The following is a 72,089-nucleotide window of genomic DNA, read 5'->3' as shown; positions in this document are numbered from 1 at the left end:
AACTGCACTTGTTACCGAGTCCAAGCTTGCTCTGCTCGCCGCAGACAGGCCAATGAATCGGAGACGAGGTGTTGATGTTGCCGAAATATCGGCTTCCCTGTGCACCGATGCCGAACAGAAACACGGAGGCAGAGATTTTGGAGGAAGAGAGAGATGGCTTTATTTTTCTGACAGGCAGAAGGGAAGACACAGCAGGCTAGCGCCGCAACAACTGTGCCCTCCTGTCCTGGGGAATCACAGGGTGTCTTATAGGTGGAACTCACAGTCCAGGATAAGTGATAAGGATCAAAGTGGTGAGGGTCTTGCATTCTTCTTCTTCTTGCAGTATTTTAAAACAGTCACTGCTGGCATCAGGCAACCTGGTAATTGGGTCCGTTTATCTCTGGGTTATGGCCTGAGTAAACAGTTACAAGGGGTGATTTGCTAAGAGAATGCAGCGAGGGTAAATGCTAGAGGCAGGGAACAATTCATATGGAATCAGAGTAATCAGCTTTCTTTAGCTTTGTGAAGTACAAGTCTAGTTACAAGTGTTCATTAGTAGTAACAGCTAAAGAATAACCAAGATTGCTTAACTCTTTCAGGCCTGTTTATGCTGTTTTCCCAGCCTGTTCACTGTTGCTTGTTTTCCTTGTTTATCAGAAAAGTCTCATTTCTATTTTTGCTGCAACAAATTCCCCACTGCTAGTTCATTCCCTCCATATTAACGGAGGAAGGGAAATGGGCGCCCTTCTTGTCTGACTGAGGACAAAACTTCAGTTTTGCTCCATTTGACAAACACCAGCTGTCCAGCCCGGAGGCCAATCTATCTTCCATTTCAAATCCCCCCTGAGACATGAACCCCAAGAAATCTTTATTGGGAGGATGAGGGACTACGGTCTGTCTTCTGTAGCTTCATCAGGCTGGCAAGGGGCTCGTAGACCCCACCTAGTTGGGGTCATGGAGCTCTTGCCCTGTTTTATAAAGGGGCCCCACGGTGACTTCCACTGTTATTTTGGCAGGATCTGTTCTTAGAAATAGCTGGAATCTTTGCATCATCATTATCTTGATGTGAACCTGTTGTACTCTGGAGGACACAGAATTTAACAAGTAGTTCAAAAAAAAAAGAGGCCAAAGATTAGTAAAAGAATTATTGTAACCAGGGGCCCAAGCAAGCCTAAGAGCCACGTTTCGTTTGGTAGTAATTTTGATCCTAGTCCAGATAAAGTCAGCACTTGTGTTACCCTGTCCAAAGGAATGGAGTCATTTGGCATGGTCATGTACATTTTTTTTTTTTTTTTGCGGTACGCGGGCCTCTCACTGTTGTGGCCTCTCCCGTTGTGGAGCACAGGCTCCGGACACGCAGGCTCAGCAGCCATGGCTCACGGGCCCAGCCGTTCCACGGCATGTGGGATCTTCCCAGACCGGGGCACGAACCCGTGTCCCCTGCATCGGCAGGCGGACTCTCAACCACTGCGCCACCAGGGAAGCCCTTGAGCGTTGTTTTAAGGTGATTTTGAGGTCAGCCATTCTCTCTGATAAGGGTCCTTTCATCCAGGTTGGAGATAGTCCTTTAAATTGTGTCTTTTCCAGTATGTATAATCCCCTGGTTGTAAGTCATAGGGCATCCGATCTTCATCTAAAGATAGACTACTGAGATAAGCTTTACAAACAAACTTAAGAGTTTCCTTTAATAATCTAATTAAACTTTTAGCAATATAACATAACAGCAAGGAACTATCTGGGAAGTGAGTCTTGGTAAACACAGACCTTAATTAACAAAACTAGAGTTTAATATTTAGTGAAACATAATTTTTTTTCCATTGTGAGGGCATTAATCTTGTAGCCAGGGAAGGCTTTATCCTATCAAATAAAATGAGATTTATCAGGGAGACAGAAAAAGCCAAGTGGCCATCTTGGATTTTCCATAGCCCTGACTGTTTAATTTACAGCTATTGTTTACCCATTTTAAACTTTCTGACTTAGGAATAGACCGTTGCCATGCTACAAAGACATCAGGATAGCAAAAGTCTGACAATGAGGGGTTAATTTGTGTAGAAGCCTAATGAACTTTATCTATGTGTGTCAAAATCTTCATAGATCATTGTGAAATAATACTTATTTACTTAACCAAAATACTGAGAGATTTTAAAAGCACATACAAATCACTTGAAGGCAAAGAAATTTACATAGTCTGTTATTAAAAGCAGCACTCCAAGAAAACTTTGTTCTCTTAACAGAGAGAGAACGAAATTTCAGTCTGGTCTCAACAAACTTGGCCTGATGATTTATATAACTGTAATTGATCATATAGGCTTTTTTGCTTGCTGAAATTTTTATAAGGGGTCTCAGAGTGAACTTTTAAAAGACTTCTCAGGAAAGTCACACGAAGGGCTTGTCACAGATTTTGCTTACCATATCTAGGTGAATTCCTCCCTTTTCAAGTTCTCCGAAATACCCTGAGGTTTCTGTACCTGTGAGATAGCTTTCCTAATTTATCTGATAAAGCTGCTGGGGACCTAAGAGTTTCCAATCTCTGGAGGGAGCAGATAGAGAGAAAAGATAAATGCTTTAATTTTACACACAGATGTAAATTACCAAATTATTGTAAATCATAAGTAGCTTGAGGAGAAGAGCTTCTTTATATCCAGTTTATCATTATGGTCTGAAAGTCAGAAACTTGTGTTTATGCAAAAGTCCTTTTTATAGATCTTCTTGAAGAGGAAGCATTTTTGCAAAGGCATCAGAGTAAAACCATGTAAGTGTCTATAATGACAAAAGACTTAAGGCACATTTAAAATCTGATTACAATGTAATTAACAAGGTAACTTGGTTACTGTTGTGACATATGACACTTACGATAATAACTAGAATTATAACTGATAACATTTTACCACGACATATCAGAATTTTTTGAAATTCCATATATAATTTCTAGAATATCTGTATTAGTAACAATTACCATACAATATAACCTAAGAAGATTTATTACACATTTGACAATACTTCCCATGTACTTTTAAATTACCAAATGAACCTAATTAGTGTAATATCTCTCTTTGGGATGTTTCAGGGGCCCTTTGAAGCATCCCAAAGTTAGCTAGAGGTCAAAGAAACTCCACTACTGTTTGGTTTGGGAAGTTTTATCAAAAAAACAAAAGGGTTTAGAACACTCAGTCAGATAAGATCATATGTCACTGTGAAACAACAGTTATTCACTTAGCCAAAGTAACAGTAAAAGATTTTAAAGGCAAATATAGACCTGATCACTTAAAAGGTAAAGAATTAAAATCTGTCATCCAAGGCAGTTCAACATCTTAAGAAAACTTGTACCATGCACAAAACTCTTTTCTTGGGGTCCACTTTCCACAAACTTTTTTTATCACTTTCTGTATCCATCACTTTATTTTCCCATTCAGAAACAGCCACCTGTAAGTTAGTCCTACTTCCTTTTTCCTTAATAAAATGCAATTCCATTCCTCATACCTTTTTTAAAAATAAATTTATTTTTGGCTACATTGGGTCTTCGCTGCTGCACTCGGGCTTTCTCTAGTTGTGGCGAACTGGAGGGTTGCAGTAAGCAGACTTCTCATCGCGGTGGCTTCTCTTGTTGCAGAGCACGGGCTCTAGGTGCGCGGGCTTCAGTAGTTGTAGCTCGCTGGCTTCAGTAGTTGTAGCTCACGGGCTTCAGTAGTTGTGGATCGTGGGCTCCAGAGCGCAGGCTCAGTACTTGTGGCGCACGGGCTTAGTTGCTCCGCGGCATGTGGGATCTTCCCGGACCAGGGCTCGAACCCGTGTCACCTTCATTGGTAGCGGATTCTTAACCACTGTGCCACCAGGGAAGCCCCCTCATACCTTTTTTACTAAAAACATACATCCTACTTTCCTTAAGCAACCATGAACTATCCTTTATATCACCACTCTGTAGGTTGGTAAATATACATCCAAATAATAATTTTTGAAGAATGTGCTTTCTTATAGAAAACATCTCAGTGTGGCACCAAACACATTTTTTAATAGTTCTAAACCTTTTGTTTCTCTGTAAAAGGAAGCCAATGTTCAGTAATTACAGTTTCAGTATCTTATTTTATTTGGAAATGGACTAGTTATTTAATAAACTTCCATCCTTTAACTTAATTTAGCACAACTCTAAATGTTTTAAGTTGTCGAATATCTAGAGAGATTATTCTTAAGTAGACGTTACTAAAGCATAATTATTCCTAAAAAGTTCACCCAAGGCTCTTATCTTATTTGCATTTTTTTGTCTTGGAAGTTTCTTCACATCGAGTTATTTTCATTGTTGACAAATTTGTAACAGATATAATAAGATCTTATTTAGTTTATATTAAACCTAGGCACAATAAAAGTATTATACTTAATGTTGCTGGCTCTAAAGACATGTCTATATTGATTAGATCAACAAACTTAAACATTAATACCAGGTATTAATTTAATATTGAATATTTCCCAGGTCACATGAACCTGAAATTTATTTAGCCTAATTTTTCTTGTATTTAGAATTGTTTACTTTTCTTTTAAGCCAATTAAATAGAGCTCATTTACAAATTAACCTCAGCAATATTATCCAAAGACAAAAACACATACTGAGACATACACATATATCCAGACAGAGAGAGCTCTCATAGTTTTCACTTGAGATTTAAAATGTCTCTTTGCCTCTTTTTTTTTTTTCTTCTTGGCTTGAAGTTCTACTAATTAACCCAAGGCTGAAGTCTCAGGTAAGTGGGCTGTGTTTGTAGCTCAAGGACATGATAAGAGTTAACTTCAAGCTTTGTCCTAGGTATATTTTTGTTCTCTCAGGGTCAGAATTTTGAAGAGAAGTAGTTTAACAAGGTAGCTTTTTCTAATTGCACACGCCAAAAGGACTGGTTTTTGCAATTTTATTTTAAGAAAAAATTTATTTTAACCAATTTTCTCTGGAGTCTAAACAATATTGTGGCCATACTGTCGAAAATCATCTTTCTCTTTCTGTGGTCATGGTTTCATAGCTAAAAGTTAAACCAGATAGTGCTCAAATTGGCTCTGATAACAGGGGCAGACTGGTTGATAAAATGTTGTCCCAGCAGGGATTGTCCCTCTGGGGAGGTGGGGTCTTAGTTTGATCAGAAGAATCTGAAGGAGTAAGGGAACTTGTAGGAGTGGGGGAAGCTTGGTTCCCCCGTCCTGAGAGTTGGGAGAAGTTAGAAGGGGATCATTTAGAATGTCAGGAGAGTTGGGGTTTTTTCCCTCAGGCTTTTGATTATGCAGCCACCCAGAGCAGGATTATAATAAAAGGGACATAAATTCCTGAACATAAGGGAACCTCAGTCCATTTTCCCATCCTGTGGCAATAGAGATTTAATTGTAGGAGACCCATTTTCAGGTCATTTTTCTTTGTCATTGGATCATAGCTATAGGTCGACCAGTCATTTAAAATTTTCCCCAAGCGTTCCCATGTTGGGGTGGAACCTTAGGGGAAGCGCTTCCTGTTTTGGCTCGAGCAGTTGGTAACAGACGTTAGATGTTAGCGCGCTCAAATCAAAACATAAACCTTCACCTCGTCAGCTGGAAGTCGCACATAAAACATAAACCGTAAAAGGAAACAGCAAAGGGATGCTCAAAAAGAAAAAGGAGAAACATATGGCGGAGACGCACCCAAACGTGACTTCCGAGTCCCACTCAACCTGGACCGTTGCCCCAAAGCGGCGCCTTACATCAGAATCTCCCTTTGCAGGGAGAATTCCACATCAGAATTTTCCCTTTGCAGGGAGAATTCCACATAAGGATTTCCCCTTGCAGGGAAATTCCCAAATTGGAACCGAAGTTCCCGTACGGGGACAGTCAAAGGTCATGGAGTGCACTCCGGGAGACTCACCGTAGGTGCTGACAGGTGCGTCTCGACTTCCAAACGCCCTCTTTCTGATCCTCCAATATTTAGTGTGTTCTTGGAGTGGAAGTCCAGGCCGACGCGGGCATGAGAAGAGAAGGTGTCCTCAAGGCAAAAGGAGCCTCGGCAGCTGCTAGGTTAGCCTCTCCCCCATTCTACGCCGCAGCCTCGGAGTTCCACAGCCAAGTCGGCGGGCGGGGTGTGACCCGGGCACAGCCCTGTGGCAGGGAGTCCCTGGCAATCTGGACTCAGAGATATTCTCCGACCCTCTGCTCTCCTGAAGGAGGCTGGCGTAGACAGAGATCCCCGAGCTTCCGATCAAGCCCAGCGGCCCTGTGGGGCAACCTGCCCGTGAGCAGATCCCCATGTTACCCTGTCCGAGCTCGCTCTGCTCGCTGCACGACAGGCCAATGAATCGGAGAGGAGGTGATGAGGCAAGGAATACGACTTTATGCGGAATGCCGGCAGACCGAGAAGATAGCAGATTACTGTCTCTGAAAAACCGTCTTCTCAGGGTTTGGATGCCAGTTTCTTTTATAGCACAGAGAAGGGGAGGAGATGAGGAAGTAAAGTTAAAAGGCCATAAATTTTGCAAATATCTCCTGGAGTGGCCAGCCTCGGTGAGGGGATGTGTAAATTTCTTCTTTCTTGCAGCCATCCACAGGTGGGCGGGGTCAGATTGTCTTCCGGTGAGCTGAACAGAGGCACTTTAGTTTAACATTCAGGCAGAGGGGCAGGGTTCCCTGAGGCCGGCCATTATGTATGATTATAATAACAAAAGCAACGAAAAGCAAAGGGTAAAGTGAAAGAAACAGATCACATAGAGTCCAATTTAGCTCTTCCCTGTTACAATTCCCCACTGTCAATGTCCAATCCACAATCTTGTGGAAAAAGGGGTGACAACGCTTTAACTGCTCAGTAAGATGGATCTTTCTGGGAGTGTCTGCCATCGGTGTCAGAGTTCCAAATGTTGAGATTTGTCTTTTGTTCCGCTTTGGAAGAGTCTACTTTACACCTGTAGACTTAAAAATATTTACAGCCTAAAAGTTGAGAGTTAACAGGAATTTTGAGGGCTTCTAGCTTAGGAGGCCACATCTCAAGTTAAGGAATTTAGCATTTTTCTATGTATGGGAAGATGCAAGAGTCTGGGCTCAATGAAATCATTCCTTTGATATATACCACAGCTATCTGGGGCCTGTATCCTGTATTTTCATATCCTGAGTTTCCTCAGGACTCACCATAGGGAGTGGTTGCAGTCTGATGGCTGCCAGGTGGCAGGTATTCTTCTCCTTCCTGAGTTTTCTCAGGCTTCACTGGCTCACGTTGGAGGGCTGCAATCCCTGATGATTGATCTTCTCCTCTTGGTCAGGAATTTGACCAATATTTGGGAGACATTTTATGACCAAATTTTGTCCCACAGTGCTGGGAGGCTTATCCGAGATCAGGTGAAAATTCTTGATATGCTACTCCAGGTGCTAATTTTCGGATTAGGCCCTATTGATAATTAAAGATTCTCTGGATCCTCTGTCTAATTATGATCCAGAAGACATTTTCCCTTGTTGCTTCTTCCCATACCTAGAATCACATTATTACAATTATTTTATGTTATAATGTGATCTATTTCCTTAAGATGTTTAGCCATAGAAGTTTTGTTGGAGGCCTGGTTACACACTAGGTACTACAAGAGGCAACAAACTTATAAAATAGACAGGATATAAGTAATGTAGCTAGTAATATTGACAAAGACATAGTGCAGCAGGGAGACACAAAGCACAAACAATTTGGAAACAAAGAACAAATTAAAACAATAATTAGCATAATATTAAGTCCACAGGAGAGCCAGCTAGAGACAACAAATTCTGGCAGGATCAAGTAGAGAGAAAAAAAAGGTTTCATCTTTGTTTACAAAGGCATACTTTATCAACTTGTTGTAGGTCATAGCATAAGAGAAAAGGTTTTTCCGAAAAACAAAGATTAAAGCCAGTATATTTCCCAAAGTCATAAAGTTATAAATCATATTTACCAGTTCATTCAGTGCCATGTAATTAATTCCCGTTGATCTGGATGAAATAATCAGGTTTCCCATTAGTCTTGTCATTTGTTACCCAGTCCAGTGATATTATCTAAAGGCTAACAGAAACTTATATTTGTTTAAAAGTTCATTTTTTATCAGCCTTCTTGAAAATCTTCATTTTGTAAAAACATCAGGACAAAACTTAAAATAGCATAGTTAAAGATTTGAGTACAATGCAATTAGCAGGAAACTTGGGTATACCACTTTAGAATAACTAGTATTATGATTGATAACATATCAGGACATATCAGATGTTAGGGATTCCATATAAATTTTGGAATATCTATATAAATGACATTTATCTATACACTATAGCCTAAGGTTCATCTCCAATCACTTGACAATGTTTTTGAAGTAGTTTAACATACCAAATAAACCTAGTTTGACATTTCTCTCTGAGATGTCTCAGAGATGTTCTTTCGAAGTATCCCATAGTCAGCTGGAGGCTAAAAAGCTTAGATTTGATATTTGGGAAGTTTGTTAAAAATATCAAAACAGTTTTAAAACACAACAGGTCACTGTGAAACAATACTTATTCATTTAACTAAAGTCACAAAACGATTAAAAGAAAACAAATATGCATCACCTAAGGGCATAGAAACTTATATAATCTGTTATCAAAAAGAGCACGTCTAACAGAGAGAAATCAAATTCCAGTCTTGTATTAGCTTACTTAAAAAAAAATTCACTTACTTAGTTAACTTCAATCTAAATTTAGTTATTCCTGACCAGGTACAAAACTTTCTCAGCAAAATGTAATTCCATTTCTCATACCATCTTAATGGAAAACACACATTCTACCATACTGAAATGTTTTATTATTTTCAGTAGCTTTAATTATGTATTTAAATTAGAATGCCCTACTCTTAAAAACCTTGATTTCTAGTGACAACCAAGAGGCAAGTAATAGTTACTAAAATCTACGTCCATTGATTTTAGTGTTTTTCTAGATATGAGAAGATGCAAGAAATTGGGCTCATAAGATCTTCTCCTGAAAATATCTTAACTATCTGAAGGCTTGTTCTGCCAGTTTTTTCCCAGAGCACAGAGTGACTCATTCCTGATCTCCACCCTGAACTCTTTTCAGAGTGTATTGAAGGTCAGTGACTGCAGTGGCTAATGACCTAATTCTTGTAGAGGCAGATGGCAAGTGACAATTTTTAGTTGGCACCACCATGCGTTCAAATTAGAATTTTCTGTTTATCAAAAGATAGTTAAGGTAATTCAAATGCAAGACACACAATGGGAAGAGATATTTGTAGCACACTTAACTGACAAAGGACACATCCAGAATATATGAAAAGCTCCTAAAAATAAATGAGAAAAAAAGCAGAAAATCCAATTTAAAAAGAACAAGTAATTTGAACAGAAAGATATCAAAATGGCCAATAAACTTTTTTAATTATCAGGGAAATGCAAATTTAAATCACAACACAATATTACTACATCCCCAGCAGAATGGGAAACATTAAAAGACTGACAATATCTAGCGTTCATGAGGATGTGCAGTAGCAGGCTGGATACAAAATGTATATTGTACAACTTCTTTGGAAAACTCTTTAGCTGTAACTACTCAAATTGAACATTTACATCCTTATGAGCCAGCAATTTCATTAAGATGTCCATAAGATTCTTTGATTTTTAATAGTTTGAGTCTGTCACCAAGGGTATGCTCATTTTTGTTTGCCCTCAGAAAGTCAGTTTGTTTATCTGAAAGAGAACTGGACTCAAATCTGGAAATGCAGTTAGAAGCTGCCTCTAAGAAGGGCCTTCAACAACTAGCATCCCTTCACCAGAAGTCCTCCAAAAGGTAACCTAATTAGTACTTGAGGAAGTGGGCAGACAACTAAGATAATGAGAGGCAGGCAGTTGAGTGGAGAAGATATTTGTAATACTTAAATATCTACAAAAACTTGAATTCATGAAATATAAAGGACTCCTAGAAATCAGTAAAAAACAGAGAACCCAATAGAAAGATGGGCATGAAACATGAATACACAAGAAGGATATCAAAATGGAAAAAAAAAAGTAGGATATCCAAATAACCAATAAACATAGGGAAAGATGCTCAACTTCATTAGACACTAGGAAATCATAAAATAAAATCACAATGAGGTACCAATACACACCCACCAGATCCATTACAATAATAGATAGGCAACACCTTGTTTGCAATGATAAGGGAAATATAAATTGGTACAATCACATTATAAAATTGTTTGGCAGTATTTATTAAATATTAAAGCTGACACATGTCTACCCTACTATTCAGCAATTTCACTCCTATTTCCAACAGATATGGATACCTATACTCTCCAAAACACATGCAGAAAAGTGTTTTGTAGATGTAGTCCTTTTATTTTCTAGGAGGACAGTAATTAATCCTCAGTTAACATCAATTGATATTGGGCTTTGATAAATACTAATGCATGTGGTGCATTTCTAGGCTAATCACTAGAATAAAAATGACAGAGTGAGTAACTTCTGCTTGGAAGAGAGAAAAAAGATAGAATGATTAAAAGTTATTAATCCAAAAGAATTCAAGGATGGGGCTGCCCTGGTGGCACAGTGGTTGAGAGTCTGCCTGCCAATGCACGGGACACGGGTTCGTGCCCCGGTCCGGGAGGATCCCACATGCCGCGGAGTGGCTGGGCCCGTGAGCCATGGCCGCTGAGCCTGCGCGTCTGGAGCCTGTGCTCCGCAATGGGAGAGAGGCCACAACAGTGAGGGGCCCGTGTACCGCAAAAAAAAAAAAAAAAAAAAAAAAAAGAATTCAAGGATGGAGAAAAGAGAGGGGACACAGAACAGATGGAACAAATGGAAAGCACAGAGTAATATGGCCTATTTAAATATAAACGTATCAGTACTTATGTTCAATGTAAGTGTGTAAGTGGACCAAATCTTCCAGTTAAATGACTTATTAGAGTGGAAAAAGTAAACAATATTTAATTATATGCATTTTATAAGCAAAACATCTAAAACAAGAAATAAAGGTTGAAGTTGAAAAGAGATTTGAGGGACTTCCCTGGTGGCACAGCAGTTAAGTATCCACCTGCCAATGCAGGGGATACGAGTTTGAGCCCTGGTCTGGGAAGACCTCACATCCCACGGAGCAACTAAGTCCGTGTGCCACAACTACTGAGCCTGTGCTCTAGAGCCCGCAAGCCACAACTACTGAGCCCATGTGCCACAACTACTGAAGCCCACATGCCTAGAGCTCATGCTCCACAACAAGAGAAGCCACCGCAGTGAGAAGCCCGCATGCTGCAACAAAGAATAGCCACCGCTCATCACAACTAGAGAAAGCCCACATGCAGCAACAAAAACCCAATGCAGTCAAAAATAAATAAATTAATTAATTTTTTAAAAAAGAAAAGAGATTTGACTGAAACATTAACAACACATAAAGCTTGTGTATCTAAATGAATAGACTCGGAATACCAATTCTGGAACCAGCTGCCTTTGCTGGGTTCCCCAAAGCCAGCAGGAAGATGGCAGGAACATTGGGTGTGTGCCCTGTGGCTGCAGGGGTTGCTGTGCCTAAGACCACTCTGGCCCTGACTCTGACACCAGTGTGGACTTTGAACTTTTAAGATTTCTGTCATATGCTCTTGCATTTGCCACCAGCTCTCCTAGCAACCACTCTTCTCTACACAGTGGGGACCTATGCCCGAGTTGGAGCACAGTCTCTATAGGTGATGGCTTTGATGCTCATCAGCTGCAATTATTTGTGATTATAAAAAATAAAACCTTTAAACAACAAACAGTGTCAATAACAAAAATTTCCACTAAGAGAACATTGCCTGTTCTCTGGGCAATAGAATAGGCCTTGAAGATGCAGAGAAAAGAAATACAGACTGCTCTCCAGAATTTGTGTTAAGTGCAGCTGAAATCTCAGCAATAAAGGAGGTACAATAGAGCTATCTACTTACTCTGCTTATGGCAGGTCACTGGCTTATGTGTCTTTCAGTTATTTCATATGTATTTATACAGCCCTGAAATATCTTCTATGTTTATAACAAATATTAAGTCACTTGTTTTCATAGAAACTTACAAGGAAGGTATTATTACAATCCCTATTTTCCAAAATAGAAAACTAAGGTCCAGCATGTTTTCCTCACTGGAGCAAGACTCCACAGTTGTAATTTTCAGAGCTGGGACTAGAACTTGTCACTTGGCCCTGGAGTGCATGACCTTAACCACTGTGCTATGCTACCATTCTAATTTTAATAAGAATGTGAAGGTGCTTTGATTTTTCAGCTCAGTTTATGTCTTTCACATCTCAGTTATTTATGTAATAGTTATTTTCAAGTCCTTGTCTACTAATTCTTTTATAAGTATCACTTATGGGTTTGTTTCTATTGACTGGTATCTCTCCTTGTCATGAATTGGACTTCTTGCATACCTTGTAATTTGGGCCTGGAGGCTAGACATCATTAATTTTATGTTGGTGGTTGGTAGACTGTATGTGTGTGTGTGTGTGTGTGTGTGTGTGTGTGTGTGTGTGTGTGTGTTTGTATTAGTCAGGGTTTTCCAGAGGACCTATTATATGTAATATACATATATCCCATTGTTTCTGTAACCAATATTATATTATATATAAAAGGAAATTTGTTATAGGAATTGGCTCACACAGTTCTGGAGGCCAAGAAGTCTCATGATCTACTGTCTGCAAGCTGGAGAAGCAGAAAAGCTGGTGGTATAATGCAGTCCAAGTCCAAAGGCCTGGGAAGCAGGAGCTTGGATGTTCAAGGGCAGGAGAAGATGAATGTCCCAGGTCAAGGAGGGAGAAAGAAAATTCACACTTCCTCCACATTTTTTTGTGCTATTTCGGCCCTCAACAGATTGAATGATGCTCGCCCACATTGGTGAGGGTGGATCTTCTTCGCTGAGTCTACCATACAAATGCTAATCTCTTCTGGAAGCATCCTCACAGAGACACCCAGAAATAATGTTTGACCAGCTATCTGGGCATCACTTCACCCAAACAAGTTGACACATAAAATTAACCATCACAGAATTATTTTAAATATTTTTAGACTTTTTAAAATGATGCAGTTGCTTTAAGGAGCTTGGTCTTTTGAGGATACTATAAAAGCTTTGTGAGGCAGGATCAGGATAGGCTAATGTGGCTTTGCTAGTGGGGCAATACATTTCTAAGGACTCTATAGCATGACCCACCAGGTAGGAGGTTTTACATTCTGACTTCTGCGGACACGGAATGACCCACTTGAGTGACCCCGGGGATTGTTCAGCTTGCTCCCCTATCCATGGTTCTTATCCAGCCTGGATAGTTTCCTCATGTGCCCTTAACTTAATTCGCTCTCTGCCTGGATCTCCTCATCACTGTATCCTGGAAGCTCTGCAGGCTCTGAGCTGGGGCAGCTTTGGGCCTCCCCTCACTTGCTACCTGCCTCTAGACCACTGTCCTGCGCTCTTCTCATCCAGTGTCTGAAATATTTCCTTTACAAGTTCATCTGGCTTTTTACTCATTTGATGTTGGAGGGAAGTCTGGATCTTATTATTTCATTACAGGCAGAAGGGGAGGCTCTGAAAGGATTTTGAAATAAATTCTTGATTATTAACTTGGGACTGAGAATCTTTGTTACTTTTTTAAAAAAAATAAATTTATTTATTTATTTTTGGCTGCACTGGGTCTTTGTTGCTGCATGCAGGATTTCTTTAGTTGTGGCAAGTGGGGGCTACTCTTTGTTGGGGTGCGTGGGCTTCTCATTGCTGTGGCTTCTCTTGTTGCAGAGCATGGGCTCTGAGCATGGGCTCAGTAGTTGTGGTTCGAGGGCTCTAGAGCACAGGCTCAGTAGTTGTGGTACATGGGCTCAGTTGCTCCGTGGCATGTGGGATCTTCCCGGACCAGGGCTCGAACCCATGTCCCCTGCACTGGCAGGTGGATTCTTAAACACTGCGCCACCAGGGAAGTCCTGTTACTTTTATATAATGTAATTCTAGCTTGCTTCTTAGTGTTAAGAATGTTAGATTTTTATTTTCAATAGTGTGATTTTCCATATTTTAACAGATTCACAAGCAAGGATTGTGAATTAATAGTGATTACCTCATGTTAAAATATCTTCGTTTTTAAAAATTAGGTGATGACTGAAATATTAAAAATTTTAAGTCATTAAGAAAGAAAAGGAAACTCAGGGACAAGAGAAGCTTTCTGGTTACAACATTCTATCAGTCACTTTTCTTTCTCTCTAAACTTTCTGTCTCAGCCTCAGGACCTGCACCAGCTCTAAATTCCCCTCCCAGGCCCACAGGGGCATCTCTGAGGCTGACAGGGCCTGTGGCTTCCTGTACCTACAGCTCTGTCTTTGTCTACAGAGTAAGCAGAGGGTAATCAAGGCCCCTTCTGAGGATAGATTACATTCCTGAAACAAAGGATGAGCCCTTTCAGGCAGTGAAATACTTAGTCAAAGTCCTTGTGTTCTGTGAGTTTTCAGATTTCGTTATTCATTAGTGAATTTTAACAATACCCAGGCACACAGATGCTTCCTGACAAGCCCTTGAGTACAGGGATTGGACATTACTTTTCCCAATGATGCTGGGTTCTGACCTTCTTGTTAATGTTTTATCCTCTCCCACTGACAGACACAAAGGCATGTGTGGGCCTTGTCAGTGTAGGGGGAGGGCCTCTGAAAACCACTTGAATATACAGAGTGAGTCATGCCAAGGTGCATCCACATTTCTCTGTCCCTTCCTGGCCAGTCCTTGCTGTAAGAATGGGGAATCCTTTGGAAGTTTCATCTTGAGTCAAGGAAGAAAAATCATGTACAGCAAAGACAACTGCCCAGAGTCTCAAGCCCAGGGCCACAAAGAAGAACGGGAAACAATGTCCCCAGATTAGTTTGTAAGACTTGAATATTCAAGAGGCCAAGTGAACACTGGCCCGTCATTATGGAGAAGCCCTACAGCAGAACCTGGCCAGATTGGGAGGAACATATCCCCTCAGGTGTATGTCTCTTCTATATTCCACTTCATGATCCTTAGGTGACCAACATGGGCTGGCCTAGCTCATCACACTGCCCGGAGCAGAGTAGAGAATTATGAGACCAGCCTCTGCCTATGGCCCTGTCTTCACAAGACTGGAAAGGACTTCACACACTGAGCTTGCCCTGCCTCTCTCTCCTAGCTGCTCCTCAACAACTGAGGCCCAAAGCAACAATGCTGAGGGAATCATCTGGGGATATTGTGTAGAATGTTCATGGCCCCTGAGAAAGGCAGGTTCAGAGGCAGAGAGCCAAGGAGTAGGTCTGGGCCATCTAACCCAGCCCTGATGGTGTTTGTTCCAGCCAGCTCTTTCCTGTGCACATGGCCACCTCCCACTTCCCAGGACCAGCTCCAGGCTTGGTCCATCCACATTTCTGAGGTTCAGAGCTCTGGATCTGCCGCCTCAAAAGTGAACTATATTGAGACACTCGAGTAACTGTTATGGGTTCTGTGAACCTTGGGTCCTTTATGGTAATCTCGACACCCATTTCCTGGTCTTCTGTTGACAGACCTCAGGCCCAGCAGCAGTGGTAGACTCCATCTGATTCTGAACCAGATCCTGGTCTTAAAGACAGGACTTAAAGTCACGTAAATCTGGATCCCAATTCTGTTTGAGAGACAAGTGTTGCATCCATTGAATTGTATAATATCAGAAGGTTAACACCGTGAGTGGGGGGTGTGTGTATGCGTGTCTCTGGGGGTGGGTAGAGTTTGCTAAAATAATCCAGCCAGCCATTAACAGTATAAATATGAACATAAAAGTAATGATCTACAGGTATTAGAAATACTCCAAAAATACAACAAAAGATATTCCAAAATACAACAAAAGATATGAGACACACAAAAAAATAGAAAAGCATGGCCCATACGCTGGAAAATAAGCAGGTACCAGAAATTGCCTGTGAATAGATGTCAGATGAAACAGAAAAATACTTCAAAATAGCTGAAAAAGTACAATTGAGATGAAAAACTTGCTAGAGTGTCTCAATAGATTTGAACTAGTAGAAGAAAGAATTAGCAAACTTGAATGTAGATAATAAAAATTATGTAATCTGAAAAAGAGAAGAGAGAATGAAGAAAAATGCAAGGAGACTCACATAAATATTGGCCATGGTTAAGTACACCAATGAATGCATAATGGGAGTATCAGAAGGATAGGAGAGAAGGGAGCAGAAAATTATTTTGAGGAAACAATAACTGAAAATAACACAAATTTATTTAAAAAACACAATAACCTACACATTCAGGAAACTCAACAAACTCCAAGTAAAATAAATGCAAAGAGAGCCACAATTATATACATCACACTAAAAATACCGAAAGCCAAAACAAAAACATAATCTTGAAGACGGCAAGAGAATAACCCCTTGTCACTTATAAGGGAAACCTGATAAGAATAACAGCTAACTTCTTATCAGAAACAATGGAGTCTAGAAAGCAGTGGGATATTCAAAAAGCTAAAGGAAAAAAAAACCAACCTGTCAACCAAGAATCATATATTCAGCAAAGCTATCTTTTAAAAAATGATGACAAAATAAAGACATCCCCAGATAAACAAAAACAAAAATTTGTTTCTACCAGACCCACCTAACAAGAAACTTAAAAGGAAATTCTTCAGATTGTAGTTCAAATCCAAATGAAAAAAACAAAGCAGTGGAAAAGGTAATTATGTAATTCTAATAGATAATATATATACATATTTCTTATTTGTCTCAACTGATTTTAAAAAGTAGTTGAATAAAACAGTAATCATGTAATGTATTGTCAAGCCTAACATTTAGAAAGGTATTATATTTGTCAATTATAGTACAAAAAAGGTGGGTGGAAACAAAGCTATATTGGGATAAGAAGATAATTCCAGATGGTAATCCACAGGAACAAATGATGAGAACCAGAAATGATAAATAATGAGGTTAATATAACAAAAGCTACAAACATTTACTTGTACTCCTTTCTTTTCTCAGCTTCTTAGAAGTCAAAACATTACATAAGATAATCATTATAACAATGTACTGTTGGGTTTGTTATATTTATAGATGTAATATGTATAACAATAATACTGCAAAAGGGGGGGAAAGAGAATATAATTATATAGAAGTAATGTTTCTATACATCACTGGAATTAAGTTAAAATAAATTTGAAGCTTATTTTGATAAGTTAAGATGTGTAAGGTAAGCCCTAGAGGAAGCATGAAGGAAACAACTTTAAAAATTATAATGAAAAAATCATAGAAATTAAAATGCTATTGTGGAAAATATCCACTTTAATGTAAAAGACAGCAGTGTAAGAGGAATAGAGGAACAAAAAATACCTGAGACATAGAAATCCAAAAGTAAAATGTAGTTTGTAAATAAAATATTTTACATATGAGTAGATTACACAAAACATAATAAAAAGGCAGAGATCATCAGTCTAGATAAAAAAAACAAGATCTATCTATATACTACCCATAGGAGACAAATGTTAGATTCAAAGATACAAAAAGATTAAAAGTAAAAGGATGAAAAATATATTTCATGCAAAGAAGAAAGATAATTGCTGGAGTGGCTATACTAAAACCAGACAAGGTAAACTTCAAAACAATAAAGTTAGTAGAGATGAAGAGGACATTTATAGTGATAAAAGAGCCAATCCACTGAGAAGATAAAATAATTCAAGGTGCGTGAACCATTTTTAACCCCTCAGCTGTGTGAGTGTTCTATTGTACTATATCCTTGCCTGCACTTGGTATTATCAGTTTTTAACATTTAAGGCATTCTGGTGTGTGCGTGGTGGTGTCTCATTGTGGTTTTAATTTGCATTTCTCCAAACTTGCCTCCTTAGCAAAGTAGGCACTGTATCAGTCTCATAATTTTCATTTCTCCAATAACTATTTTTGAATAGCTTTTCATGTACTTAATTGACATTTATGTATCTTCTTTGGTAAAGGGTTCAAATAGTTTTTTAGGGGTTATTTGCCTTCTTATTTAACTGTGAATGTTCTTTATATATTCTGTGTTAAAGCCCTTAATCAGAGAAAAAGAAAATATAATAATTCAAAACATATATGAACCTAATAACAGAGCACGAGGCTCAGAAACCTCAGGGACAACATTAAGCACACCAACATCCGAATTATAGGCATCCAGAGGGAGAAGAAAAAAGAAATGGTCTCAGAAAATATGTGAAGAGATTACAGTTGAAAATTTCCCCAACATGGGAAAGGAAAGTGTCAACCAAGTCCAAGAAGTGCAGAGTCCCATACAGGATAAACCCAAGGAGAAACATGCCAAGACATAAATTAATCAAACTAACAAAAATTAAAATCAAAGAAAAAGATATTAAAAGCAGCAAGGGAAAAGCAACAAATAACATAAAAAGGAATCCACATAAAATTAACAGCTGATCTTTCAGCAGAAACTCTACATGCCAGAAGGGAGTGGCAAGATATATTTAAATGATGAAGGGGAAAACCTACAACCAAGATTACTCTACCCAGCAGGATCTCATTCAGATTCAATGCAGAAATCAAAAGGTTTGCAGACAAGCAAAAGTTAAGAGAATTCAGTAACACCAAACCAGCTTTACAATGAAGGTTAAAGGAATTTCTCTAGGCAGGAAACATAAGAGAAGGAAAAGACTTACAAAAACAAACCCAAAACAATTAAGAAAATGGTAATAGGAGCATATATATCAATAACTACCTGAAATGTAAATGGATTGAATGCCCCAACCAAAAGACACAGACTGGCTGAATGGATACAAAAACAAGACCCATATATATGCTGTCTACAAGAGACTCACTTCAGACCTAGGGACACATACCAACTGAAAGTGAGGGGATGGAAAAAGATATTCCATGAAAATGGAGATCAAAAGAAAGCTAGAGTAGTTATATCTTCTTCTTCAATCCAAGAAGAAGATATAACAATTGTAAATATCTATGCACCCAACACAGGAGCACTTCAATACATAAGGCAAATGCTAACAGCCATGAAAGGGAAAATCAACAGTAACACAATAATAGTAGGTGATGTTAACATCCCACTTACACCAATGGAAAGATCATCCAAACAAAAAATAAATAAGGAAACACAAGCTTTAAATGACACATTAGGCCAGATGGACTTAATTGATATTTATAAGACAGTCCATCCAAAAACAACTGAATACACTTTCTTTTCAAGTGCACATGGAACTTTTTCCAGGACAGATCAAATCTTCTGTCACAAATCAAACCTTGGTAAATTTAAGACAATTAAAATCGTATCAAGCATCTTTCCTGACAACAACTCTATGAGACTAGATATTGATTACAGGAAAAAAACTATAAAAAATACAAACACACGGAGGCTAAACAATATGCTACTAAACAACCAAGAAACCATAGAAGAAATCAAAGAGGAAATCAAAACATACCTAGAAACAAATGACAACGAAAACACGATGACCCAAAACCTATGGGATGCAGCAAAAGCAGTTTTAAGAGGGAAGTTTATAGCAATACAATCCTACCTCAAGACACAAGAAAAATTTCAAATAAATAACCTAACCTTACACCTAAAGCAATTACAGAAAGAAGAACAAAAAAAACCCCCAAAGTTAGCAGAAGGAAAGAAATCATAAAGATCAGATCAGAAATAAATGAAAAAGAAATGAAGGAAACAATTGCAAAGATCAAAAAAACTAAAAGCTGATTCTTTGAGAAGATAAACAAAATTGATAAACTATTAGCCAGATTCATCAAGAAAAAAAGGGAGAAGACTCAAATCAATAGAATTAGAAATGAAAAAGAAGTAACAACTGACACTGCAGACATACAAAGGATCATGAGAGATTACTACAAGCAACTATATGCCAATAAAACATACAACCTCGAAGAAATGGGCAAATTCTTAGAAAAGCACAATCTTCTGAGACTGGACCAGGAAGAAATAGAAAATATAAACAGACTAATCACAAGCACTGAAATTGAAACTGTGATTAAAAATCTTCCAGCAAAAAAAAGCCTAGAACCAGATGGCTTCATGGGTGAAATTCTATCAAACATTTAGAGAAGAGCTAACACCTATCTTTCTCAAACTTTTCCAAAATATAGCAGAGGGAGGAACACTCCCAAACTCATTCTACAAGGCCACCATCACCCTGATATCAAAAGGAGAAAAAGATGTCACAGAAAAAGAAAACTACAGGCCAATATCACTGATGAACATAGATGCAAATATCCTCAACAAAACACTAGCAAACAGAATCCAACAGCACATTAAAAGGATCATACACCATGATCAAGTGGGGTTAATCCAAGAAATGCAAGGATTCTTCAATATGTGCAAATCAATCAATGTGATAAACCATATTAACAAATTGAAGGAGAAAAACCATATGATCATCTCAATAGATGCAAAAAAAGCTTTCGACAAAATTCAACACCCATTTATGATAAAAACCCTGCAGAAAGTAGGCACAGAGGGAACTTTCCTCAACATAATAAAGGCCATATATGACAAACCCACAGCCAACATCATTCTCAATGGTGAAAAACTGAAACCATTTCCTCTAAGATCATGAACAAGACAAGGTTGTCCACTCTCACCAGTATTATTCAACATAATTTTGTAAGTTTTAGCCACAGCAATCAGAGAAGGAAAAGAAATAAAGGGAATCCAAACTGGAAAAGAAGAAGTAAACCTTTCACTGTTTGCAGATGACATGATACTATACACTGAACAGCCTAAAGATGCCACCTGGAAACTGCTAGAGCTAATCAATGAATTTGGTAAAGTAGCAGGATACAAAATTAATGTACAGAAATCTCTTGCATTCCTATACACTAACAACAAAAATCAGAAAGAGAAATTAAGGAAACACTCTCATTTACCACTGCAATAAAAAGAATAAAATACCTAGGAATAAACCTACTTAAGGAGGCAAAAGAACTGTATGCAGAAAACTATAAGGCACTGATGAAAGAAATCAAAGACGATATAAACAGATGGAAAGATATACCATGTTCTTGCACTGGAATAATCAACATTGTGAAAATGACTATGCTACCCAAAGCAAGCTACAGATTCAGTGCAATCCCTATCAAATTACCAATGGCATTTTTCAAAGAACTAGAACAAAGAATTTTACAATTTGTATGGAAACACAAAAGACCCCGAATAGCCAAAGCAATCTTAAGAAAGTAAAACGGAGCTTGAGGAATCATGCTCCCTGACTTCAGACTATACTACAAAGCTACAGTAATCAAGACAGTATGGTACTTGCACAAAAACAGAAATATAGATCAATGGAACAGGATAGAAAACCCAGAGATAAACCCACGCACATATGGTCACCTTATCTTTGACAAAGGAAGCAAGAATACACAATGGAGAAAAGACAGCCTCTTCAATAAGTGGTGCTGGGAAAACTGGATAGCTACATGTAAAAGAATGAAATTAGAACAGTTCCTAACACCATACACAAAAATAAACTTAAAATGGATTAAAGACCTAAATGTAAGGCTAGACACTACAAAATTCTTGGAGGAAAACATAGGCACAACACTATATGACATAAATCACAGCAAGATCTTTTTTGACCCACCTCCTAGAGTAATGGAAGTAAAATCAAAAATAAACAAATGGAATCTTATGAAACTTAAAAGCTTTTGCACAGCAAAGGAAACCATAAAGGAGACAAAAAGGCAACCCTCAGAAATGGGAGCAAATATTGGCAAACCAAGAAACTGACAAAGGATTAATCTCCAAAATATACAAGGAGCTCATGCAGCTCAATATAAAAAACACAAACAACCCAGTCCAAAAATCGGCAGAAGACCTAAAGAGATATTTCTCCAAAGAAGACATACAGATTCCCAACAAACACAGGAAAAGATGCTCAACATCACTAATCATTAGAGAAATGCATATCAAAGCCACAATGAGTTATCACCTCACACCAGAGTGGCCATCATCAAAATATCTACAAACAATAAATGCTGGAGAAGGTGTGGAGAAATGGGAACCCTCCTGCACTGTTGGTGGGAATATAAATTGATATAGCCAATATGGAGAACAGTATGGAGGTTCCTTAAAAAACTAAAAATAGAACTACCATAATACTATGGTAGTTCTGATGGTGCATTCTCTATGGTATAAAAATAGAACTACCATGAGCGGCCATGGCTCACAGGCCCAGCTGCTCTGCGGCATGTGGGATTTTCCCGGACCGGGGCACGAACCCATGTCCCCTGCATCGGCAGCTGGACTCTCAACCACTGTGCCACCAGGGAAGCCATGTTTCAAACATTTTTGAAATTGCTCATCAAAGTATTTTTATGATGGCTGCTATAAAAATCTTTGTTAGATTATTTTAACATCTCTGTCACCTAATTCTTGATGTTTACTAATTGTCTTTTTCATTCAAGTGATCTTCCTGGTTCTTGGTATGATGAAAGTCTTTTGTTGAATCCTGGAAAACTTGGGTATTATGTTATGAAACTCCGGATCTTATTTGAATCTTTTGCTTCAGCTGACTTGCTTTGATACTGCTACAGCAAATATGGCATTATGAAGTTCCACCTCATAATGGCCATGTGGGGTAGAAGCTCAGCTTTCCTATTTGGCCTCCCTAGACACCCAAGGAGTTAAGGGTCTCCTTTTTATTCCTTGATGAGGGTGGGATTTCTAGTTCCTCACTAAGCCTTCAATGATACCACTCTGGCTGAGACAGATAAGAGTGCCTTGTTTCCTCCCTACTTGGCCTCCTATGGCACTATGGGGTGGGAGTGTGGCCTCATCACTGTTGGGCAGTGGTAAAAATTCTGTCCCTACACTAGGCCCCCTCTGATACCACCCCAGCAGGGAGAGGATGCGATGCTCTTAGTACTGAGTGGAAGGGAGGGTGGTGTCCCAGTTCCCCATGTAGTGTCCACTATTATTGCTGGGAAGAGAGGTTGTTTATTACCACCGGGCATGAATGAATGTCCTAGCTCTTGGCACTACACACACCAGCAAAGTTTTATGGCCCCTCTTTACAGCCTTATAAGGGTGGAAGTCTAGGCTCTCCATTCAGCCTTTGCTGGTGTGTATAGTGATGGGACCAGTTTTTTCCGTGTTGTTTGGCTGGAGTAGAGTGTTATTACCTAAGAGTTTTCTGTCTTGCTAGGGCACCCTGTTCCTGGTCCTTTGGCTAATGAAAGTAGGCTTTGTTGGGGTTTTGTAAATTTTTTTGTGTCTATGTCTCTTGCTGTTTCTGGGTTCCTTCTTCTTCAGCTCTACACTTGGGATATATGAGGCAAAAAGAACTACCGTTATCACCGGTCCTGAGGTTCCTAGCTGGCCTATATGCTTCTCTCCATTCTTCAGAATCTTCTTATGATTGTTTTAAATATAATATACAGGGGTTTAAAATGTACTTAGTGGGCAAATAGCAAAAAGTATATATCTGCCTACTCCATCTTCCTAGAACAATTTGATTTTTAGATTGAAAATTTTAGTTTGTAATCTATAACTTGATTATTTTATCCAATAATATATGCTAATATTGTTACTAATGATGTTTCTACCCCCAAAAGACATAAGATGAACATTTAAAAATTTGAGTTAATCTATACCATTAGGAACCGTGGAAAAACAGTGGAATTTCTAGGGTTGAAAAGGCCAGGGACTATGTAACTTGAACCAGAATGGGGACAGGAAAACACACAGGTCTCTTGACTTTTTGTCCAATGCTCTCATTGAAAGTTCTCTCTCTCAAAGAAAACAACAAAAAAAAACTTTAAAAATAGTTCTTGAAAGTTGTATTCCTTAAACAACTGTTTTTATAACCTGAAGCATACTGACTTACAATACTAACTGAAATTATATGTTCTCATTTTGAAAGCATAACTGCACCTTAATTAAAAAGAAAATAACACTGTCAGCTTGAAGAATTTTAGCATCTGTGGTATGTCAGTTTGTGCAGGACAATTGTCAAGCACTAAGAGCAGAGCTAACCTCTGGTTTTGTTTTTGTTTTTTTATCTTCTCACTAAACATTTCTCACAGACTGTCCCAAACTACTATTCTCAAGAATCCATCCTTCAGCCAGTTTCTCAAGCCAGAAACTTTGAACCTTCTGTCCCATCAGTCTTCCTAAAACAGGTTTCAAATTGGCCATTTGCTCCTCAGAAATATACTGATTTAATATCTAAGGATCATATCCAAATTCCTGTACTCTCAGATAGCATTTAAAGTTTCTAATAACCTAACTCTAGTTTTCATTTCCAATATTATTTTTTCTTCTATCCTACCAGGAATCCTCCACATCAGCAAGGCTTGTTTACCTGCTGGTCTCTACAGATGCTACATACACTCTCCTTCTGAGCCTTTTGCTCCTGTGGTACTCTTGTCCTTGCCATCCCCTTCCTCTCTCTAGGTATTATGATTCCATTCATCCTTCAGATTTGGATGATAAAAAAATTTGCTCTGAGTTCTTAAACACATATTGGTCACTTCATCAAGCTGCTACTTATTAAGGAAGAAACCTGATCTTATAAACACATGCAACGTAGATGATGATGTATCATGACCAGGTAGAATTTATTTCAGGAACACATCAGTTAGCATAAAAATTCAGTCCATATAATCACCTATTAAAAGTGTGAAGAGAGAAATTATGATTATTTCACTAAATGTAGAAAATAAATATGACAAAATACTACTCCCATTTATGATAAAAACTCACAGCACACTGGGAATACAGGGGTATGTTTCTATTTTGATAACAGATCTCCACAAATTAAAGGTAACATCATTAAATGGTGAAAAATGAATGCCATCATTCATATTCAACATTGTACTGGCTTGTATATAGTACTATAATGTAAGAAGAAAATTTTAAATGTATTACAACTAGAAGAGAAAAATAAAATGGTCATTATTTACAGATGATCATTGTGTTTGCAGAAAATTCCAAAGAATCTACAAACAAGCTATTAGAAAAAGTCAATTTAGCAAGGTTATTGGCTATACGGTCAATATATAAAAATCAATTTGTTTCTATGTACTAGTAACAAATAATTGGAAAATGAAGTTTAAAAAATACTACTTACAAGAGTACAGTGAGGACATCATGTCCTCTTATGCTTCCTTTCCATTGCACAAACCTTTCCCCTATGTGAATGTCTTTCCATCTACCTCCACACACTTGTTGAACTCCTATAATCCTTTCCAGTCTCTGTTCAGACTTATCACTCTTTTAAAGCATTCTTTCTTATCCTAAGTACTTTTTAAACTTTAATTTACCAGCAAATTCTTTTCTTAAAAAAAAAAACACAAAAAGTAACACAGATATCAAACATATAGAATAAAAGTGGAGCTTTCTTACTGAAACATGAGTATAGAGTGAACTCAGAGCCATGACTTCCTAAAAAGTCTCCAGAACACAGATTGAAACTCATTAACATTTTTAAGCACCCAAGAATCCAAAAATTGCTACTATAGTCAACATCTTAAAAAAGTGAAATCCTTCTCCGGCTTTACAGAAAATAAGGTCGATAGAAATTCCTTCACCTTCAAATTAAACAGAAACTTATCTGCATTCCTATCTTTCTGTAGGCTACCTTTCTCTCCAGCCTAAGGTAAATTCTTCCACCTATGCTCTAATTCTTTCAGAATCTCTCAGAAAATATGTTCCACACAATGATCTCATTAGTTCATCTTCAACATGTGTATACATTGCCTCAATTATTAACACAGAAATGCTCCCTAAGTAATTTTCTCTCTTCTAAATGCAACCCTCTTTTCTTCCCTTCATTTAAACTTCTTGAAACATAGTGTAAAACAGCCCACTAGTTCTCATCTTCTAACCTAGAATAATGTGGCTTCTGTTCACCCTAATTAACAGAAATTGCTCTTGCCAAGGTCTCCAACATTCTAGCTACCAATTCCAATTTACTCTGTTATGTGATCTGTGGCACCTGACACCACAGAGATTCAGTTCTCCTTTGGGCTCAGTAATATCACTCTTCTGGCTTTTCTCCTACCTCTAGGGCCATTCCATTTCATCTTAAATTCCTTTTCCTCTACCAACTCCTTATTTACTGATATTTTTTGTGGGGTTTATCCATGATCCCTGCTTCTCATTCTAATCTGTACACTCTGCTGGCCAAGTTCACATAGTGTGGTTTTGACTACCCACTGTGTATTTTAATTACTCTGAATTCTAGTCTTCTGGCTCTAGTCTTCTAGGTTTGTCTGTTCAGCTGTCTTCAACCTCCTAAATTCAGTCTCTACACCTTACTGCCAGAACAATTTCCCTTATATAAAATCTTTCATTGGTTCTAGAAATTTCAGAATCAAATTCAAGTTCTTTAGGATGGCAGTGAGACCTTCAGTTCTGCCTTCTTCTCAAGCTTCAACCTGTCATTCTCACAACTTAACAGATATTCTACAAACATGTCATGCTGTCACCCACCTTTACCTTTGCTTATGTGGCTCCCTCCCCTTGAAGCACTCATCTCACTCTCTGGAGAATTCCCATTATTCTTCCAAAATTGGGCTCAGGAATGACTGTCCCTGCTCCTTTGGGGCTCCCTTCGTTAGGTCCATTCCTTCTTTCCGCATCCTGCACAAATCTCTACAGTATTTGTGTTCTGTAACATAGTATCATTGTATCATCTATTTCTGTGAAAACTACTCTAACACATGGTAATTTACTTTGTTACCTCTTCAACCCCCTCCTTTTGCCCCTCAATTCATGACTTCTTGAAGGCCTGTTCTTTTCTCCTGAACAATTTCCAGTGCCTGGGATAATACCTGGCTCAGGGGTTAAAGAAACATTTACCGAGTAAGCTGGCTTTTAAATGGTTTAGAATTCTTTCCCTTCTTTTATTTTCTTTTGGAGTCTGAGATTTTTAAAAATTAGAAAACCTCAAGTGGGGAAAACATGCTTTCATTTCATGAAGTTGATCCCTTTTTAAGACTTTGCTACAGGTGATAGGTTCTTAGGAATTCTTCTGCAGTGAACTAAAAAAATAGCTTTAACTTTAAAGTGATTACCTAATCAAAGTATATTTTTCCTACTTAAATTAGCACGCTGTATAGAACATAGCAAGTACAGTTATAGAATAAATATGACTTCAATACAACAAAGAAAAATAATTCTAAAAACAAAATTAGAAATTGCATAAAAATTTGGGAAACAGGTGTAGTTTGGAAGTAACTAGAAAAATAAAGGAGGAAGAGAACAGAGGATTTTGTTTTTGTTTTGCCTCTTTTTTGATGAAAACCATGTACAAAGTTTGACAACAGTTTAAGAAAAGGCAAGTTCCAGACTGAGGTAGTTTGCAGTTTATTTTTATCTATTATTTGGTCCTTGGCTCTATAAATGCATATATTTTAAGATTTTGTTTGCTATTAAAATGTTAGTTGTAATAAATATGCTATTAGCTTATACAGTTGGTTTCTAATGAGAAATCCAGCACCCCTGCACCCAAATTTTTCTGTTTATATGTTGCATAAAGTGTATAACGCTGTATAAGAGAAAAACCTTACCTTTTATCTTACAAATGGCCAAAATCAATATTTTGTGATTTGTCTCAGGATATTTAAAAAAGTGACTGACAAGTATGAAAGTGTCCCACGTATTTATTACACAGTTAAGGTTTATCCTTAGACTTTAATAACTGTGAGGACTAAATTAAAATAGAAATTTTATCATATTCATTACATTTACTAAATCATTCTCCAGTATGTATACAGTTGTCCCTCAGTATCTATGGGGGACTGTTTCCAGGACCCCCCCCAACAGATACCAAAATCTGAGGATGATCAATTCCCTTATATAAAATGGTGTAGAATTTACATATAACCTATGCACATCCTCTCTAAATCATCTCTAAATTACTTGTAATACCTAATACAATGCAAATGCTATGAAAATAGTTGCCGGTGTGTGGTAAATTTAAATTTTGCTTTTTGGAACTTACTGGAATATTTTTTCTGAATATTTAAAATTTGCAGTTATTTGAATCAGTGGATGTGGAACCCAGAGATAAGCAAGGCCAACTGTATTCTCATAAGCTTTGGTTTAAGGATTTCACACATGCAAATCCACTTTGAAGGAGTTCTCTTCAATGTGAATTTTATAATGGTTAGTAAGGGACGACCTCTGGCTGAAGAGTTTCCCACATGCATTACATTCATAGGGTTTCTCTCCAGTATGAATTCTTTGATGCGCAATAAGTGATGAGCTCTGCCTAAAAGTTTTCCCACATGTACTACATGCAAAGGGTTTTTCTCCTGTATGAATTCTTTGATGTTGAATAAGAGCTGCACTTTGGCCAAAGGATATCCCACATTCCAGACATTGATACGGTTTCTCTCCTGTATGAATTCTCTGGTGATTACTAAGGGATGAGTTACACCTGAATGTTTTCCCACACTCATTACATTTATAGGGTCTTTCTCCAGTATGCATTCTCTGATGTTGAATGAGAGCTGAACTTTGTCTGAAGGCTTTCCCACACACTTTACACTTACATGGTTTCTCTCCAGTATGAATTCGCTCATGAATAATGAGTGTCGAGTGGGAACTTAAGGCTTTACCACATTCATTACAATTATACAGTTTCTCTCCCGTATGAATTATTCGGTGTCTATTAAGTCGTGAAATAGAAGTGAAACCTTTTCCACATTCATTACATCTATAAGGCTTTTCTCCAGTGTGAATTCTTTCATGTTGTATAAGAGATGCACTCTGACTGAATGCTCTCCCACATTCACTACATTTAAAAGGTTTCTCTCCTGTGTGAATTCTCTGATGATAACGAAGAGATGAACTAGACTTAAAGGTATTGCCACATTCATTACATAAATAGGACTTCTTTCTGAGATGAATTCTCTGACATCCAGAAGGGGATGTGCTACAACTGGATGCCTTCCTTCCTGGGTTATATTTGTGGGGATTTTCTCGAGCATGGATCTTTTGATGTATAAAAAGGGTAGACCTTCTGCTGAAGGATTTACCACATTCTTTACATCTATAGGATTTTTCCACAGTATGGGTTCTTAGGTGTTTACAAAGGGATGCACTATGGCTGAAGGCTTTTCCACATTCTTTACATATATAGGGTTTCTCTCCAGTATGAGTTCTTTGATGTTGAATAAGAGCTGAACTTTGGCTGAAGGCTTTCAAACATTCTTTACATTTAAATAATTTCTCTCCAGTATGGTTTTTCTGATGTTTACGAAGGGATGAATTGTGAATGAAGGCTTTTTCACAAATGTTACATTTATAGCGTTTTTCTGCTGTCTTGATTTTTGGTTGGTTAAGTAAATTTGAATCCTGCCTGAAGCTATTTCTTTGTATTTCATATTTTGAGGGTGTTTTTTCTCTAGCAGTCTTTTGTTGCTTAACAAACACTGATTTCAGGCTGAAATTCTGGCCAAAGTCATTATTTTTATGGCTTCTTTCTACAGTGAGGATCTTTGTATGGGTGACTGAAATTATTTGTAAACTTTCATTTTTGTCCTTCTGTTTCTTTATTCTGTCTTCATATAAGCAGGATTTTTCTGATATGAAGTTCCAGGGTTCATTTTTTTTGAGTCTTTTCCTTACTGGCCCCCAAAATGATGAGTCTTGAGTTTGAGTTGACTTTGTGGTTTTAGGACTGCTCTTACATCCTGAAGAAAACAAAAAAAGAAAGAAATTGCCAATGATCCACATGATTAGCTGAGACTAAATGTGTAGAAGGACTAAATATTAATGATATCTAAATAAGGCATTGCTTTCTGGCTAAAAGAAACTAGCAAGAGGAAAAAATAGGAAAGTAACAGTGTTACCGTATAAAATAATAATGGATGAGAGCTGGAGTACTAGGGTGAATAAAACAAAGATGCTCATTTAAAGAAGGTGAGAGTATACACATTACCAGGAGAATGGAGAGAAGGCATCAGAGGAGGAGTATGAATTGGGAAATGCAGTCTAGTATCCAAAGCCTATGACAGACTCATACATTATCTCCATGACATCACTCTCATTTCTGTAATTATTTCTAATCTTGAATGTCTTCCCTACTTTTCCTACATGTCAAACTTCTCTGTAGCCTTCAGATTCAGTTCCAGTGTTAAGCTCCTCTTTGCACCCTTTCCTGACTCTGAGCTCCAAAAATCTATTCCCCTTATTATACCACTTAACCACAGTATATTATAATATGTACCTAAGGGAAAAAATTATGAGTATAGAGATAATGAGAAAGCCTTAAAAAAATTCAGCACCACTGATAATAAAAATATTCAAGAAAAACAGGAATTGAGGGATGCTTCCTCAACAAGATAAATACATATAGTTTAGTCCTAAAGCCAGTATCTTATTTAATGAAGAAACTCTAGAGACATTTCCACTATGATCAAGAACAAGGCAAGGATGCCCATTACTTTCATTTCTGTTCAACATTGTACTAGATGTATCAACCAATACAAGTACACAAGCAAAATCAATTAAAGGCATAAGCATGAGTAAAGAGGAAATAAAACTATCTCTATTTGCTGATGATATAATACTATAGCTGAAATTAAACCTCAGAGAATCAATGATAAACCTTGATCAGTGACATACCAGGATATAAAATTAACACACTAAAATCAATAATCTTCATTTATACAAAGATTTAGGGAAATGAATTCACAAGAAATATGAAAAACTTATATGGGAAAAAATTTTAAAGTCTTTAAAAAAATTTTTTAAGATTTTTTTATTGTTGTTGTGGACCATTTTTAAAGTCTTTATTGAGTTTGTTACAATATTGCTTCTGTTTTATGTTTTGGTCTTTTGGCCCCGAGGTATGTGGGATCTTAGCTCCCTGACCAGGGATCAAACATGCACCCCCTGCATTGGAAGGTGAAGTCTTAACCACTGGACTGCCAGGGAAGTCCCTAGAACAGTCTTGAATAACATTAAAGTCACCTGAAAAACCTCTCCTGCTCTTGGATAAAACACTTCAATGTTATAAAAATATAAGGATTAAGAAATATATATATAAAGATATTTTAAATCCTGCTGTAATTAACAACATAACTTTACAACTTAAGGAACTAGAAAAAAAACCAAACTAAACCCAAAGCTAGCAGAAGGAAGAAATAATAAAGACAAGAACTTAGATACATAAAACAGAAAATAGAAAAACAGTAGAGAAAAAAATCAACAAATGCAAAATCAGTTATTTGAAAAGATCTACAAAATTGACAAACCTTTAGTGAGACTGACTAAAAATAAAAGAGAAGACACAAAGTACTAAAATCAGAAATGCAAGTTGGCAACATTACCATGGAGTCAAAAGAAATAAAAAGGATTATAAGGAAAAACCATGGATAACTGTATGACAAAAAATTGTATAGCCTAGATGATATGGACAAATTCCTAGAAACACAAAACTTACCCAAACTGAATTATGAAGTAGAAAATCTGAACAGACATATAACTAGTAAAACAATTGAACCAGTAATCAAAGCCTCCCAATAGTAAAAATGCTCTGTACCAGATAGTTTTATTGTCTATCAAATATTAAAGATGAACTAACACCAGTCCTTCTGAAACTCTTCCAGAAAACTAAAGAGGAGGCAATATTTCCTAACTTATTCTATGGGGCCAGCATTGCCCTGATAATAAAGCCAGACAAAAACCCTATAAGAATAGAAAACTAAAGACCAATATTCCTTGTGAATATTGATTTTAAAATCCTCAATAAAGTACTAGGCAAAGAGAATTCAGAATATTAGAATGATTATACACCATGAGATTTATCCTTGGAACGCAAGAATGGTTCAACATATGAAAACCAATTAAAGCAACACATCACATTAACAAAAAGAAGACACAAAATCACATGATCATCTCAAGTGATGTAGAAAAAAGCATCTGACAAAATTCAAAATTCAACACCTTTTCATGATTAAAAAAACGCCAAAACACTTAATAAACTGGGACTGGAAGGAAAATACCCCAACACAATAAAGACCATCCTTAAAGAACCCATAGTTAACATCATACTCAATGGTTAAAGACTATAATCTTTTCCTCTGAGATCAGGAACAAGATAAGGATGCCCACTTTTATCACTTCAACCCAACACAGTATTGGAATTTCTAGCCAGAGCAATCAGGCAAGAAAAATAAATAAAAGATATCTAAATTCGAAAGGAAAAAGTAAAATGATCTCAGTCACAGATGACATGATCGTTCTTAAAAATTTATTTTTTTGAAGTATAGTTGATTTACAATGTTGGGTTAATTTCTGTTGTACAGCAAAGTGATTTGAGTTACACATACATACATTCTTTTCATATTCTTTTCCATTATTTATGGTTTATCACAGGATATTGAATATAGTTCCCTGTGCTATATGGTAGGATCTTGTTTATCCATTATATATATAATAGTCTGCAACAGATGACAACAGATGATCTTATATGTAGAAAATGTAAAGGTTCCACAAAAAAATTGTTAGAATACACAAATTCAGCAAAGTAGCAGGATAAAAAATCAACACAAAAACAGTTGTGTTTTTATCCTCTAACAATGAACAAGCCAAAACGGAAATACAGAAAAGGATTTCATTTACGATAGCATCAAAAAGAATAAAATACTTAGGAATTAACTCAAAGGAGGTAAAAGATTTGTACACTGAAAACTACAAACACTGCAGAAAGTAAAGAAGACATAGGTAAATGGAAAAACATCAGGTATTTACAGACTGTAAGATTTAATACTCATAAGATGGCAATACTACCTAAAGTGATCTAGAGATTAAATGCAAGCCCTATCAAAATTCCAATGCCGTTTTTTTTGCAGAAATAGTAAAACTCATCTTAAAATTTATATGGAATCTCAAGGGACCCTGAAAAGCCAAAATAATCTTGAAAAAGAAGAACAAATTTGGAGTACTCATACTTCCTGATTTCAAAACTTATACAAAGTTACAATAATCGAAGCATTGTGGTACTGGCATAAAGATGAACATATAGATCAATAGAATAGAATAGGAAGTCTAGAAATAAACCTTCACATATATGGGCAAATGAATTTTGCCCATAAAAAGGTGCCAAGACTATTCAATGGGGAAAAGACAGTCTTTTCAACAAATAGTGCTGGGAAAGCTGGATATCCACTTGCAAAAAAAATGAAGCTGGACCCTTTACCTAACACCATACACAAAAATTAACTCAAAATGAATACATGACTTAAATGTAAGATCTAAAACTATAAAATTCTTAGACGAAAACATAGGGTAAAAGCTTCATGACCTAGGATTTAGCAATGATTTCTGGGATAGGATACCAAAAGCACAGGAAACAAAGGAAAAAAATAGACAAATAATTGGATTTCATCAAAATTAAAAGCTTCTGGGGGAATTCCCTGGCAGTCCAGTGGTTAAGACTCAGCACTCTCACTGCCAGGGCCAGGGTTTTATCCCTGGTCAGGGAACTAAGATCCTGCAAGCCAAGCAGTGTGGCCAAAAAAAAAAAGAAAAATTAAAAATAAATAAAAGCTTTGGTACATCAAAGAACACTATCAGCAGAATAAAAGGGCAACCTACAGAACAGGAAAAAATATTTTCTAATTATGTATCTGATAAAGGGTTAATATCCAGAATATATAAAGAATTCCTACAACTCAACAATAAGAAAACAAACAATCCAATTCAAAAATAAGCAAAGAACTTGAATAGACATATCTCTATAGAAGACATACCAATGGCCAATAAGCACATGAAAAGATGTTCAACATGTCAGGAAATAAAAATTCAAACCACAATATTCCACTTCACGTCTGTTAATATGGCTAATATATATGTGTGTGTGTATATTTTATATACCTGTGTGTATGTGTGAGTGTATACACACAGAAAATAACAACTGTTGGCAAGGATGTGGAGAAACTGGAACCCTTGTGCACTGCTGTTGGGAATGTAAAATAATATAGCCACAGTGGACAACAGTATGGCAGTTCTTCAAAAAGTTAAGCAGAGAATTACCATGGGATTCAGTAATTCCATTCCTACAGATATACCCAAAAGAATTGAAAGCAAAGACTCAAAGAGATATTTGTATACCCATGCTCATAATAGCATTATTCACGGTAGCCAAAAGGTGGAAACAACCCAAATGTCCATTGACAGATGAATGGATAAACAAGAAGTAGTATATACATATAATGGATTATTATTTAGCTTTACAGAGAAATGGAATTGTGATAGATGCTACAACATGGATGAACCTTGAAGACATCATGCAGCGTGAAATAAGCCAGACACAAAATGACAAGTGTTATATGATTCCAATTCTGAGGATCCTGGAACAGTCAAATACAGAGACAGAAAGTAGAATAGTGATTACCAGAGGCTGGGGAGAAAAGCAGATGGAGAATTATTATTTAATGGGTAGAGAGTTTCAGTAAGGGATTATAAAAAACTTCTCCAGATGGATAATGATAATGGTTACAACACTGTGAATGTACTTAATGGCATCAAAGTGTATACTTACAAATAGTTAAAATGGTAAATTTTACATTATTTTTATTTTACCACAATAAAAAAAATAATTAGGGGACAATAAAATGTTTTGTCGAGAATTTGGGTAAACTGGAACCTACATACATAGCTGGTGGGAATGTAAAATAGTAAATACAACTGCTCTGGGAAACAGTTTGGTAGTTACTTAAAAAGTTAAACATAGCCTAAACATATGACTCAGTAATTTCATCCTAAGTATACACCCATGAGAAATGAAACATATGTCAAAATAAAAACTTTTACACAAATGGTCATAGCAGCATTATTTGTAATAACCAAAAATGGAAACTCAAATGTCCATCAACAGATGAATGGATAAACAAAAGGTGATATATCCATACAATGGAATATTAGTCATCCATAAAAAGGAATGAGGTACTGATACATATTACAACATGAATGAATCTTGAAAATATGCTAAGTAAAAGAAGCCAGATAGAAAGACCTACATATTATATGATTCCACTTACATGAAATGTCCAGAATAGTCAAATCCACAAAGACAGAAAGTAGATTAGGAATTCCCAGGGGTTAGGAGGATGCAGGAATGTGGAGTGATTGCTAATTGGTACAGGATTTCTTTCTGGGGTAATGAAAATGTTCTAAAATTAGTGGCAATAGTTGAAGATCTTTGTGAACATACTTAAAACCATTAAATTGTACACTTTAAAAGCATGAATTTTATAGTATATGAATTATACCTCAACACAGTTGTTTAAAAGAGAGAGAGAGAAAAAGCAACAATTCCCAGCATCATAGCCCTGTATGCTCCTGATCCTCACTTCCCCAGGTAAAAGGCTCTGTGATGAGCAATGGTAGACTGAAAAAAAATGCCAGAGAAAGGAAGAACTCTAGCAAAGAGCCTGAAGAAGAGCTGAAGTGACCACCAGAAAGATTAATCCCACTTTGAATTGAAAAATATGAAAAAAATAACCAAGAAGATTGGAACAGGAGCACAGGAAACATAAAGTACAGCTTAATTTAAATTCCCAGCTCACAACACTAGAAAAACTAAGTAAATGGAAAGAAAGCCATGGAAGAAAAAAGTAAGGATAAAAACAGGAATTAATAATGAAGAGAACAGATATCTCTATTCAAATCTATGAAAACCTATATGAAACAGATAATTCTCTAGAGAAATGCAGGTTACCAAAACTAACTCCATTACAATTAGAAAGCTGGGACAGACCAATTATCATTGAAAAAATTAAGTTATTAAAGAGCAATTCTATAAAAAAGCACTGGAGAATTCTACCAAATCTTGAAGGACCAGGTAGTCCCAAGGCTCTATAAATTATGCCAGTGCATTTAAAAGAAAGGAAAAGTTCCTAGTTCCTTTTATGAAGGAAATATAATATGAAAACAAACCAGATAATAATACAAAGAAAGAAAACTACATAACAGTATCAGTTATCAATATCAGTGCAAACATTCTAAGAAAATTATCTTTAGCAAACAGATTCCAACACTGCATTATTCCAGGAATGCAAGCAAAGTTGCTTCAATATTAGTATATCCATTAATATCATATAGTTTCCTCTTCTACCTTGTGGGTTATGACCAGAAATCATCTCCTACTCACTATAAATTCCTCAATATGGCACTCAAATTACAATTTTTGTTTTACTAATCTTCTTTACAGTTTTTTAATCTTTTTGAACAATGTCAAATACTCTTAGTTGATATACACACATCTTTTAAACTCATATTAGAAATTGTATTATAGAATAGTTGGGTTGTGGGGAGGTTTCAGGACCAATCCAAGCAGGGAAACAGGTAGGCATTATTGAGGTAGTGTATGGAAGTGTCAAAATATAAGATGAAGCCAAAAGTTGTGAGCTAGGAAAAGCCAGTATGTGCCTCAAGCAAGAGGCAATAATGAATTGCATGCAATACTGAAAAGTCAAGGGTCAGTAATATGGACAGCCAAGGACAGAAGGAGGTAAAGGAGGGCTAACATGATAATAGTAAAACACTGAATTCAACTAAAATTTTATTAAGGCCATAATTCAATGATTTCAGCTAGAATATTTATATGGTTCACTGAACTATAAAAGATAGCACAGGGTTTCCCTGGTGGTGTAGTGGTTGAGAGTCCGCCTGCTGATGCAGCGGACACGGGTTCGTGCCCCAGTCCAGGAAGATCCCGCATGCTGCGGAGCGGCTGGGCCCGTGAGCCATGGCCGTTGAGCCTGCATGTCCGGAGCCTGTGCTCCACAACGGGAGAGGCCACAACAGTGAGAAGCCCGTGTACCGCAAAAAAAAAAAAAAAAAAAGATAGCACAGTTTTAGTTTACAAAAAGTCAAATTTCAATAGGTAAGTTTTAAAGTAATGTTGGAACTAAAATGGAAAATAAAATATCCTGTAAATAAATCTCTGGCTCTGTTTTCTAAAGGAGCTCTAAACAATATCATCCCACCAGTACATGTGTGTTACAGTCTTCAAGATTTTGATCTCTAACACTAAAATGAGTGAGGACTCCTTAGAAGGATGGCTATTTCCTTTATGGCCTATGAGAGGTACAAAATATGTGTGAGATTTCTTTGTATGGGCTCTGGAAGGTGGTACACAGTGAGTGTGGGACATACTGATATTAGTAGAAAGCAAGGATGCTAACAAAAATTTATAAGGTAAGATACGCATTAAATTCATTAGCATGTTTGCCTATCGTGGTGGGGGGTGAGATAGGGAATAGGGAAGAGAATGGAGTAGAAATATAAGAATGAAAAAATGGGCCTTGTAGACATGAGTGTAAAAAATGTGCTACTAAACAGAGTATGGCTAACTCAATCCTCTTCCCTTGAGATTCAAAAACGTATATACACAAACATATGCGTGTGTGAGTGTGTGTGTGTAAGGGCTGTGTCAAGGGACATAGGACCTGCTTTAAAAGAGTTCCTGATGACTAAGTCGACAAGCTGTATCAAAAATACTACATCATAAAAAGCCATGAGTTCATAATGATAACAGAAAGAAAAAAATATAATTCTTAATTTAAAAAAGAACTATAACTAGATTAATAATTTTGAGAAAATTATTATTCAGTTTTAAATATGTTATCAAGATTGACAGATGACTACCCACACATAAAGACTTGTATATTCATCATTAATAAAAAGTTTGAAGGAAAAAAATAAAGCTTCAAAAATCTAAAAGGAATAGTGTCAAGGATGCTCAATTTATATGCCAAATTATAAAGGTGTAGACTATTACAAAGCATTAAAAAACCATATCAAGACGTTCCATTCAGATAAGAGGCCCTATCAGTCAGCTTGGATGAAAAAAGGTCATGATCTGCAAGATAGGATGACAATCTTGTAAGCCTAGCTACAAGGTGCTGTATCAGTTCTACTCATCCCAACTACACCATCAAGTGCTAACACCAGAGTCCTAAATTCATGCAAAGAAGAGCCTTCGACCATGCCCCTGAAGCAAAGAAGAGCCTTGGACCATGGACCTCCTAAGTGTTCTTTATGACCAGCTTAGGGTTTTCTTCCTTTTATTTTGGTTTTAGCAAGGCCTACAAATCTATCTCCTGAAATGCAGATCAAACATTGGTCTATCTTAGACCAAGCCTGAGCTACCTCATGAACAAGTCAGAAGTTTATAGATACCAAAATGATCTTGCTTATCTCTCCTCTGCCAGGGGGCAGAAAGTCTAACAAATGACAAACAGTTGTCATCTGTGCATGGTTACCACCCTGACTAGTTTCTGTCATTAGGTCTAGATTCTCTCTCCTTGGCTCTTAAGACTCTGAGATTCTATCTTCAACCTTCTTCTTTCCCTAGTTGATTTTATCCACTCTAAATCCTGCTGCATGAATGACTATCCCAACTTTCCTCAAAATACTTTAAGTGGTATTTCTAACTGCCTACTAGCATTTCCATTTTAGTATTTTTCTTATACTTCAAATTCAGTCTGTCCAAATCTGAACCTGGCACATGCTTTTTCAAACCTTTTTACTATTTTCCCTAGTTCAGAATGACATCATAACCTTACAGTTGCTCTGCCATAAGTTCTTAATCCCATCTCAAAACTTTCTGCCCCCTGCATTCCAAGCCTAGTCACCAAATGCTCTTAATTAAATTCCATCACTGAAATGTCTCTAACAGCCATCCCTAAAGTATGCCTAGGTTGAGGGTCTCATTACCCTATAATGGTTACTGCTACTGACTCTCACTATGTTCCTTTGATCCCAGTTTCCTACCCATCCAGTATTATTTTCCACTGTTTTTATCCTTAGAGAACTCATCTTGTGTATTAGTTTCCTATGGCTTCTGTAACAGAGTATCACAAACTTGGTGGCTTAAAACAACGCATTTTATTCTCTTCCTGTCAAAAGTCTGAAATCAGTTTCACTGGACTGAAACCAAGGTGTTAGTAGAGCTCAAGGGGAGAATCCACTCCCTTTCTTTTTCCAACCACTAGAGCTGCGTTCTTTGGCTCATGGTCTCTTCCTCCACCTTGAAAGCCAACAGCATAGCATCTTATTTCTCTTTGCTTCCATCATTATACTACCTCCGCTTTCTTGTCAAATTTCCTTCTGCCTCTCACATAAAAAGTCAACTGTGATTACACTTGGGCACCCCTAGATAATCCAGGATAACTTCACCATCTCAGAATCCCTAATTCAATCATATTAAGGTAACTTAAGGCGATATTAAGGTAACATCACAGGGACTTCCCTGGTGGCGCAGTCATTAAGAATCCACCTGCCAATGCAGGGGACACGGGTTCGAGCCCTGGTTCGGGAAGATCCCAAATGCCGTGGAGCAACTAAGCCCGTGCACCGCAACTAGTGAGCCTGTGCTCTGGAGCCCGTGAGCCACAACTACTGAGGCCCACGCTCCTGGAGCCCATGCTCCGCAACAAGAGAAACCACCGCAATGAGAAACCCATGCACCCCATCGAAGAGTAGCCCCTGCTCACCACAACTAGAGAAAGCCTTCGTGCAGCAAAGAAGACCCAACACAGCCAAAAATAAATAAATTAAAAAAACAAAACAAAAGGTAACATCACAGGGTCCCAGGTATCTTTAGGGGCCATTATTCAGCCTATCACATTCTGTTATTTAAAAGACACTGATTACTCTTTATTTTATTCATTCAACAAATATTTACTGTGTTGCTACAATGTGCCAGACTCTATTCTAGGCACTGGTGCTCTGTAAGACACCAGAGATCTAGTAATGAAAAGAAATAATTCGTTTCCTCCAGGAGCCTAATTTAACATTAGAAACGAATAATTCAACATGCAGTCACAACACAATGTGATCATTTCTACAACAAAAACAAAAGATAGAAACAGAAGCAAATGTGAGCTTTGAATAGTATCCAAACTATCCTTAGATAGTGGGTAGGCAGGAAAGAGGTACAGGCAGTGGTTACAGTTTTCTAGGATTTTAGGGGATTGGCAGTTTGCTAGTGAAAACTTAAAAACTGAATCTTCCCTTTTGCCAAAAGGGAAAGATATGTGCCGCCACCCCTGCCCTTTTTCTTAGAATATTCTTTGAGAAAATTTGTATTTGTAAATCCTTCCTCTATGCCTTTGATATGTATGTAAACTTGTAAAGCCTCTGTGAGCATTACAAACCAGGAATGTTTTTCTTGAGAGCCTGGGAGCCATCTCTTTGAAATGTAAACATCAAGAAAGATAGTGATCCTATCTCCCTGTCGTTGTGGAAGTTTACCTAGTGCCGAACTCCAAACTGTTACCACCTGCTCATCATACTATACCAGTTTTCTTTTCACTAGCACAGATAGCCCAACTGCCAGGTGAATTTAGGATAAATATGAAAGAATGTATAGCTAACTGTGTTGTCAGTGCCCTTAAATGAGGACAAATTACAATTAACCTCGAGAACATGTATGTAATTGCTCAGCTACATTACAAAAACAGAAAGAAGGCTTCCCTGGTGGCGCAGTGGTTGAGAGTCTGCCTGCCGATGCGGGGGGCACGGGTTCGTGCCCCGGTCCGGGAGGATCCCACGTGCCGCGGAGCGGCTGGGCCCATGAGCCATGGCCACTGAGCCTGTGCGTCGGGAGCCTGTGCTCCTTAATGGGAGAGGCCACAACAGTGAGAGGCCCGCGTACTGCAAAAAAAAAAAAAAAAAAAAAAACAGAAAGAAACCCCACCCTTTTTAATCTCATCAGCAGGTTACCTATGACGCATGCGGAAATCTGGTTTAATGTTTATTCAATAGTAACTGTTTTCTGTCTTTTGGAGAGGTTTTTCTGAGTTGGCAGGAGATTAAAAAAAACTTTCCCCAATACTACATGAAGGAATACGGGTGAGGGTTGAAGGCAGAATCAATATTTTTTTTACCCCAAATGGCTTTTTGGCCTTATTTCCTGAAGTATTTCCCTGATTTATCCAATAATCAGTCAGATTCAATGTCATATCTCAATAAAAATGTGACTTTAATTGGCACTCTCACAGGGCTTTCTTGAGAACCAGAGGATCGAAAGACTTAAAATTGGTATGCTGGGAATTACACATAACAGTATAATTATAGATGGGTGCACATTTTGTGAACATCCTGTGTCTTACTGAAAAAAGGAATGCTGGTCTAGACAATTTGTTTTTCGTAACTCCAATTTTTAAAACTTTTTATTATGGAAAAATTTCAATATATACAAAAATAGAGAGAATTGTACAATGCAACAACCACCACCAACACTTCATATATAAGCTCTTACTTCTCCTCCATCAGACTGGCTAAAGCAAATCCTAAACATCATATCATTTCATCTAATAATGTTTCCAAATGCATTTCTCAAGGATAAGGTCTTAAAAAAAAAAACAAAAAAAGCAAAACATCTCACAGCCAATGAACTTAACACTACTCACTAGTAGCATCTTATATACATGGAAGTGTTTGAACTTCCCTAATTGCTTCATAAATTTTTTCAATTAGGAAACAATCAAGGTTCACCCACTGTATTTGGTTGGTATGACTCTTAAATCTCTTAGTCACTATGTTATAAATGTAATCTGCTGAAGTGAAGGTCATTTGGCCTCCCAGAAAAATATCTTAACCTGATAAAGAGCATCTGCAGCAACCTAGAGCTAACAGTATACTTGATGGTGAAAGGCTAAATGCTTTATACTTAAGATTGGGAACAAGGCAAGAATGTCTGTTCTCACCACTCTTAATCAGTATAGTACTGAAAGTCTACTTAGTACAATATCGTAAGAAAAGGAAATAAAAATCATACAAATCAGAAAGGAAGAAATGAAACTATCCCTATCTTGAGATGATAGTACATTAAAAAAATCCCTAGGAATCTACAAAACATTTCCTAGAACTATTAGGAGTTTAGGAAGGTCACAGGATATAAGGATAAACATACAAAAATCAATATTATTTCCATATACTATGGACATGTGGACACTGAAATTATATTTATAATACCATTTATAATTACTCAAAAAATACTTAGGTATAAATGTAACAAAATATGTACAGGACTTGTATTCTGCGAACTACAAAACACTGATGAAAGAAATTAAGTAAGAGCTAAATAGGGAATTCCCTGGTGGTCCAGTGGTTAGGACTCAGCGCTTTCACTGCTGAGGGCCTGAGGGCCCAGGTTCAATCCCTGGTCGGTGAATTAAGATCCCATAAGCTGCACATTGTGGCCAAAAACAAAAACAAAAAAGAGCTAAATACATGGTAAGATACACCATATTGATGGATTGGAAGATTCAGCATAGTAAAGATCTCAACTGTCTTCAAGTTTACTTGGTTTACTGCAATATCTCAGCAAGATTTTTTCGTAGATATAAATAAGATTATTCTAAAATTTATATGGAAAAGCAAAGAAACTAGAATAGTTAAAGCAACTTTGAAAAAGAATAAAGAAATAATCAACCCACCCAATATTAAAGCCTATATATAGCTACAGTAATCAACACTGTGTGATGTGTGTGGAGGGATAAACACACAGATCAGTGAAACAGAACACCTAGAAACAGACTCACAAATGGGCTCAACAGCTTTTTGACAAAGGTGTAAAAGAACTGAGTGGAGGAAGATAGCTTATTCGACAAATAATGCTGGGACAACTGACTGTCCATAAGCAAAAAAAAAAGAATCTTGACCGAATCCTACATCTAATACAAAATTTAGATGCAAAAGAATCACAGAAATAAATGTACAGTGTAAAACTACAGCATTTTTAGAAAAAACACAGAGGAAAATCTGCAAGATCTGAGGATAGGCAAAGAGTTCTTAGACTTAACAACGAAAGGACAATCCATAAAAGGAAACACTGATGAACCAGACCTCTCAAAATTAAAACTTTTGTTCCTCAGAGACACAATTAAGAGGATGAAAGGAAACTAAAGACTAGGAAAAAATATTTGCAAACCACATATCCATCAAATGACTACCATCTAGAATATATAAAAAACTCTCAAATCTCAACAGCAAAAAACCAAACAATTAGAAAATGGACAAAAGACACGAACAGACATTTTATCAAAGAAGATATACAGATGGCAAAAAAGCACATGGAAATAACATCATTAGAACTTAGGAAGATGCAAATTAAAATCACAGTGTATATCACCATATACCTATCAGAATGGCTAAAATAAAAGCATTGACAACACAAAATGTTGGCAAGGATGCACAGAAACTGAATCACTCATATGCTGCTGCGTTGCTGGTGGAATGTAAATTGGTACAGCCACTCTGGAACACAATTTAGCTGTGTCTTTCAAACTAAACATGCAACTACAACATGACCCAGTAATTGCACTTCTCCACATTTATCACAGAGAAATAAAAACTTACTTTTGCACAAAAACCTGTACACAAATGTTTATAGCAATGTTACTTGTAATTGTCAGAAACTGGAGACAACCCATATGTCCTTCAACAGTGAATGGTTATGTAACTGGTATATGTGTTTTACAAAAAACTATTCAGCAATCAAAAGGAATGAAATATTGATAAGTAACAAGGAAATACTGACAAGGAACTACTTGAATAAATTTCCAGAGAATTATGCTGAGTAAAAAAAAAACAGTCCTAAAAGGTTGCATACTGTATGACTCCATTTAAATAACATTCCTGAAATGACAAAATTATAGAAATGGACTAGTGGTTACAAAGGGTTAAGAATAAGAGGAGGTGAGGAACAGGGACAAGGAACAAGATGAAAGTGGGTGTCTAAAAATGAGTAACAGGAAGGATCCTTATGTGACAGAAGGAATTCTTCCATATCTTTGCTGTATCAACATCAATATCTTGTTTGCAGTCTTGAACTACAGTTTTGGAACTGGGTAAAGGACCAATGGGATCTCTCTGTACTACTTCTTATGTGAATCTAAAATTATCTTAAAATCAAAAAAAATTTTTTAAAAGTAAAATTCCCTCTAAAGTAAAAAATCAAATTGGTATCATACCTCCAAATCTGATCTCCTACTACCACTATCTCAGTGAATTATATCATTATCCATCCCTGAACAAGTCACAAACCAAGCAACCATCCTTGACAACTCAATCTCCTTTATCTTCCATATCCAATTCATCTTTAAGTCCTGCTGCATTTATCTCCTAAATGTCTCTGAAACTGGTTCTCTTCTTTCTGTGTCCATCACCACTAACCTAGCCAAGTCATTCATGCATTCATTAACTGGAAGCCAACTCTGACCGAGTACTATTTTAGGTACTGGAGAAATGGGTACAAATGAAACAGACAACCCAGCACGAAAGAGTTTATAATTCAGAGGAAGAGCAGATTATAAATAAATATGTACTATTTTGCAGTGATAAGTACTCTGAGCGAAAATAACACATGGTGAGGGCATAAAGACTGTGGAAGAATGCTGGAGAGGGTGTGGAGAAAAGGGAACCCTCTTACACTGTTGGTGGGAATGTAAATTGGTGCAGTCACAATGGAAAACAGTACGGAGGTTCCTCAAAAACTAAAAATAGAGTTGCCATATGATCCAGTAATCCCACTCCTGGGCATATATCCAGAAAAAACTATAATTTGAAAACATACATGCACCCCTAGTGCCCACTCTTGCCACTATTCAACATAGTTTTGGAACTCCTAGACACAGCAATTAGAGAAGAAAAAGAAATAAAAGGAATCCAAATTGGAAAAGAAAAAGTAAAACTGTCACTATTTGCAGATGACATGATACTATACATAGAAAATCCTAAAGATGCCACCAGAAAACAGCTAGAGCTAATCAATAGATTTAGTAAAGCTGCAGTATACAAAATTAATACACAAATCTCTTGCATTCCTATACACTAACAATGAAAGATCAGAAATAGAAATTAAGGAAACAATTACATTTAGCATTGCAACAGAAAGAATAAAATACCAAGAAATAAACCTACCTAAGGAGACAAAAGACCTATATGCAGAAAACTATAAGATACTGATGAAAGAAATCAAAGACTACACAAACAGATGGAGAGATATACCATGTTCTTGGATTGCAAGAATCAACATTGTGAAAATGACTATACTACCCAAAGCAATCTACAGATTCAGTGCAATCCCTATCAAATTACCAATGGCATTTTTCACAGAATTAGAACCAAAAATTTTACAATTTGTATGGAAACACGAAAGACCCCGAATACCTAAAGTGATCTTGAGAAAGAAAAAGGGAGCTGGAGGAATCAGGCTCCCTGATTTCAGACTATACTACAAAGCTACAGTAATCAAGACAGTATGGTACTGGCACAAAAAAAGAAATATACATCAATGGAACAGGATAGAAAACCCAGAGATAAACCCCCACACATACGGTCACCTAATCTATGACAAAGGAAGCAACAATATACAATGGAGAAAAGACAGCCTCTTCAATAATTGGTGCTAGGAAAACTGGACAGCTAACACGTAAAAGAAGAAAATTAGAATACTCCCTAACACCATACACAAAAATAAACTCAAAATGGATTAAAGACCTAAATGTAAGGCCAGACACTATAAAATTCCTTGAGGAAAACATAGGCAGAACACTCTTTGATATAAGTCATAGCAAGATCTTTTTTAACCCACCTCCTAGAGTTATGAAAAGAAAAACAAAAGTAAAAAATGGGACCTCATTAAACTTAAAAGCTTTCGACAGCAAAGGAAACCATAACAAAACGAAAACCCTCAGAATGGGAGAAAATATTTGCAAATGAAGCAACTGACAAAGGATTAATCTCCAAAATATACAAACAGCTCATGCAGCTCAATATAAAAAAAAAAATTAAAAATTAAAAAATGAGTGGAAGACCTAAATAGACATTTCTCCAAAGACATACAGATGGCCAAAAAACACATGATAAGATGCTCAACATCACTAATTATTAGAGAAATGCAAATCAAAACTACAATGAGGGGCTTCCCTGGTGGCGCAGTGGTTGAGAGTCTGCCTTCCGATGCAGGGGACACGGGTTCGTGCCCCGGTCTGGGAAGATCCCACATGCTGTGGAGTGGCTAGGCCCGTGAGCCATGGCCGCTGAGTCTGCACGTCCAGAGCCTGTGCTCTGCAACGGGAGAGGCCACAACAGTGAGAGGGCCGCGTAACGCAAAAAAAAAAAAACTACAATGAGGTATCACCTCATACTGGTCAGAATGGCCCATCATCAAAAAAATCTAGAAACAATAAATGCTGGAGAGGGTGTGGACAACAGGGAACCCTCCTGCACTGTTGGTGGGAATGTAAATTGATGCAGCCACTATGGAGAACAGTATGGAGGTTCCTTAAAAAACTAAAAACAGAACTACTATATGACCCAGCAATCCCACTGCTGTGCATATACCCAGAGAAAACCATAATTCAAAAAGACACAGGCACTCCAATGTTCACCGCAGCACTATTTACAATAGCCAGCACATGGAAGCAACATAAATGTCCATCAACAGAGGAATGGATATAGAAGATATGGTACATATATACAATGGAATATTACTCAGCCATAAACAGGAGTGAAATTGGGTCATTTATAGAGACTTAGATGGACGTAGGGACTGTCATACAGAGTGAAATAAGCCAGAAAGAGAAAAACAAATATCGTATATTAACACATATATATGGAATCTAGGAAGATGGTATAGATGATCTTATTTGCAAAGCAAAAATAGAGACACAGACGTAGAGAAGAAACATATGGATACCGAGGGGGAAGGGGGAGTGGGATGAATTGGGAGATTGGGATTGACATATATACACTATTGAGACTATGTATAAAATAGATAACTAATGAGAACCTACTGTATAGCACAGGGAACTCTACTCAATGCTCTGTGGTGACCTAAATTGGAAGTAATCCAAAAGAGAGGGGATATATGTGTACGTACAGCTGATTCACTCTGTTATACAGTAGAAACTAACACAACATTGTAAAGCAACTATACTCCAATAAAAATTTAAAAAAAAAGTAGACAGCTAGCCCTCCCCTCCACAAAAGAAGGAGTCAAGCCACTGAACTGTAAAGGAAATGAACAAAATTAAAACTATAAGTGAAATGGAGATTACACCACTAAAATTCATGTCCACATTTATTTTTTAGCTCTCTGAGAATGGAGACCTTCTTATAACATTTAAGTCTGTTGCTTGGATTTTACACATTTAACTTGCATGCATGTTTTAAAGAATGCATTAAGTATAAAAATGTTGTGTTTCCTTTGTCAAAAAAAAAAAAAAAAAAGAAAGAGGCGATACATGCACCCCTATGTTCACAGCAGCACTATTTACAATAGCCAAGACAAGGAAACAACCTAAATGTCCATCAACAGATGAATGGATAAAGAAGATGTGGTATATATACAGAATGGAATACTACTCAGCCATAAAAATGAATGAAATAATGCCATTTGCAGCAACACGAATGGATCTAGAGATTATACTAAGTAAAGTAAGCCAGAAAGAGAAAGACAAATACCATATGATATCACTTACATGTGGAATCTGAAATATGACGCAAATGAACTTATCTATGAAACAGAAACAGATTTGCAGATATAGAGAACAGACTTGTGGTTGTCAAGGGGGAAGGGGGTTGGGGAGGGTTAAATTAGGAGTTTGGGATTAGTAGATGCAACTATTATATATAGAATGGATAAACAACAAGGTCCTACTGTATATAGTACAGGGGACTATAATCAATATCCTGTGATAAACCATAATGGAAAAGAATATGAAAAAGAATACATATATGTATAACTGAATCACTTTGCTGTACAGCAGAAATTAACATAACATTGTAAATCAACTATACTTCAATAAAATTTAAAAAAAAAAAGAATGTGGAGGACAGAGGGCCATGTTCAGATGTGCTGTGTCTAATAGACAAAGTGCCATCTGAACAGAAACCTGCGCAACTCAAGGAAGTCAGTCATGTGGGCTTGTGGCTCAGGAAGAATGGTCCAGGAGAGGAAAAAACAAGTGCAGAGGCCCTGAGGTGGCCTGTCTGAAGAACTACAAGGAGACCAGGGGATTAGAGTTCTTGAATGAAGGGCAGAGAGGAAGGAGGTGAAGGTGAAAAGGTAGCCAAGACCAGACCACGAAGGCCACACTAGGGGCTTTGGATTGTGTTCTATGTGATAGAAGCTACTAAAGGTTTTGAGCATGGGAGTGAGATAACCTGATCTACCTTTTAAATAGACCATTCTGGCAGCTACAAGGACAACAGATGTTGGTGGCAGGAGAGGAGCGCAGGGGATGAGAACAAGACTAAATCAAACATAGTAGACAGGGCTACAGAGCATTTGGGCTCAACTTTCACCTTGTAAATTAACTCTTTAAAACCACTGCATGTTATGTTAAAACCACTGCTGCTCTAACCCCTAGAGCACCTTTCTGCAAATTAAAAAAATTTGCAGATGCAGCCTCATCAAATCTTGGTGGGTGGAAGGCAGCCCACAAGGGACCCCTCAGCCAACCACCCTGCCAGGTTCAGTCTGCCCTGAATTCTAGCATAAATATAACAGAGAAAGAGAAAAAGACAAACACTTTTTCATTGGAGGTAATTTACCTAATCATCCCTGAATTTTTAAATTTTTGATTTTAAGAATATTTTCACATTGGGTGTCAACCAAACTCATGAGACGTTCAAGTTGATTTAATCACATTATCCATATTATATATATATGTATATATGTATGTATGTATACATATATATATATATATACATATAAAATATTCCAGAAAAATGATTAGACTTTGGGTTCATTTCTTTTCTCATTTTTTTTTTTTTTTTTTGTGGTATGCAGGCCTCTCACTGTTGTGGCCTCTCCCGTTGCGGAGCACAGGCTCCCGACGCGCAGGCTCAGCGGCCATGGCTCACGGGCCCAGCCACTCCGCGGCATGTGGGATCTTCCCGGACCGGGGCACAAACCTGTGTCCCCTGCATCGGCAGGCAGACTCTCAACCACTGCGCCACCAGGGAAGCCCTGGGTTCATTTCTTAAGGAAGAGACTCAGATGAGTCTCTTTGAGCCATTTCCTCCCATTTCTCAATATAAAACATACAGAGCCGGGGTGACACAGTTTGTTTTTTCTGTTCGTTTTATTTTTCCTAGTTGTAAATAGTTTTGATGTGAAAATAATATTTTAAAAGCACATTTGGAGGCAATTAGAGGTTCTAGGGGTCCTATCCTGGAAGCATAAGCTTTTCTGTCACCGGCTGTTCAAAAGGTCGGTTTTTGGTTCTGGTCTAGAGTTAATGATCAAGGTGCTTCCAAGAACGTCCAGATCCTTCACCTGAGCTCAGAGAACTGAGCTCCCCTTGGAAGGGAAACTGTTCTGAGGGCACTTTAGTCCAGGCAGATGGGAGACTCGCCAGGGTTGCAGGAGAGACACAACCACAGGCCAGCACTCCCAGGACGCTCCATCTGACTGTCACCTTTGACCAAAGAGAGGAGGTTCATCCCATCAAGAGAAACGCACACACTGGTTGGCTCTGATGTCCTTACTTCCTCCAGACACCCAGAGTTTTCCTTCAGGGACAGCTTCCCAAACCTGAGAAGGACTTGACATCACCACTAGGTGTCTTCAGGGTCTCTCTGGACAGCTTTCGACTCCAGTCATACTTTCTATTCAGTTTAATCCAACTAACACTTCACTCAGGAAGGGGGACTCCTCATGGATCAGAGGCTCCCGAGGCGAATGGAAAGTGAACAATTCTTCCTTCTCTTCCTTTGATCTTCCAAGCCATACTCAGTCCACACCTGACGCTCCTCCTAAACTCTCCACTGGTTCCCTGCTGCCTGCGTTCTCTGTTTACTTTGTGGTGGTCTCCAGCAGTTCCCACAAAATTAGAATATTTCTCCCAAATGACAGTTAAAAGATATAAGGAGAGATAAGTGTGTTCCCACCTCAAAAGATCTCACTTTATACGGGAAAGAATGAGCTCTACTAAAGGTGTGGGCGCTTTAGGGATCGAGACAGCCTGTCCCACAGCACTTCTGCTGGGCCCCCATTGTGTGGGGGCATCACTGACTCGTCTGGACCCAACAGCAACCTCAGACAAGTCCTACCATGTCTATGCCAGGTGGCTCCACATTGGTTTCAGGCTGATCCTTGCAGAATATAAACCTGGGCCCGTGGCCAGGGTACTTCAACTCCTCAGAGGCTGTGCCTGGCTCTCAGGTCCCGGCCCCCTCTCCCCGCTCCCGTCTCTACAACCCGGCTTCCTTTGTCTGGACTCTCGGACATGCTCTTCCTGTGCCTGAACGCTTCTCACAACGTGGGATCCGGCCCTTCCTCGGGAAGCCTTACCCACAGCACCCCTCCTGTTCCACGTTCTCACAGCACCTGTGGCTCTTCTCCCGAGGTCCTCACCGGAGTCTGTCATTCCACAGCCCTGTGTGCGCTTAGCCTCCCCCTCCACTGAGCTCCGCCAGGGCAGGACCTGCGTCCTTCTGTCCAAGGTTGCACTGCTGTTTATCACGGGACAGGAAAGCAGTGGGCGAGGGTTAGAACCTGGCTCCCCCAGAGCCCTGGCCTCCCCAATTCAACAGTTCTCAGTCCTCAACTTCCATGACAGCCGAATCTGCCAGTTTTCTCCTCTGGTGACTTCTTCTCAGGCTCAGCCAGATTCTTCCTTCTTAACTCACCTCATAAACATTGAGGTTTCCTGGGACTCTGTCCTCTCCTCCGTTCCCTCGTCTGCTCAGCTCAAGGTTTCAAATGCTACCTTCTCACTGACGGCTCCCTGACCTCCCTGTTGAGTTCCAACCCTGTATACCTTCTACAGCTGTCCACTGGCGACCTCTACCCATATTTCACTCACATCTCAAATGAAACCCATGCCACACCGAACTCATTCTGAACCCTTAACAAAGGGACCTCTCCTTTTTCCTTTTTTTAAAAAAAATGTTATATTTATTTATTTTTGGCTGCATTGGGTCTTTGTTGCCGCGCACGGGCTTTCTCTAGCTGTGTCAAGTCGGGGCTACTCTTTGTTGCAGTGCGCAGGCTTCTCATTGTGGTGGCTTCCCTTGTTGTGAAGCTTGGGCTCTAGGCACGCCGGCTTCAGTAACTGTGACGTGCAGGCTCAGTAGTTGTGGCGCACAGGCTTAGCTGTTCTGTGGGATGTGGGATCTTCCCAGACTAGGGATCAAACCCATGTCCCCTGCATTGGCAGGCAGATTCTTAACCAGTGCGCCACCAGGGAAGTCTCTCTCTCCTCTTTCCTGAACCCACTGCACATGCCTTCCTGCAGGTAACGTCTTGCCTGCATTACACAATAATCTCCAGAAGGTTCCCACCTCTGGTTTTTCCTCACTTCAAATCTAAGACCAACAGTGTTTCCAAAGTGACCATTCTTATTAAATTGAAATTGCATAATAAGGACTTTACGAATATATTCTCTGTGAAAATTTTAATAACATTACATGTAAATAAAGTCCCCTTTCATCAATACTCATTCTCAATCCTAATCCAAATGTAACTAGTTACCACCTTAGGTGTCCCGCGACCTTTCTCTCAGCACTTACATGCATATTATGCATATAGACAAACACCCACGTAATTTTCTTTACACATAAATGGTGACATGTCATAATCATGCACTGTAACTAGCTTTAGTCCTTCACGTGCCTTGGAGCTCCACCCACACCAGTGCTTCTTGTTTCTGACTGTGGTGCTGTGTGCCAGTGTAGGGACCCACCTCAGCTTCTTTAGCTATGCCTTTACCGAAGGACATTTAAAGTGTTTCAGACTCTGACCATTTTTTCTAAAATATCAAGGACCATGTAATTCTTCTGCTTAAAATCCTTGAATTATTTCCAGTCACCCATGGACAGTTCCCATCTCTAAGAACTGTACCAAAGCACTTCAGAGTGTGGCCCCCACCTGGCTTTCTGATCTCATTTCCTTCCTCATCTCTTTCTTTTCCCACAACCCTGGGCTTCAGTCAGAATGAATTATCTGCAGTTCCTTAAATGGACTAAGTTTGCTCAGTGAATACATGAAAATGCAGCCCTCCTCCGAAACAAGAGAAAAGAATAAAGATCCTGAGAGATTTACCTGTGAAATGATTATCAGACATGACGCAGAAGTTTGTGACCCTTCTCCAAAACTTCTTGAGGACTGAGAACTTGGAGAAATTTCCCTGACCAACATCTCCAAGTTGCACATGCACTCATTTACCAGACTGCTGCCTGCAGAGATTCCCCACCCACTCACCTACAGAGGAGCCTCCAGGGCTTTCTTTCTCTACCTTCCAGGGATCTTCTCCTTGCTGCAACAGGGAGATCACTGCAGGTTTGGAAAATAGGAGTCCTGCTCATAGAAAAAAAAACAAAAAAATAACAACAACAACAAACTTGGTTTTGACACGAAGAGGTATCTGAGATCTGAGTGGAAACTTACAGGATGATATAAAGAGCTCCTTAGGGTGCTCAAGTTCTGCCCCCATGATGTGAGGGGTGTGTTAGGGAAAAAGCAAGGGACTTGTAAAACATAACAATGTAATAATTAGTTGCATGTTAGGAAGATACAATAAACATGTACCCTTGAAATAGGGTACCATTAGCTTTCTATAAAAGAGGAAATATATGAGATGTACAGACTAAATACATATTTATAAACAGGTATCTATGGAGAAGATACCAGGTAGACTGTTTAAAATGAGAAAACACTATCTGGTTCCCTTTCAAATATGGATTATACAGTGTTCATCTAGCTGGAAAAGTGAACGGGAAAGGCAAGTGGTGGGTCAAAGAAGAGGGATGAAAGATGCTCTCTGCTTAGAGATGAGCAGACACATCATAGAACAATCACAGTGGGAAATGCCTGAACTATGAGGGAATTTCTAATGTGCAGCTCTGTAGACTGTCCCATCCGTGGGGCATGAGGCATCCATGCCTATTAGCAGGAAAAAGTTTTTCAGATTTATTTGTGGAGATCCAATTTGTACAGTGCTAAGGCAAAACTCAGCTAAAGTTTTGATGATCCATGGCTTTTATCCAGGGAATCAGATGCTGAGTTATCCCAATTTCTAAACAGAGGAAATTTCCTTACCCAATGACACCAAGTTGCTATAGTTCTCCAGCATCACATCTTGGTACAAGTTTCTCTGTGAAGGAGCCAGCTTTCTCCACTCATCCCGCGTAAAGAGCACAGCCACATCTTCAAACGTCACTGACAGCTGTAGAGACAAGCATCCCAGCTCACCCAAGACCACCCATCACACAGGGTGAAGAGGGCGGCAGTGGGAAGTAGACAGGCTACCATGAAATGCTTCTATATTATTCTAGGTTCTTAAGGTTTCAAGTCACTGGTTTAATGAACACTTGACCTGTGACAAATACATACTGAGTACCATGAAGTATGAACCAGGCCCTGTGTTAACCACACAGAGATGTGTGGAGGTATTAAGACCATTAGTGGGAGTGTTAATTAGAATAATCTTTCTAATAGCAATTTGGTAATACATATTAAGAGCTTTAAAATGTGCATACTTTTTAACTCTCCAATTACTATATTTGTTTGATAATGAACAGTGCAAAAAAATGCACACAAAAGGACATTTATTATGGTGTTAGTTAACAGCAGAGAAACAGAAACACCTACAACCTAAATAATCACTGACAGAGGCTCGGTTAAATAATTTAAGGCACTATCTGTGTGCTCTCTGCAGCCTGAGGACAGTAATAATGGAAATTAAAACAGCTATCATTAACTGAATGCTTTCTTCAGGACAAGTACTATTCTTAGAGCTTTATATTAATCTTTAGTGTAAATCTTTATTTTACCTTCACAACAACGCTAGGAAGAAGGTACTATTATTGTCCTCGTTTTACACAAGAGAAGTCACAGAGAGGATAAGAAATTTGTCTAAAGTCACACAATTGGTCGGTGGTAGTGCTGGGATTCCAATTCCAGGTGGATGTCTAAGGCTCCATTCCTAACCACTCTGTAAAACTGCCTCTCAAAACCTACCAAATAGTTAATAAATAAATGAAATAATCCATACAATGTACTTAAAACCATACATGGCTCATATTAAAGCTTCAGATCTTACCTATTATCATGTCAATATAAAGTACTATGAATCATTAAAATTGATGGTGTAAGTCAGTATTTTTGACTTAAAAAGGCATTCATAATAATGTTAAGTATAAAAAGCAAGTTACATATCAGTATGTATAGTTTGGTTCCATTTTTGAAAAAAAATTATATATGTACATAGCAAGTGATGCTGAGAGATGCAGAACAAATGGCTGACAGCGATCATCTCCAGATGGTGGGATTAAGGGTGATTTTACTTTTTTTTTGCATATACGGAAAAAATATATAGACAAATACATGTACATACACACATCTATGCACATATGTACATTTACAAGCATATATACATATACCCATATATATATGTGCATGTTTTATTCTCTATAAAGTTTTTTGCCATGATCATGCAATATTTTTATAGTAAGAAAAGGCATTAAATTATTGGCACATTGGGAGGAATATAAGAAATGATCTCTGCTCTCAAAGAACTTACAATCTAACTGGCAGACAAGAAAAGTGCATGAATTTGAACACTAAAAGGAAAATGTGTAGCTGGATAGGACCATACACCATATCTGCTAATCCTCATTTTAGAGACAAGGAACACAAGATCCAGGACAGTCAAGATTCCAGGTCACATACTTTATTAATGGCAGAGACAGGATGATAACTAAAGTTTTCTTCCAACACAGCACTTGGTATACTCTCTCTCTTATCTTAAACATCCTATTACTGAGTTTTACACACAATTCCACACAGCAGGTGAGGTTAGGGAGAAGTGTCACACAGGACTCACACACAGGGACAGAGAAAATTCTGGGCAAGAGAGCAGCTTGGCTCTGTTGGAATGGAATGTGAAAGCCTTAGAAAAAAGCAGTCCAAATATGCAAAGGCAGGTCCTAGCCATAGCCTCAGAAGATCAACCACCATGACATTTCGTGGGTCCAAATGATATACAACATCGCACTGCAGAGAGCTCTGGTAACACAGGGGCTGGGCCTGCCATGTGTTCTGAGAGATGCACCAGAGGAATGGCTGGACAATAACCAGCATGAACTCAGAGGCCAGACATACCTGGGTTTGATTTCAGGTCACTTGACTTCTTTAAGCCTCAGTTTCCTCATGTGTAAAATGGGGGTAATAACTGCTGCGCTGTTATGAGAGTGAGAACAAAGGTAAAGCCCTCGGGATATTCCCCCAGCAACATTAACTATTATTGTTAGATGAAAATGAGTACAGAATGAACAGTATTTTCTGGTTCCTAAAAACACTGTACAGTTAATTTTTATCTATCAACAGTAATAGTATCATGTACTAGAATAATATTGTTCAGCTACCACAACCACCACATATTCAACATCAACTATGTGCCCGGCCCTTACTGAAACACTTGCCATGCTGCAATTCCTCTCATCTACCCTATGAGGTACGCATGGTTGTTATTCCCATTCTACAGGTGAGGAAACTGAGGCACAGAGAGATGCAATTGCCTAAGGCCCATAAATGGTAACAGAAGATACGGGTTCAAACTTGGCTGTCTGGCTTGAGAGCCCCACTTCTAACTGTACACCCTGTATACCTTGCTTCTCCACTACTGATATCCCACAGCACCCTCCCTGCCACTTCCTGAGGAGTCTCCTCTCAGCTCTTAAAGTCAAGAGACCTCTCCATCTGTGTCCCCACCAAAATGGCTATCCTTTGTTCACACACCGCCTCACCTGGATGGGGTCCCACCCTCATTCCCACAGAATAAAGATGACAATGGCAGGTCAAGATCAGTTTTCAAGAGAGTGATAGAAGCAAGGCACATGATCCAGAAAGTTAAGAGGGAGAAAAAACTAAAAACTCTGGACTGGGAAAAGCCTGGGTAAGGTATCATGAAGATTCTCGGGGTGGAAAGAAAAAGAAAAGCATCCTGGCCAAGGGTAGGGAGGGGGACATGACTGAGCAAAGGAGGCAGGCCAGAAAGGAACTCTGCCAAGTGCGCACATTTGTTTGTTCTGACCCCAAGTGGTATAAGATATGTGGCATCTTACCTGTCAATTCAGTAATCATACAGTGAATTGAGATTAATGAATAAAAGAGTGTCTATCAGAAAAAAAAAAAAGAGACACAACACATGGATTGGGGGGTTGGAGGCAAGCAATCCCTATGCAATCCACCATCTACCAGGATGGACCGACTCTTCAAAGGGAGAAGGACATGGGCTCCAAATCCTGGCGAAGACTGTACTGGGGACAGAACTTCAGTTTTGAGGGTTAAAAAACAAACCTATTTGTCCGTAAGACTTGAGATGGTAATGCACTCACCTGAGACCTTGTTTCCCTCTGTTCAGTAGCCATGTCCTCTTTCTGGGCAGTTTCCCCTTAGGATGGGAGAAGTCTCCAGAAGCCAAATCTGAGAGAAGAAAATGGGAGCCAGGAGGAAGGCCCTTCTGCTTTGCACCCCTCAGAATCAGCAGCTCTGAAACCTTTACACCACCTGAGAATGATGCCATGTGCCCTCAGGAAGGAAGTCAGGAGCTAGGAGTAGAGAGGACCAGAGAGAAGGGCTGGGTCCTGGTCCAGGCCCAGCTCTTTCCCTGGCTCAGAGGAAAAGGTCCTAGGACTCCATCAGCAGTAGCAGCAACTCCCTGAGCCTCACCGCGTGCCAGGCACTACCTATCAATACATCATCGAGTCCCACAGCACAGTTGGCACTGTCAGCACCCCATTTTATAGATCAGGAAACTGAGGGCAGAGTGGGAGCAACTTGCCCCAGTCCACACAGCCAGGGAGGGTGGCACCAGGATTCCAAGCACCGCGGGCTCCAGAGCACCTGCTCTAACCTCCCTGCGTGCATGTGACAACTTTTCTCCACCTCAAGCCTTCCCACCCAATTCCTCCCCCTCCTATCAAGGAAACAATTTCCAGATTTCTAGAGAAAGCTGCTTCGGAAAGGGAAAACATCAGCTCTCCTATGGCGGGGAGGTGGCTGCTGTCTTGAGGAAAGGGCACAGAAAACCAAAGACCTGGGTCCAGTCCTGGCTCTGCCACTGGGGGAAGCCGGCGACTCACTTCTCGCGCAAAACAAGCCTGTCACTCGGGAGTGCAGGAGTGATGGTAAAGGGAGGAAATTTCTCACGTTCACTGCCGGCCCGAAACAAATTCAAATGCCGTAAGGCGCTGGGCAGGTAGCGCACTGGGAATGGGTCGGGAGGAAGCAGAAGGGTGGCTGGGTCCAGCCAATGGGGACGAAGTGCCCGACCTGTCTCGTTCAGGGGTACTGGGGGATGGCTGGTGGCGGCAGACGGACAGAGCCGGGGTGCCCGGCCCTCGGCCCGCCGGCGCCCACAAAGGCCCGGCTCGCGCCTCCTGGGCCTTTGTCCCATACCCCGGCGCCGCATCCTCCCGAAGCCCGGTCCTCCCTCCCGCATCCTGCCGAGCCTCCGCCGCTCACCTCACCCAGGCCTCGGGTGTTCCGCGGGCCGCAGGCAGGAAGCTCCGGAACTGCCACGGCCTAACAGCAACTTCGGGTCGGGACTCCCCGGGGTGCTGTCTGGGCCGACCCCAGCCCAGAACGCCGCTCACGCCAGCGACAAACGCCCAACTCCCTGTGCAGGTCCGGAGCCGGGTAGTGAGGTGGAGGCGGGGGAACGGTCGCTAACCCCCTGAGAAATGTAGTCCACGCGAGAACCCAAGGATTCTGGGAAGTGTAGTTCTCCGCGCTTGCTGCGTGGAGAGGCCCGGCTGAGCCTGTCATGTGCCCGGGTACTCATTCTGGGCTAGTGGCCGCGCTCCGTGAGTTGCCGGCTCCTGGGTTCCCGGTTCTTCCGAGAGGAAACGGAGTTTCGCCGAGGACAGTGTATTGTAGCTCTGCATCTGCGTAAATGATAGTAAGGCAAGTAGACAACCTTCAAAAAACAAACCTATTTCCTCTTCAGTCTTTCAACAAGTATATTGAGCACCTGCTACGCGCCAAGCCCTATTGTAAAGGATTTGAAATACCTCAGTGAGCAAAACAGAGATCATTGCTCTGGAGAACTTTTTTGGGGGGTGGGGGTGGGGGAAGGAGGGAGGGAGCAGACAGTAAGCCATGAACATAATTATATAGCATTTTAGAAAATAAGCATTAACGGAAAAAGCGAAAGGAAAGCAGGGTTGGAAGTGTCTGGGGTAGGTACGGAGGGAAGTTGCAGCACGGATTAGGGTCACGAATACTGCTCTTTGTTAACATATTAGGAAACAATCTCGGTAAGGTAGAATGAGTATCCTTCCATAAGTTTTTGTTCAACTGTCTTGGCTATAATCAACTCATATGAATAATCATCATCGTGTCAACTTGTAAATAAAAATGCTGAGGCTTTGACTGGATTCTTTGAATCCATAAATCAACCTGAGGAAAATTAATATCTAACAATATGGACTTTAACAATCCATTAACATGGTACAGCAATCTTTTTATTTAAGTCTCCATATATTTTCTCCATAGCAGTATTACATATTTTTTGAGTTTTATTTGAGTATGTTTCATACTTTTTGAAGCTATTGTAAGTGGTATCTCTTTTTGAATTTCATTTGTAAAGTACCGGTTTTGTGTATAGCTTACTGCCTGAAGTCTTATAAATTCCAATAATGAATTTATTGTTTTGGATTTTCTATGTTATATACTATGTGAATGACAGTTTTGTTTCTTTTGCAAAACTTTTGCTTCTTTTATATTTTATTTCTTTTAATCGCCATATTGAGTGGGCTGTGATTTCTAGTACAATGTTAATATAAAGTCAAAGTAGAGGCACGTCAGCAAAATGGCTTAGCAGGGAACTCCAAGCCCACAGCCCCCCTTGGAAACATAAACAGCAACTAGAAACTGGCTAAAATAACCGTATGAAAACTCTGGAAAACAGTAAAATATCTACAGCAAAAAAACCCCGAAAACTCAATCAAGGAAAAAACCACAATTGAAATCATGGTAATACTGTGATGTTTTTACTTGCCCTTGCCCCATCCCTTCCTCAATGTAGCAAAATCTTGGTCTGGAGTGGCCAAAGCTAAGTTCCCAATTCCCTTGCTCCAACAGAGAGGGAATAGAGGAGCTTTTATTTGTAAAGTTCTACCCTGTCTGAGGGCTGCCAGAAGTACTGAGCTCTATCTTGTCTATCTCGGAACTCAGATGGGGAGAAGCAGTAGGCACTGCTCCTAAAAGTTTTGGGTGGACTACAGTCCCACAGACACCTGGGGCAAGACAGTGAGGGTAGAAACATAAGATAGACCATCTAAAACCCTGAGGAGAGGCTATGGTTAAGCTTTGGGAAATCAAGACTTAAAAGCAGCTGAAAAACCAACATAAGGCCCAACCACAAAAGACCTAAGGAGCTCTTAACTTTTCACCTCCATCTGATCCCTAGGCTGAGAACAAGCCAGCTAATTAGTAAAGGACTGTTCTAGCAGAGAACCAGTCTGCAAAGACTGGGAGAGGTGACTAGTTTCTCGTTTTGTTCTGTTTTTTAAGAAAAGACAAAAAAGTATTAAAGAGCAGTTTTAGGTTCACAGCAAAATTGAGAGGAAGGTATAGCGATTTCTCATTTATTCTCTACCCCAGCACATCATAGCCTCCCCCATTATCAACATCACTCGCCACAGTGGCACATTTGTTACAATTGATGAACCTACACTGACATATCCCAGTTACCCAAAATCCATAGTTTAGGGCTCACCCTTGGTGTTGTACATTCTATAGGTTTGAAAAAATGTATAATGAATGACATGTCTGCCATTACAGGGTAGTTTCACTGGCTTAAATCCTCTGTGCTCTGCCTATTCATCCCTCCCTGTTCCCTAACTGGCAACCACTGATATTTTTACTGTCTTCATAGTTTTGCCTTTTTCAGAATGTCATATAGTTGGTATCATAAAGTATGCAGCCTTTTCAGATTGGCTTCTTTCACTCTGTAATATGCATTTAAGTTTCCTCTGAGTCTTTTCATGGCTTGATAGCTCGTTTCTTTTTAGAGCGGAATAATATTCCATTGTCTGAATGTACCACATTTTATTTATCTGTTCACCTACTGAAGGACATCTAGGTTGCTTCCAAATTTGGGCAATTATGAATAAAGCTGCTATAAACAGCCATGTGCAAGTTTTTGTGTGGACATAGCTTTCAACTCTTTTGAGCATGACTTCTGTATCATATGATAAGAATATGTTTAGTTTTGTAAGAAACTGCCAAACTCTTTTCCAAAGTGGCTGTACCATTTTGCATTCCCTTCAGCAAAGTATGAGACTTCCTGTTGCTCCACATCCTCCACAGCATTTGTCAGTGTTCTGGATTTTGGCCATTCTAATAGGCATGTAGAGGTATCTCGTTGTTTTAATTTGCATTTCCCTAATGACATACAATGTAGGGTATATGACGATCTTTTCACATGCTTATTCGCCATATATCTTCTTTAGTGAGGTGTCCATAAAGGTCTTTGGCCCATTTTTCAATCTGGTTGTTTATTTTCTTATTGAGTTTTAAGTGTTCTTTGTATATTTTGGATAACATCTGACAGGTCCTTTATCAGATATATTCTTTTGCAGATATTTTCTCCCAGTCTATGGCTTGTCTTCTCATTATGTTGACAGTACCTTTCACAGAGCAGACATTTTTAATTTTAATGAAGTCCAACTTAACAATTATTTCTTTCATCAATCATGTTTTTGGTATTGTATCTAAAGTCATTACCATACCAAAGGTCATCTAGATTTTCTCCTATGTTATCTTTTAAAGTTTTACATTTTGTGCTTTACATTTAGTTCTTTGGTCCATTTTGAGTTGATTTTTGTGAAGGGTGTAAGGTCTGTGTCTAGAGTCATGTTTTTTGCATGTGGATGTCCAGTTGTTCCAGCACTGTTTGTTGAAGAGACTATCATTGCTCCATTGTATTGCCCTTGCACCTTGTCAAAGATCTATTGGCTATAGTTATGTGGGATTTCTATTGTGTTTCACTGATCTATTCTTTCACCAAAATCGTGCTATCTTGATTACTGTAGCTCTATACAGGCATATCTTGTTTTATTGTGCTTTGCTTTATTGCACTTTGCAGATATTACATTTTTTACAAATTGAAGGTTTGTGGCATTGTGCCTGGAGCAAGTCTGTCAGCGGCATTTTTCCAACAGCATTTGCTCACTTTGTGTCTCTGTGTCACATTTTGGTAATTCCCACAATATTTCAATTCATTATGAACTCACAGTCATATTCATTACGATTATATTTGTTATGGAGATCTCCAATCAGTGATATTTAATGTTACTATTGCAAAAAGATTATGACTTATTGGAGGCCCAGATGGGTTAGCATTTTTTAGCAATAAAGTATTTTTTAAATCTAAAAATAGAACTACCATATGACCCAGCAATCCCACTACCGGGCATATACCCTGAGAAAACCATAATTCAAAAAGAGTCATGTACCACAATGTTCATTGCAGCACTATTTACAATAGCCAGGACATGGAAGCATCCTAAGTGTCCATCGACAGATGAATGGATAAAGAAGATGTGGCACATATATACAATGGAATATTACTCAGCCATAAAAAGAAACAAAACTGAATCATTTGTAATGATGTGGATGGACGTAGAGTCTGTCATACAGAGTGAAGTAAGTCAGAAAGAGAAAAACAAACACCAGTTGCTAACGCATATATATGGAATCTAAAAAACCGGTACTGATGAACCTAGTGGCAGGGCAGAAATAAAGACACAAACGTAGAGAATGGACTTGAGGACACAGTGGGGGAAGGGGAAGCTGGGACGAAGTGAGAGAGTAGCATTGACATAATACACTACCAAATGTAAAATGGATGGCTAGTAGGAAGCTGCTGCATAGCACAAGGAGATCAGCTCGATGCTTTGTGACGACCTAGAGGGATGGGATAGGGAGGGTGGGAGGGAGGCTCAAGAGGGAGGGGATATGGGGATATATGTATACTTATAGCTGATTCACTTTGTTGTACAGCAGAAACTAACACAATATTGTAAAGCAATTATACTCCAATAAAGATATTAAAAACTATTTTTTAGTTAAGGTATGTACATTGTTCTTTTAGACATAATGCTGTTGCACACTTAATAGACTACAGTATAGTGTAAACATAACTTTTATATGCACTGGGAAACAAAAAAATTCATGTGACTTTATTTTGATATTCAGTTTATTGCTGTGGTCTGAAACCAAACCTGCAATATCTCTGAGATATGCCTGTAGTAAGTCTTGACGTCAGGTAGCATCAGTCTTGCAACTTTGTTCTTCTCCTTCAGTATTGTGTTAGCTATTCTGGATCTTACGCCTTTCCATTAAACTTCATACTCAGCTTGTCAATATGCACAAAATAATTTGCAGGCATTTTGATTGGGATTGCACTGAATCTATAGATCGATTTGGGAAGAGCTGACATCTTGACAGTACTGAGCCTTCCTATCCATGAAAAAGGAATATTTCTCCATTTATTTAGTTCTTCCCTGATTTTGTTCATCAGAGTTTAATAGTTTTCTTCACATAGATCTTACACATATTTTGTTAGATTTATACCTTAGTATTTCATTTTGGGGGGTGTCAGTATAATGGTATTATATTTTTTATCTCAAATTCTACATGTTCATTGGTGGTATAGAGGAAAGCAATTGATTTTTGTATATTAACCATGCATTCTGCAACCTTGCTATAGTTGCTTATTCTAGGAGTTTTTTGCATTTTCTACATAGATGATCATGTCATTGTTGGAGGAGGTCATCAAGAAGATGTGACTGTTAGTTGACCCAGGCAATCAGAGGCTCCTTAACCTCTCCCCCATCCTTGGAATTTATGTTCCACCTACTATTTCCATACCAGTAGCCGTTTTGAGGATGCAGCCTTGAGAGAGTAATGTGTTGTTGAGACCATCTGGACTGGATGTGTGACGAATCCCGTTAAAGCCTCTTTATAAACTTTTAAGATTCTGGCGGGAGGATGCAAAGATCTACTTGTCTTGCAACTGACGAAGATAAGCCTCATATGTAAGTTCCGTTGTTTATTAAAACTGCCACCTATTAGCCTGGAGTGGTCTGCCTCTTTCTTCAGTCTCTCCTTGCCCTCTGTGTATGGGGGCCAGTTTAAAATTTCAACCAGTGAAGTCCTGACTTTGCAAATGAACAGTCATCTGTGAACAAATATAGTTTTTCTCCCTTCCTAATCTGCATGCCTTTTATTTCCTTTTCATGTCTTATTGTATTAGGTAGAACTTCCAGTATGATGTTGAAAAGCAATGGTGAGAGGAGACATCCTTGTCTTGTTCCTGATCTTAATGGAAAGCTCTGAGTTTCTGACCATTAAGTGAGTTAGCTATAGGGTTTTTATGATAGTTTTTATCATGAGTGGATATTGTTTTTTGTCAAATGGTTTTTCTGCATCTATTGATATGCTCATGTGATTTTCTTCTTTAGCTTGTTAATATGATGTATTACGTTAATTGATTTTCAAGTGTTGAGCCAACCAACCTTGTATACCTGGGATAAATCCCACTTGGTACTGGTGTGTAATTCTTTTCATACATTGTTGTATTTGATTTGCTAATATTTTGTTGAGGATTTTGCCTGGTATGAGGATCTTTGTGAGAGACGTTGGTCTTGTTTTCTTTTATCCTGTATTTTCTTTGTCAAGTTTTGGTATTGGGGTAATGGTAGCCTCATAAAATGAGTTACCATTTTATGAGAATTAGAAGTATACACTTCTAATTCTATATTGTGAAAGATATTGTAGAGAATTGGTATAGTTTCTCCTTGAATATGGTAGAACCCATCTGGGCCTGGTGCTTTTCATTCTAGAGGCTTATTAATTATTGACTCAATTTCTTTAATATAGGCATATTCAGATTGTCTATTTCTTCTTGCATGAGTTTTGGCAGATTGTGACTTTCAAAAAGAGTTAGTCCATTTTATCTAGATTATCAAATTAGTTGGCATATAGTTGTTCATAGTATTCCTTTATTATACTTTCAATGTGTTCTGTAGTGATGTCCCCTATTTCATATCTCATATTAGTAATTCATGTCCTAGCTCTTTTTTTCTTAGTTGGCACAGCTGGAGACTTTTTGATATTGATCTTCTCAAAGAACCAGCTATTGGTTTCATTGATTTTAACTATTGATTTCCTGTTTTCAACTTCATTCTGCTTTTTTATGATTTCTTTTCTTTTGCTTACTTTGGATTTAATTTGCTGTTCTTTTTCTAGTTTCCTAAGGTGGAAGCTTGGATTATTAATTTTAGATCTTTCATCTCCTCATAGATGTATTCAGTGCTATAAATTTCTCTCTAAGCACTGCTTTCCTTATACCCCACAGATTTTGATAAGTTGTGTTTTCATTTTCATTTCATTCAAAATATTTAAGAATTTCTCTTGAGATTTCTTCTTTGACCCATGTGATATATAAAAGTGTATCATTTAATCTCCAAGAACTTGGGAGATTTTTTCAGCTATCTTCTGTTACTCATTTCTAGTTTAATTCCATTGTGATCTGAGAGCAGACATGGGTGTTATTTTAAATTTATTAAGTGTGTTTTATCGCCCAGAATGTGGTCTATCTTGGTGAATGTTCCAGGTTAGTTTGAGAAAAAAGTATATTCTGCTGTTGTTGGATGAAGTGTTCTGTAGATGTCCATTATATCCAGTTGATCCATGGTGTTACTGAGTTCAGATATATCCTTACTGATTTTCTGCCTGCTGTATCTGTCCATTTCTGATAGAGGAGTGTGGAAGTCTCCAATTATGATAGTTGATTCATCTACTTCTCCTTGAAGTTTGATCAATTTTTACCTCATGTAGTTTGATGATACATTGTTATGTGCATTCATGTTAAGGATTGTTATGTCTTCTTGGAGAATTAACCCCTTTATCATTATGTAATTCCCTTTCTTTATCCCTGATAATGTTCCTCACTTTGACATTTCCTCTGTCTGAAATTAATAGTTACTCCAACTTTCTTTTGATTAGTGTTAACATATTATGTTTTTCTCCATTTATTTACTTTTACTTTGTGTGTCTTTATATTTAAAATGAAAACAACATATCTTACAGACAACATACAGTTGAATCATGTTTTTGATCATGTTTGATCCATCTGACAATCTCCGTCTTGGTGCATTTAGACCACTAACATTCAAATTGATGTAGATTAATATTATCATATTTGTTACTGTTTTCTATTTGTTGCTTATGTTCTTTGTTCCTGTTTTTGTCTTCCACCCTCTTTCTGCCTTTGAGATTTTAATTGAGTGTTTTATTTATTTAAAAGTTTTTCTTTTAATTTTACATACTGTTTACTTTTTTTTTAAGTTTTAATTTTTTCAATTGAAGTATAGTGGATTTACAATGTTGTGTTAGTTTCTGGTGTGCAGCAAAGTGATTTGGTTATTTATATATATATATTCTTTTCATATTCTTTTCTATTATGGTCTATTACTGGATATTGAATATAGTTCCCTGGTCTATACAGTAGGACCTTGTTGTTTACCTATTTTATATATAGTAGTTTGTATCTGCTAATCCCAAACTCCTAATTTATCCTTCCCCCACCCCATTTCCCCTTTGGTAACCATAAGTTTGTTTTCTATGTCTGTGAGTCTGTTTCTGTTTCATAAATCAGCTCATTTGTGTCATATTTTAGGTTCCATGTGTAAGTGATAATCATATGGTATTTGTCTTTCTCTTTATGACTTACTTGACTTAGTATTATAATCTCTAGGTCCATCCATGTTGTGGTAAATGGCATTATTTCATTCTTTTTTATGGTTAAGTAGTATTCCACTGTGTATATATACCACATCTTCTTTATCCATTCATCTGTTAATGAATGTTTAGGTTGTTTCCTTGTCTTGGCTATTGGAAATAGTGCTGATATGAACATTGGGGTACATGTATCTTTTGGAATTATAGTTTTCTCCAGATATATGCCCAGGAGTGGGATTGCTAGATCATATGGCAACTCTGTTTTCAGTTTTTTGAGGAACCTCTATACTGTTTTCCACAGTGGCTGCACCAATTTACATTTCCACCAACAGTGTAGGAGGAGTCCATTTTCTCCACACCCTCTCCAGCATTTGTTATTTGTAGACTTTTTAATGATGGCCATTCTGACTGGTGTGAGGTGATGCCTCATTGTACTTTTGATTTGCATTTCTCTAATAATTAGTGATGTTGAGCATCTTTTCATGAGCCTATTGGTCATCTGTATATCTTGTTTGGAGAAATGTCTGTTTAGGTCTTTTGCCCATTTTTTGATTGGGTTGTTTGTTTTTGCTGTTGTTGTTATTGAGATGTATGAACTGTTTGCATATTTTGGAAATTAAGCCCTTGTTGGTCGCATTGTTTGCTAATATTTTCTCCCATTCCGTAGGTTGTCTTTTCATTTTGTTTATGATTTCCTTTGCTGTGTAAAAGCTTATAAGTTTGATTAGGTCCCATTTGTTTATTTTTTATTTTATTTCTATTGCCTTGGGAGACTGACCCAAGAAACTATTTGTACTATTTATGTCAGAGAATGTTTTGCCTGTGTTCTCATCTAGGAGTTTTATGGTGTCATGTCTTATATTTAAGTCTTTAAGCCATTTTGAATTTATTTTTGTATATGGTGTTAGGGAGTGTTCTACCTTCATTGATTTACATGTGGCTCTCCAGCTTTCCCAGCACCACTTGCTGAAGAGACTTTTCTCCTTTTATATTTTTGCCTCCTTTGTTGAAGATTAATTGACCATAGGTGTGTGGGTAATTGAGCATTATATATGGTTTCATTTTCTCGTTTCATAGCATTTCAGTAATACTTCTTTTTTTTTTTTGTGCCGTATGCTGGCCTCTCACTGTTGTGGCCTCTCCCATTGCGGAGCACAGGCTCCAGATGCGCAGGCTCAGCAGCCATGGCTCATGGGCCCAGCCACTCTGCGGCATGTGGGATCTTCCCGGACTGGGGCACGAACCTGTGTTCCCTGCATCGGCAGGCGGACTCTCAACCACTGTGCCACCAGGGAAGCCCCGTAATACTTCTTTTATTATTTTCTTTAGTGGTTGCCCTGGAGTTTGCAATATACATTTACAACTAATACATGTCCACTTTCAAATAACACTGTACCACTTCATAGGTTGTGTGAGTACCTTATAACAATAGCAAAATAATTCTAATTCCTCCCTCCTGTTCCATGTATCATTGCTGTCATTCATTTCACTTATATATAAGCATACAGAAGCATCTATCTGTCTTTTTATCTACCTATCTATATTATGTACACAAGCATACAAAATCAAATACATTGTTAATATTATTGTTTTGAAAAAGCTGTTATCTATTAGATCAATTAAGAATTAAAAAAACAAAAGTTTTAGTTTTATCTTTGCTTAATCCTTCTTCAATGCTTTTCCTTTCTTTATGTAGATCTGAGTTTTTGACTTATATTATTTTCCTTCTCTCTAAAGAAGTTCTTTTAACATTTCTTGAAAGACAGGTGTCCTGACAGCAAATTTTCTTAGTTTTGTTTGTCTGATAAAGTCTTTATTTCTCTTTCACTTCTTAAGGCTAGTTTGCAGGGCACAGAATTCTAGGTTGGTGGGTTTTTTCCTCAACACTCTAAATATTTCACTCTTCTCTCTTTTTGCCTGCATGGTTTCTGAAAATATGCTGTATGTATTCTTTGTTCCTCTAGGTAAGGTGTTTTTTCACCATGAAAGTTGCAGGGGCTCAGCTCTATTTGTAAAAGCTGGTTGATGTGAAAGCTTCTTCCCACAGAAGGGTAAAGACTGTTTCCCATAGAGAAAATGTATTTGTCTTACAGAGTGGTAAGACAAAAGTTTATACAGATTGTACTTTCATGGTACGGAACACGTCCATAGGATTTGGAGTAGCTAGGGCCATGTTTGAGACACCTGAAAACCAACATTTTGAAACATGGCATCAAAAGTGGCGAGATGGTCTGAGATTGTAGGCAAGATAAGAGTGAAATCTTTGCCGATTGCATGCCAAGGCCTGCTTAACCCTTAGTAAGAGTATTTGTTTTAAAAGACGGATGCAAAAATTTTTAGGGCACAGTGCTTTTTCAGGATGTGGAATGTACATCAAGTGAGTGAAGTGGGTAGTGATTTATTTCACAGTTGTCTATCACCACTGTTTCCAGGCTACTTTGAGTCTCTGCAAAACAGGTGTGAGAATGTAATCAATGGCCTTGTCAAGCTGCAAACCAAGAAGAGGCTCCTGAGCAACCGGAAGCCTTTTGGATCAGGCTACCAGCACAGAGTTTTTCCAGCAGTGTTTTCCCATCAAGGAGAGTTCTACCTTGTATGTGATAGAGGCAGACATGTGTCCCTGGAACTTGTAAATCTAGCAACTGTATTTGCTAAGTGAGGTTGCGCTCAGTTTAGAAGGTGGCTTCTAAAGCTGCAAGATGCTCAGTGGTCCTAGGCGGAATGAGAGTGAAATCCTTGCAGACTGCGTGCCTAGGCTTGTTTCACCTGTAGTAAAAGCATTTGTTTTCACAAGATAGATGCAAGAATTTTATGGACAGTGGTCTTTTGGTGTATGGAAGGTAACCGAAGTGACTGAAGAAGGTAGTGATTTATTTCACAGACTTACAAGATGAGTGTTTTTTTACAGACTACTTTGAGTCTTCCTCAAAACAGGTTTACTACCTGAGAATATAAGCAATGGCATCCTCAACCTGCATCCGATGAAGAGTTTCCCATGGTAACTATAATACTTCTTTTTGAGATATCCTTTAAAACTGTGCTCAGCTCTGAGTGTAAAGCACGTAAGTGTGAAGTAAGGAAAGTCCTGTTTCCCATAGAGATAATGTACATATCATACAGAGTAAAAGGAGCTGCTAGAGGCTCTGTGTTCAGAGGCAAAATGAGAGTGAAATTCTTCCAGACTTCATATGAGGGCTTGTTTCCTCCATAGTAAAAGTATGTGTTTTTCACAAGGTAGACGAAAGAATTTTTAGGCACAGTGTTCTTTCATTGTTCATAACTGACCTCGAGTGACTGAAGCAGGTAGTGTTTTATTTCACAGATAAGAATGCACTGTGTTTTTTTTATTGAGTGGAAGTTATATTTGTTTATGATGCATGAAGTATGTTGTTAAGAGATCTGTAATACTTCTCTTTGGAGAGGTACTTTAAAGCTGCTCTCAGCTCTCTGTGTAAACCCCAATAGGTGTGAAGTCCTTTCACACTGTGGAATTGTCCAGATTTCCATAAGAAAATGTACTTGTCATACATGTATGAGGACTAAGTTTTATACATATTTTTCTTCCAGTGTATGGAATTTTTACCCATGATTTGGAGTAGCTAGTGAAATGTTTCAGAGACTGACAAACCAATCCTTTGTATAGTTGCATGGAAAGCTGAGAGAAGCTCTGTGTTCAGAGGCGAAATGAGAGTGAAATTCTTGCAGATTACATGTCAAGGCTTCTTCCCCCTTCTACCCCCTTGTGTGATTTTCACAAGATGGACTAAGGAATTTTTGGCACACTGTTCTTACACTGTATGGAACTTACTGCAAGTGACTGAAGACAGTGGTAATTTAATTCTCAGACATATATAACAAGTGTTTTCCAGGGCACTTTGAGTCTTTCCTCAAAACAGGTTACTAACTGAGAATATAATCACTGGCCTTGTCAACCCACATGCAATGAAGAGTCTCCCATCACAACAAGAACCGCTTTGCACCAGGCTACCATACCAGTACAAAGTTTCTCCAACAGTGTTGTTTCCATGAAGGAAAATTATACCTTGTATGTGATACGAGCAGAGGTGTGTTCCCTGAACTTGTAAATTGGCAACTGTAATTACTAAGTGAGGTTGAGCTCAACTAAGTGTGCTTAATGCAATTGGAAGGTCAGGCCTTTCAGATGGCATAAACATGATTCTCACAGAAGGAATGTAGCCAATTGTTTCTGTTAAACTTCTATGCACTGTGGTTTTTTTTTTTTTTAATAGAGTAGAAGATGTATTTGAAGTGTGATGCATGAATTATATTGTTTAAGAGATGTAATACAGGTCTTTCGAGGGGTCATTTAAAGCTGCATTCAGCTTTGTTTTCATGCCAGTAGCTGTGAAGGCCTTTCCCACGTAAGGAAAAGGACTGTTTCCCATAGAGAAAATATACGTGTCCTACAGTGTAGAAGGATGAAGTTTTATACACATTGATCTTTCAGTGTATGGAACATGTACCCAGGATTTGGAGTGAAATGTTTGAGAGACCTCAAACCACCCCTATGAAAAGTGGCATCAAAAACTGCAAGAAGCTCAGGGTTCAGAGGCAAAATGAGAGTGAAATCCTTGCAGACTGCATGCCAAGCCTTGTTTCTCTCATTGTAAAATATGTGTTTTTCACAAGATAGGTGAAAGAACTTTTAGGCACAGTGACCTTTCAGTGTTTGCACCTTACCCCAAGTGCCCGAATCAGGTAGTGTTTTATTTCACAGCTGTCTTTAACACTATGGTTTTACAGGCTACCTTGAGTCTTTCCTCACAACAGGCTACTAAATGAGAATGTGATCAAGGGCCTCGTCAACCCTAATACAATGAAGAGTCTCCAGTTGCGACCAGAAGCATTTTGTGCCAGGCTACCAATACAGAGTTTCTCCAACAGTGTTCTTTCTCTAAAGTAAAGTTATACCTTGTATGTGATAGAGGCAGAGATGTGTTCCCTAAACCTGTAAATCTAGCAAATGTAGTTGCTAAGTGAGGTTGAGCTCAACTAAGTGTGCTCAATGCGATTGGAAGGTAAAGCCTTTCTTCAGAAGCCATAGTTAAACATGATTCTCATGGAAGGAATGTAGCCAACCGGTTTTTTACCATAAGAAAGAAATCCTATGCACTCCGTTCTTTCATTGTGTGGAAGATATATATGAATTGTCATGCATGAAGTATATTGTTTAAGAGATCTGTAATACTGGTCTTTGGAGAGGTACTTTAAAGCTGTGGCAATTGGTGTGAAGGTCTTTCACACTGTGGAACAGGCCTGGTTTCTATATAGAAAATATATGTATCATACAGAGTAGAAGGACAAGGTTTTATAGAGATTGTTCTTTCAGTGTTTGGAAATTGTTCTCAGGATTTGGAGTAGCTAGTTAAATGTTTGAGAGACCTGTAAACCAACCCTTTGAAAATTGGCATCAAAAGCTGCGAGATGCTCCATGTTCAGAGGCCAAATGAGAGTGAGACTGTATACCAAGGCCTCTTTCCCCCATAGTAAAAGTATGTGTTTTTCACAAGATAGAGGAAAGAACTCTTAGGCACAGTGTTCTTTCAGTGTTGGGAACTGACCCCAAGTGACTGAAGTAGGTAGTGTTTTATTTCATAGCTGTCTAACACTATTGTTTTACAGGTAATTTGAGCCTTTTCTCAATACAGGTTACTAACTGAGAATATAATCAATGGCCTTGTCAACATGCATACAAGGAAGAGCCTCCCATCACAACCAGAAGAACTTTGTACCTGGCTACCAGTATAAAATTTCTCTGACAGTGTTCTTTTCATGAAGGAACATTATACCTTGTATGTGATAGAGGCAGAGATGTGTTCCCTAAACTTGTAAATCTAGCAACTTTATTTGCTAAGTCCTGTTGACCTCAACTAAGTGTGCTCAATATGATTGGAAGGTAAAGGCTTTCAGAGGGCAGAATTAAATGTGATTCTCACAGAAGGAATGTAGCCAATGTTTCTTACCATAGGAAGGAACTTCTGTGCATTGCATTCTTTTATTGAGTGGAAGATGTTTTTGAAGTGTGACGTATGAATTATATTGTTTAAGAGATCTATAATACTGCTCTTTTGAGATGTACTTTAAAGTTTTGCTCAGCTTTATGTGTATACGTCAATAGGTGTGATAACCTACAGTGGAAGAGAATGTAAAAAAATATGTGTGTGTGTAACTGAATCACTTTGCTGTACACCTGAAACTAACACAATATTGTAAATCAACTATATTTCAATAACTATTAAGCTAATAATAAAAACTAAAAAAATATAAAAGGATTAATAAAGAGTCAATACCTGTCCTTCTCAAACTATTCTTAAAAAATTGGAAAGAACATTTCCAAACTCATTCTATGAGGCCAACATTACGCTGATATCAAAACCCAAAACACTTCAAAAAAA

General features: G+C 38.3%; 1 protein-coding gene across 3 annotated transcripts; it reads right to left on the bottom strand.

The window, feature by feature from the left end:
• Positions 1-24,493: 24,493 nt before the first annotated feature.
• On the bottom strand, positions 24,494-57,571 carry LOC132422985 (zinc finger protein 354B). Of its 3 annotated transcripts, XM_060008219.1 has the most exons (6): positions 57,385-57,571; positions 56,256-56,468; positions 55,021-55,098; positions 52,957-53,083; positions 52,120-52,215; positions 24,494-29,575 (listed from the first exon to the last, which is right to left on the bottom strand). In XM_060008219.1, the coding sequence occupies exons 4-6, from the start codon at positions 52,988-52,990 to the stop codon at positions 27,990-27,992; spliced, it is 1,716 nt and encodes a 571-aa protein (XP_059864202.1). In that variant the 5' UTR covers positions 52,991-53,083; positions 55,021-55,098; positions 56,256-56,468; positions 57,385-57,571; the 3' UTR covers positions 24,494-27,989. The 3 variants fall into 3 exon arrangements, with proteins under 3 accessions (XP_059864202.1, XP_059864200.1, XP_059864201.1); XM_060008217.1 differs by lacking the exon at positions 55,021-55,098; XM_060008218.1 differs by lacking the exon at positions 55,021-55,098 and having other exon boundaries at positions 56,256-56,343.
• Positions 57,572-72,089: the final 14,518 nt, after the last annotated feature.

This window comes from Delphinus delphis, chromosome 3 (genome assembly GCF_949987515.2).
Source record: "Delphinus delphis chromosome 3, mDelDel1.2, whole genome shotgun sequence".
NCBI lineage: Eukaryota > Metazoa > Chordata > Mammalia > Artiodactyla > Delphinidae > Delphinus > Delphinus delphis.
This window is presented reverse-complemented; position numbering and strand designations above follow the sequence as displayed.

What these genes read in the sequence shown, in the direction of transcription:
- LOC132422985 (XM_060008217.1), bottom strand. Translation starts at nt 56,288, where the DNA reads ATGGCTACTGAACAGAGGGAAACAAGGTCTCAG. An exon ending in TAGCAACTTGGTGTCATTGG is followed by an intron (nt 52,216 to 52,956) that starts GTAAGGAAATTT and finishes TTCTATGAGCAG; the next exon opens with GACTCCTATTTTCCAAACCT. An exon ending in CCCTGGAGGCTCCTCTGTAG is followed by an intron (nt 29,576 to 52,119) that starts GTGAGTGGGTGG and finishes TGTTTTCTTCAG; the next exon opens with GATGTAAGAGCAGTCCTAAA.